This window comes from Zalophus californianus, chromosome 8 (assembly GCF_009762305.2).
Source record: "Zalophus californianus isolate mZalCal1 chromosome 8, mZalCal1.pri.v2, whole genome shotgun sequence".
Lineage (NCBI taxonomy): Eukaryota > Metazoa > Chordata > Mammalia > Carnivora > Otariidae > Zalophus > Zalophus californianus.
The window spans coordinates 115,194,881-115,266,969 of record NC_045602.1 but is presented as its reverse complement, the minus strand read 5'-3'; the positions used below and the strand labels follow the sequence as shown (position 1 = coordinate 115,266,969).

The window sequence follows — 72,089 nt, the reverse complement described above, 5'->3', positions numbered from 1 at the left end:
TAAATAACATGGAACTAAAATCCTAAACAACAATAACAAAAGAGTTGGCAAAAGGGCATTCAGAAGGAAGGCAATGCATTTTGAGATTTTCTTTTTAACAACTTTAAATTTTGTTAGCATCCATGTAGTTAAATACAAGTAGGAAATTCAAGTGTAGCTTCTATGATGTTTAGATGGATCAGAATTAAAGATGGCCACAAATCCTTTATCACGCATCCCATCATACCCCTTGGATCTGTTTTGTCCTTATGATTTGTTTTATCTTAAAGAATGAAATGATGCTGTGTAATATTGAAGGCTGGGTATTAAGATACCTACAGCTTATGACTCCAGCTATTGGAACGCTCCTTCTTGAAATCCAGCCGCCACACTATGTGGAGGTTCAAGCAGCCATGTGGAAAGGCTGAAGAGGAGAACCAAGGTCCCCAACCAACAGCCCCAACTAAGCTCCCAGCTAGTGGCCAGCACGAATTGCCAGTCGTGTTAGGGAGGCTTTTTTAAGACCCTTTTGCTCTCTCAATGCCCCAGTCACATGAAGCAGAATTGATAAAAACATTTTTTGTTTTAAGCCATTCAGGTGGGATGGTTTGTCATGTTGCAAAAAATACCTGAAACAAAATAAAAATAATATTTATACCTTCCAAACAAATAGATGAAATTAGCTAAAGAAATCCTGATCAGTCCAATAGCACCTGGCTGGCTCAGGAAGCTAGCTGTTGGAAGAACGTGCTACTCTTGATCTCAGGGTGATAAGTTCAAGCCCCACTTTGGGTGTAGAGATTACTAAAAAAAAAAAAAAAAGAAAGAAAAGAAAACTTGATCAATCCAAAAGGAAGCTCTAAAGAAGAAAAATTAATAAGCAAAGAAGAGAAGCTTCTCACAGCCCCATGTTGCCTCTCACAGATGGCCTTTCTGGAAAAGCAATGAAGCTTTGGGTTTTACTCTGATTCGAGCAGGACCTTGAGCCTCCTGGTCTTCAGAGAGGTAAGGCCTGGCCATGCAGATGGGATGTGAGGAGTGACAATGTTTGTGTCCTTTCTTTGCTACTTTCTGGGCTCCCAGCTGCTGGCCATAGCTCTGACTGAGCCACCAAAACCCTTCGGTCTAATTAAAAAATAAAATCAAAGAAAGAAAGGAAACTTTTTATTACACTTTTCTAATGGTGGAAAATAGTTTCAGGCAGAAAAAAAAGCATTCAGCTGGCTACTTCCCAGGCGTCAAAAATTAACAGCCACTACATTTTATTCTGAGGAATTAATGGAAAATTTTACATGGTGGCGTAAAATATAGGGGACAAGATGAAGGACACTATTCTTCATTGAAAGCTCACTCCCTCACTTGCAGCAAAGACACAGGTTTGGCTACCTGCTCTGAGCGGGAGCTGTAGGCTCACAGAAGACCAAGTGGGTTATGTGGGGCCTGAAGGGGCAGATGGGGGGAGTCAGGTACTTAGTAGCTTCATGGCCTTACCCAAGTGACCTCTCACATCCCTAGTCTCCACCTATGTAAAATGGCGCACCCCTCCCAACTTGTCCGATCTTCCCTGGCTCGAGGGGCCTCCCAGGTGCACTCCCAGTGACATGGGCCCAAGCTCTTCTTGTTTCCACAAGAGTTCATTCTAAAGCACAGCAGTGAGCTAACCCTCCCCAGAGGTGGGGAGGACCGGGTTTATATCACTCATTCTACAGCAAACTGAACATCCCCTTCAGAGCAAGCACCAGTCACTGTCTGGGGAGTGGGATGGAGGTGGCAGGGGGAGTACAGGGAGGTGGTTGGTTGTTGTTGTTGTTTTTAATGTAATTTAAGTATATTTAAATATATTTGGGAAAAAGAGCCCATAATTGACTGCTATATAATGTCCGCCCTTTTTTTTTTTAAGATTTTATTTATTTATTTGACAGAGAGAGAGACACAGCGAGAGAGGGAACACAAGCAGGGGGAGCGGGAGAGGGAGAAGCAGGCTTCCCGCGGAGCAGGGAGCCCGATGCGGGGCTCGATCCCAGGACCCTGGGGTCATGACCTGAGCCGAAGACAGACACTTAACGACTGAGCCACCCAGGTGCCTCCCGTCCTTGTTTTTTATTTGAAATGTTTCTGAATCCAAATTTGTGGCCTCCTGAATATCTCCTCTCACATCCCACCCCCCACTCAGGGAACTCAACATTGGCCACAGCTGCTCCCCACCCCTACCCCCAAACCCCAGTCCGGGTGCCATGCTGGCCTCTCCTCCGATTCCAACATTCTGATCCTACCTCTGGAACCTCCTTCAGGTCTGTCCCCTGTTCTCCACATCTGCTGCCCCCACCCCCGTAAAGGGCCCACCATCACTCACCTCCCCACTGGTCTTTGCACAACTGAAGTGAGCTTTTTAAACACAATGTGCAATCTGGTCCCTCCCACTGCTCCAAGCCTTCAGTGGCTCCAAGGGTTTCAGGACAACATCCACACTCCTCACCTGGCATCAACACCCTCCAGGACCTTTCCAATCTCATCACTCATCACGCCTACTTGGGAGCCTAGAGCTACACAAGAGCCCTACATCTCCCAGCTAGTTCCTGCCACCGTGCCTTTGCCCATGCTGTGCCCTCTCCTGGCATGCCCTTCCCTCTCTCCATTTCTCTACCTTGTGTCCGCATCCCCAACACCCACACCTACTACATCTCCAGATCCTTTGTATAGCACCTCTGTAACACCTTTGAGCCTGGTCCGACCAATCAGCAACTCTGTTCAAAAACATGTGTGCTGGGAACACGGCACTGAGTCAGACTGTGATCCTGCCCTCAAGCGCCTAATCTGGTGAAAAAGACACAGATACAGATGATTAAATCCTGTTTTGATGACACGGGGATGAAGGACACTTACCAGCTTGCGTCCCAGAAGAAACCCTACCATAGCCGGAGAGGCCGAGGAAGGCTTCCTGGGGAGACAGGCGTAGAAGGGGAGAAGGCACTCAGCAGCAGGGCAGGAAGAGTCAGCAGGACAGAGAGCACGGCATTCGTAAAGGCTGGGGGTGCCCCTTCCAACAGGGGCCCAGCCTAGCCTCAAGAAGTCTCCTCCCGGTGGCTCGTAGGCTGGGAGCATTTCCAGTTCTTAGAGCACTGCCCAGAGGAAATCTCTCCATGAGGACGAAGATTTACTTACTTGGTGGTAAAGTGAAAGCCCGGCTGGAGTTGGGCAGGGAAAGGACAGAAAAGATAATAAAGAGGCAGGGAGAGGACAGATCCCTCCATCCCCGGGGTCCCTGAGCCAGCGGCTGCCCTCAACTCAATGCTCCTCCAACAAAGGTGCCTCCCACAGGCACACAGTGAGCGCCTGCTGTTTCCCACTTTGTGCCGGATGCTGGGATCCCAAGGGAAAGATGACAAAAGGCTTGCTGGCAGCCAGAGACAGAAGTACCCTAGGCAGGGACAGGCCAGAGGGGCTGGTGCTGAGGTGGTAGGCACCCTGGGGTCCAGGAGAGCCCAGAAGAAGGCCCTGACCCAGCCTGGTTGGTGTGGGGGGCAGTGAAAGGGGGCAGGCAGAGACAGCTTCCAGGGGAAGTGGGCCAGGAAGAGGAAAGTGTGTAAAGATGCTCCCCAGCCATGCCTTGCACCCCTGGGTGGGTACAGGTCTGCAGTCCTCAGGGGCCCCATCATAGGACAACCTCTGTGGGGTTTAAAAAAGAAAAAGAATGTGGGGTACCTGATGCTTTTGCCTATAGCTTTGGCCTTGGTCATCGTTCCTGGGGCAACAGGAAACTGTTCCATGCGTCCTCTGGTATGTGTACAAAATGTATAAACTCCAGAAGAGCAGGGACACCATCTGCCTTATTCATTGTTATATCCTCAGTGACTCATGCAGTACCTGACATAGTAGGTGCTCAGGAAACATTCGTGGGGAAAAAAGAAAGGGAAAAAGGGAGGGAAGGAAGGAGAGAAAAGAAGAAAGAAGTAACTTCGAAAGAGTCTTCCAGAATCCCAGAAAGCAAACCCTCTCTCCTTCAGCCGGGTAGAGAAGATGCATTTTGAGGGGGCTGTTACTGTTCATTTTTAAAACTTCCATCAGGGCACCTGGGTGGCTCAGATGGTTAAGCGTCTGCTCTTCGGCTCAGGTCATGATCCCGGGGTCCTGGGATCGAGTCCCGCATCGGGCTCCCTGCTCCTTGGGAGCCTGCTTCTCCCTCTGCTTCTCTCTCTCTCTCTTTCCCTCTCTCTCTCCCTCTGTCTCTCATGAATAAATAAAAAAAATTTTACTCTAAGTAACTTTAAAACTTCCATCAAATGACTCCAAAATTCAATTCCCTCTTGAATGTTTTTCTTTTTTCATTTTCATCACCCCCCTCTTTTTAAAACTCACTGTTGAGTTTCCCGTTTGGAGCGGTTGATTGAATTGTGGCTCTGGGGACTTGGCAACAGTCATTTCAGACACAGAGTTCCAATCACACCGCCGCCACGCCAGCCCCACTTTAGTGCCGGAGAAACTGTCTCCTAGGAGAGCCGATTATATCTTTACAGCCCAGACCGCCACGCTCTAAAACATGGGCTGTAAAAATTCTCCATGACTAATGTACATCCAATGAAAATATAAAAATGCCTATTTAACGGGAGAAGGGCTGATTGGAAAGATCCACGTGTTGGTGAAGTTCCGTGGCTGACGTCACACGGGGCCCGGGCCTGGAAAAGGCTGGGAGCTCCGCTGCCCAAGAAGCCAGTCCCTCAGGGCTCACGGAGGCTCCGCGGTCCTCCTGCCGCAGGGAGTGGCAGCCTGGGGAGGCAGCCAGAGGGAGGCACGGCAAGAGAGCACCTCGTGTGTGCCAGGCACTGTGCGAGGCACAGTCCCATGGAATCCAGAGAACAACTTCATGAGGTGAGATTTATTTTCACCCTTTTTGCAGAAGGGGCTTCCCATGGGATCTCAAAGGATGAAGAGGAGTTAGCTGGGGGAGGAGGGCAGTCCTAGAAAGGAATTCCGTGAAGAGGGAACAGCATGTGCACAGGCAGGAGGCAATAAATAGAATAAAAGCAGTTTGGTATTGCTGAAGCAGGAAGAGAGGAAGGATGAGGCTGGAGGACTGAGCAGGAGCCAAGTCACACAGAGTTCAGTGGACTTTGCCGAGTGGGGAAGGGACTGGGAGGCGCTAGCGAGGAGATGAAGCCTGGAGGGATGTGTCATGGAGACAAAGTGAGCAGGAATGGGTGATTGATCGGATGCTCAGGGAGGCTGAGGGGAGGAGCGGACCCAAGGATGGCGCCCAGATTCCAGTCTCCAGGGCTGATGGTGGGGCTGCCTCTGACTCGGGGACGCACAGGAGGCACAGGTCAGCGGAAAGATGCTGCACTGTACTGTGGACGTCTGGGTTCATGGTGCTTACAAGGCGTGAGCCCAGGAGGAGAGGGTCTGCCTCAGAAGTGGCCTGGGCCCAACTTAGAGGTACAGCTGCCAGTTGTCAGTTTGGTCCTTAAAGCCACGGAGCACAGTGGCTCACCTAGGACAGTGTGGGTGGGAGGCTGCAAATGGGCAGCCACGGGCTTCATCTGCCCCGCACACAAGTTCAGTTTGGCCTGCATGGTATCTTAAAAAGCTTTGGAGCCAACGTTTAAAAATTATGCTCACTTAGGACGCCTGGGTGGCTCCGTCGGTTAAGCGTCTGCCTTCGGCTCAGGTCATGATCTCAGGGTCTTTGGATCTAGTCCCGCATCGGGCTCCCCGCTCGGTGGGAGGCCTAATCTACTGAGCCACCAGGCACCCCAGGGTTGCTGTTTATCAAGCAAAACAGGAAAGTATATATCTTTGTAGATGCCAAGACAATTTCTTTGCGTTTAATATGCAAAACAAGTCTGTGTCAAAAGCTTAGCCCAGGTCAGCCCTCTCCTCTCATTCACAAGACCCATTGGCAGTCCCTGATCTAGAGAGACATACCAGAGAAAAAGAGAGAGAGATCAGACATGGAAGGTGACACAGGATGTGCCAAGGGAGAAACTTTTAAGGAGAGAGTGATCGGCATCATTTAAGTTGGAGCTGAGTCAGCTAAGGCACGAAGCATCTGAGACATGCAGGTGCATACAAGGCCACACGTGCATCCACACACAAAGAACGCACATAGACACATGTGTGCGTACCCACGTGCAGGCACATGGACACATGCACTCAGGCACAAAGACGCGTGTGTCTGCACAAACAAAGGCATGAAGGCACCTGTGTGTTCACAGAGCCTCCTGATTCCGTGCACCCTCCCAGGGATCCGTGTTCACACCTAATGAAGCCCTACCAGTTCCAAACCAGCAACTCGTAACTAAATAAATATGATAAACACTTCCCCTCCAGATGGCTCTGCATGCACACCCACTCCTCCCGCTCAGAGGGATGGCACATTCTATGCCAATAAATCCTCCTGTTTGAAAACATTTGCCTTCTTAATTGGCCCATTTATGGGTAAAATATGTTTCTGGGTAGTGCTTTGCCAGAATGGGACGCTGAGATGCCCACTCGCCCTGGGCTCAGCCCAGAGTCAGGACTTAGGTCCCGCTTCACCCATCCACAGAGACAAGACCCAAAGAGGAAGGGTCTCAGGACTGCCAGGGAGGCTCCCTCAGTGGTTTTTTCCTCCCTGTGCCTCAGTTTTTTTTCTCTGGGTACACACTTCTTGAGCTTAGCACAAGCAGCGCTATCTAAGGTCCTTGGAGGAATCCTGCTTCAAGCTTCCCTTTCTTGGGCAGCAGAGGTGAGGTGTGATAACTATGCTAAACCCCCTAGTGGGTTGAATGGCAGCCCCTCAAAAGATCTGTCCACATCCAAATCCCTGGAACCTTTGAATGGGACCTTATTTCGAAAAAAAGATCTTTGCAGATGTAATTAAATTAATAATCTAACATGATATCATTCTGGATTACCCAGGTGGGCCCTAAATCCGATGACAAGTGCCCTTATTAGAAACAGAAGACACACACAGAGGAGAAGGTAATATGAAGGCAGAGCAGAAATTGGAGGCTACACACCACAGAATGCCAAGGCTTGCTGGCAAACTAGGCCAAGAAGCACTCTCCCCAAGAGGCCCTGCTGACATCTTGAGTTCAGACTTCTGGTCTGAACTGTGAAAAAAAAATTCTTATTGTCTGAAGTCACTCAATTCGTGGTGATTGCTGCAGCAGCCTCAGAAAATTAATATGCCCCCCTCTTTTATGTGGGGTATGACGACACAGAGCTGTGACTCAAATTTTCATTTGCTCTTTACTCTGACACTTCAGAGTTTCCAAAGGAGACTCACAGTAGAGATGGGGAAACTGAGGCCCAGAAAGGGACTGGGTGTCACGTGGCAGCAAAGCAAGGACCAGAACCCAGGACACTGCCCCCTCCTCGTGTTGCAGCCCCAGCCGTTTCGTCATCAGGAGCCGAGTGGGCAGATGCACAATGGAGGACAGCCCTGAGGTGAGGTTTACCCTCAGGACATCCCATCCTGGGACCCACTGAGGAAGGATAGGAAAGAGAGCCCCTGAAGGGTCCCGTTTTCCTCTGCTCTAAGATGAGCCCAGGATGAGTAAATCATGAACATCCCTCATAACCACCTTCCGCTGAGCACTCGAGATGTTCCAAGCGTCTTGGCCACCTCTCCTTCCACGTGCCCACTCCCACCTGGGGAGATGGGTGAGGACACCTGTTCCCCCCCTTGCTCAGGTGGGAGAGTGAGACCACACACCGGGCCACACGGCTGGTCACCAGTAGAGCTGGGATTTGAATTCAGGTCTGTCTGCTTCAAATGCCACTTGGCCATGTCACTTCACAGGTAAGAGAGCAAGGGTACCTTCCAGTGGCTGGGGAGCAGCCAGGCCACCAGAAGCAGAGGGAGGCCCTGAGTCCTCTTTCCTCTCTCACCCATAACAAGCTGGTGTATGGCTCAGTGGCCCCAATGTGTCCAGGTCACCCATTGTGTGACTGTGGCCAAGCCACTTCCCGCTCTGAGCCTCCCTTTCCTGTCTGTAAAATGGGGTGCATGATAACAGCTACTCCTAAGGGCTTTTGTGAGGACTGATGGAAAGAAAACCCAGAAAGCCCTTAGTAGCATGCTGAGTATCCAGTAACTGCTTAATAACTGCTGGCTGGCATTAAAGTCAGCTTAGAGGCCAGCGAGAGAGAATATATAGCCTCTGGCCACGGAAAGTCACTTGATGACCAAAGTGAGGCCAAGATGTCAGGCTATGGCCCTGCCTCTGTGCTCACCACTAGGGACACATAACCTCTCCTTGTGACTCAGCCCAACTGTCCTTCTGAGAGTTGAGAGGTGCCCGAGAGAAATGTGCACAGCCAGGGAAGGGGAGAAAGCAGAGAAGGGGATGCTGGTAGAGCAGGCTGCCCCAACCGACACCCAGCCCACCTTTCCTAGAGGTCTGCCGTAGGAGCTCAGAATAGGCAGCCGCAGTAACATCCTCTCCCCTCTTTACGGGAACAGCATCTGGATTTATAACCAGTGTGACAGCTGAGGGTTCAGTCTGGCCAATGGGAACAGAAACTAGATCATTAACATTAGCCAAGAGGGGCTGGCTAAAGTTCAATGCAGGAAGAAAAAAAGTGGCAATATTGTCACCAAACCAGGTCCATTGACGTCTCCCTGTTCTGCGGAGACAATCAATGATCATGTGGGGTTCCCATGCAGACCAAACATCTACTCTTTTTTTTTTTTTAAGTACTCTCTACACCCAGTGTGGGGCTTGAACTTACAACCCCAAGATCAAGAGTCAAGCACGGCACAGACTGAGCCAGCCAGGTGCCCCTAAACTTTTTTTTTTAAGATTTTATTTATTTATTTGAGAGAGACAGAACATGAATTGTGGGCAGAGGCAGAGGTAGAGGGAGAAGTGGACTCCCCACTGAGCAGGGAGTCCAATGCAGGGCTTGAACCCAGGACCCTGAGATCATGACCTGAGCCCAAGGCAGACGTTTAAAGAACTGAGCCACCCAGGCGCCCCCAAAACTATTTTTTTTTATCATGTAATGCGCTTCCCTATAAGATCTCATTTGACTAAATGTTTCTGTTACCCCAAAAAATTGAAAACTCCTATCTTGGTCCAACTATCCTTTTTATCAATTAATTTATTTATTCAACCACCAAGTACTGAGCCTACCACGTGCAGGCACACAGTGGGGTCCGAGCACAGGAATGCAACGGCTGTTGCCCTCCTGGAACTTACGGTATGGAGGGAGAGACGGACATTGTGCCAGTAAATGTAAAGTCTCTTCAGTGATCAGAGTGAGGCAGTGATCAGAGGGGAGCGATGAGGATATATAACTGAGGAGCCACGGGTTCGGGAAGCCAGCCAGGCAGAAGGGCTTTGTGCTTGCTCTTAAAGACAACGGGCAAGCAGTGGAGTGAGAATGTCTAGCCTAGATATTAAAAGGTCCCCCTGTCTGCTGAGTGGAGAATGGTTTGTAGGGAGTCAGGGAGACAGCAGGGAGGCCCATGAGGAGGTTGTGACAAGTGAGCATTGTTGATGGCCTGGATCAGCGATAGAGCAAGCTTCATGGGTGTGTGACCTGTGACTCAGAAGGGCCCCACTTGGTTTAATACCCTGTTGTCACTGTCTTGAAATTCTTAATAATTTTTTTAACAAGGGGTCCTGCATTTTCATTTTGCACTGGCCCCCACAAATGACATAGCAGGCCCTGACCAGAGCAGAGACATGATCTTCCTTAAACACGCCAAGTCATAAACAGATCTTTTCCCACTGGAGCCAGCTTGTACCAGTTCCCAAGAGCCAATTGTTCAATTTTGAGGAATTATGTTGTCCTGTTGGTATCTGAAATGGGCCATGCTGTGAGTATTTACACCATGGAAATCAGCAAATGTCAGGGTCTTTTTTTTTCTAAAGACGGTTCTTTGTCTGTCTTTCCCAGAGTGGGTCCACTGCCCGCTTTGGCAGTTAAAAATAGAGTTTCTAGGCACCCCTCCCCAGACTTGCTGGGTCACCTGCTGGCTGATTCTGGGAGCCCCTTGAGCCCGGAAGGGCCAGGGCAGGAAGGCCCTACACAGTGGGCCCACAAGCTTCACAAAAGGAAAAACCGGTTTGGGAGGATTAGAAGAGGAAACTGGCAGAGGTGTGGGGGTGGCAGGTCGTGAAGAGAGCAGAAGGACAGACTTTGGGGGTCTGTTCCCTTGGGGGCCCAGCTCCAGGTCAACAACTGAAGTCCCCAGACTGGGACCCACCCTCACCTTTCCATGTGGGACGCAAACCCAAGGGGGAGATATCACCCACAGTGCTGCCCTCCTTTGTCAGAGTTTGGGGGAAGAGACCTCCCCACAGGATGAGGGAGGAGGGCACACCCCCCAGCACCTCTCCCTTCCGCGGCCCCAAGCAAATAAGGCGCTCAGGAAATAAGGACATTATTACCATTGTTGTCCTAATGGCCGCATCTCAAAGCTGGCTTCTCCCTTTCTCCTGCACCTCTCCTCTCACCCCCCAGGCCCCGGAAGGAGCTGGGACACACCACCCATCCCTCTCCCATCTAGTCAGATGGCCTCCTGCAGCCTCTCATGGAAGGACCCCCTCAAGGCAGGGGGGGCGGATACAAAGCACACACATCCCGCGTCCCCGCCCGGGCTCCCGTTTCCTTTCACCTCTCGCTCCAGGGGTGCAGACCACCCGGGAAGAGCCTATCCTCCCAGGGCGGTTCCAGAGGAGCGCGGGGTCTCACTCCCTGGGAGATGGCGCCACCTACAGGCTCCCGGGAGCGTTGCGGCGTCCGCCCCTCAAATCCGGGAGGAGCGGGCAGAGAGGGTCCCATACTCTTTAGGGGCCTGGGGTGCGCTCCATCACTGGACCACAGCATCACATTGCCTCCCATTGTCCCCGCACCTGGAAGGAGCCCTGGCAGCGTTCCCCAGAATGTTCTGCAGAACCCACACCCTGGTCAAGGGGTTTGGAAAATGTCCCTTGGAGATTCCGCAAGCACATTTGCCCCTGATGTCTGACTTTTTTTTTTTTTTTTTAAAGATTGTATTTATTTATTTGACAGAGAGACACAGGGAGAGAGGAGGGAACACAAGTCGGGGAGAGGGAGAAACAGGCTTCCCGCGGAGCAGGGAGCCCGATGCGGGGCTCGATCCCAGGATCCTGGGATCATGACCTGAGCCGAAGGCAGACGCTTAACCATCTGAGCCACCCAGGCGCCCCGCCCCTGATGTCTGACTTACTCTTCAGTTCCCTCAGTGAACATTGAGGCCGTGGGAAAGTTATTCTTTCTAGGCCTCGGTTTCCTCATCTGCAGAATGGGGATGAGGGTGTTGCACTAGAAGAGATTATCTCAAAGGCAAGTGGGATTCACAGACTTTAATGAGAAAGAGAATCCCGTGGAAGCATGTTTAAAATGCAAGTTCCAGGGCCCCATTTCCCAAGCAATTCTGATCGATGCAGGAATCTGCAGGTTGAATCAGTCCCCAGGAAATTCTGATGCAGATGTTCTGCCAACCGCAGAATGAGAACAGGCCTTCAAAGGAGGCTGGAAAAGCAGGCAGGGGCCTGCCAGATCCTGCTGGGAGGGTGGAAGCTGTGATTCTGTTTAGAGGGCAGTAGAAGCCACTGAGCTTTTATTTTTTATTTTATCTTTTTTTTTTTTTTAAGATTTTTTATTTGGGGCGCCTGGATGGCTCAGTGGGTTAAGCAACTGCCTTTGGTCCAGGTCATGATCCCAGGGTCCTGGGATCGAGCCCCACATCGGGGTCCCTGCTCAATGAGGAGCCTTTTTCTCCCTCTCCTGCTGCTGCTCCCCCTGCTTGTGCTCTCTTAGTCTGGGTCTCTCACAGATAGATAAATCAATCAATCAATCAATCAATCAATCAAATCTCATTTATTTATTTTGAGAGTGCGAGAGAGTACAAGCGGGGCAGGGGGGCAGCAAAAGGAGAGGGAGAAGAAGACCCTCTGCTGAGCAGGGAGCCTGATGTGGGGCTCAATCCCAGGACTCTGGGATCATGGCCTGAGCCACCCAGGTGCCCCAAAGCCACTGAGCTTTTAAACGAGATTGACAGCTCTTTAGAAAGATTACTCTAGCTCTGGCTATTATGAAGGATTGGGGCCCTGGGGAGGCAAGGTGGGTGGCAGAGAGACCATGGAAGTTACTGCTGAAGTTGCTCGGTTGAGATTTAATGGTGTCCTGGACCAGGTGGTGGCAATGGATGGGAAGGAGAGGGGGCAGATTTCAAAGGTAAATCCTTTAACTCCTTTGAAATACAGGAAGACAACATTGAAATTTCTGATTACCTTTATTTCTCATCCTAGCCTTTTAAAACCTCAAGGGGTTGTATATGGATTATGTATACAATATATTAGTACAGTGGTACATATATATAATTTATTTATGTATATATTTGTATTATATATACTATATAGAGAAAAGGAAAGATAGACAGACAGAGATAGATATAACACATACTCAAAAGAATTCTCTGGATGGGGTGAGGTTGGAGACAAGATGAGTGAATTCAATTCCTGGCACATAGTAAACACTCTGTTAGCTATCATGGCAGATTGTATCTTCCAGGGGTAGGCCCACGCCCCGTGATACCTTCTGTCCTCCATGGTCTTTTAGAACTAGCCATGCCCTCATCAAGAAGTGGAATGTAGGAGCGCCCGGCTAGCTCAGTTGGAAGAGCCTGTGACTCTTGATACCCAGGTTGTGCCTTTGAGCCTCATGTGGGATGTAGAGATTACTTAAATAAATGAAACTTTAAAAAAAGAGAGAGAGAGAGATGGAGTCTGATTCCCCTCCCCTTGAACCTGGGTAGGTCTATAACTCACTCACAACCAGTCAAATGCATTGAAGTGGCTCTGTATGACTTCTAAAGCAAGGTCATAAAAGTAATGCACCTTCCTCACCCTGCCTGGGGCAATCTCTTTTAGAGCCCTACGCTTGGGCTACATTGAGGCTCCCGTGCTGTGAGGAAGCCCAAGCCACATGGAGAGGGCACACGCTCCTGCTGACAGTCCCAGTGGAGGCCCCAGCCAATAACTAGCAGCAACTACCACAAATACCGAAGTACTGAAGAGGCCCCTGGATGATTCCAGCCATTGAAGTAATCACCAGCCTTCAGGTCTTTGCAGGTGAGGCCCCAGTTATCGGGGAACAGAGACAAGTGGTTCCCACTGGGCGCTTTCCAAATTTCTGACCACAGAATCTGTGAGCATAATGAAATAGTTGCTTTTCACAACTAAGTTTCAGGGTGGTTTATTGTGTAACAATAGATAAGCAGAACTGCCATCGTTACGTACCGTGGTATCTTTGTCCACACTTTTCTGTGAGGGAACCGCTTGTCCCCCACATAGCCGCCCAAGCTGAGGAGGGAGAGAAGGAAACAGAGGTAGTATCAGTGAGATGGTCGGGGGGTGGGGGTGGGGAATAGGTAGGGCCTCAGGGTGGGGAGGGCAAACCAGGCCCAGAGGGATCCCACCTTCCAAAGCCCCTTGCGGGAAGGAGCCTGACTCCGCTGCATGGTTCTGACACCACTGCTCCAGTCCAGGTCACATTGGATGATTCTAGATCCTGCTGCCTGTGGTCTTTTCGCTCTCAGCAGGAAGATTCCTAAGAGAGTGGCCTCCTCTTTGGACCCGAGCATTTGGTCACATTCAGAGTTGGTACCTTCTGAGGGAGACAGGGAAGAGACTCTGTGAGCCTGCTCCTCCCCCGGCGCTGTGGCAAAGAAGAGGGGAAGGGGCGAAGGTGGGGGTTGGATTCTTTTGGCTTTACTGCTCCCCAGTTCTGTGACCTTGAGCAAGTCACTTTATCCCCCTGAGCCTGGGTTTTCTTATCTGTAAAATAGGGCAATGTGTGGTCCTACCCTGAAATAGTTCTTGGGTGGATAAAGTAAGATGAAGGAGATTAAGTGCTTGTTAGTAAATACCTCCTTAATACTTGCCATTCTTTTAGGCTGTTGTTCTTATTGAAAACCAACAAGTCCAGGCAAGTAACATTAGTGGGCAAGAGAACATATTTCTGTTCTAAACAGGGGGACCTTTCCCCTCCGCTTCAGCCCAGGAGTTGCCCTGTGGGAATTTGGGCCCAGTTTAGCCAGAGCCTCATGGAAGTCCAGCTCGCAATCGGTGCGGTCCTGGCTGTGGAACCCAAAGATCTATGCTTCTATCCCAGCTCCACCTGACTCCTCTGTTGTCTGACCAAGGCCAGGATGCAGCTTAGCAGGGAGGAAGGAAGTTGTTTCTGCAGCACCCGGTACCCCGGGCAGATAGGAAGAGACCTGGATAGGGAGACAGGGGAGTTGAGTTCATGTCTTAGCTCCGCCAGTATTTGCTATGGGACTTGAAGTACCTTGGTGCCTTTGTTTCCCCATCTGTAATTCATTTCATAAATACTTTTTAAAAAGATTTTATTGGGGCACCTGGGTGGCTCAGTCTTTGAGCGTCTGCCTTCCGCTTAGGTCACGATCCCAGCGTCCTGGGATGGAGCCCCACATCGGGCTCCCTGCTCTGCAGGAGGCCTGCTTCTCCCTCTCCCACTCCCCCTGCTTGTGTTCCTGCTCTCCCTCTCTCTCTCTGTCAAATTAATAAATAAAATCTTTAAATATTTATTTATTTGAGAGAGAGTGAGCAACTGTGAGCACGGGAAGGGACAGAGGGAGAGGGAGATAATCTCAAGCAGACTCTGCTTTAAGTGCGGAGCCCCACATGGGGCTCCATCCCACAACCCTGAGATCATGACCTGAGCTAAAATCAAGAGTCGGATGCTTAACTGACTGAGCCACCCAGGCGCCTCTCACTTCATAAATACATAGCTGAAGGTCTACTGACTCTGTGTCGTTGACCAGCCCAGGCCCACACAGAAGCCCAGGGTGGCCTCCAGGCCTTTGCACCTGCCACTGAAAACTATCCTAACTTCTGTCTTTCACACTGTTTCCCTTGCTGATTCCTCAGTACCCCGCAATCTTGGCTAAGATGGTACTTCCTCTCAGAAGCCCTCCTGGGGCAGGTACCCTCCCTCTTCTCAAAGGGTTTCACTACATTGACTACCCAGCCTGTCATGGCAATGATGATGAACTAATTTTTCCACCAAACCATGAGCTGGCATAAAGACGCCCAAAATACAGATGTTGAATGGCCTTCATAGAATAAGCAACTCATCTGCTTCTTCTGTCACTTACTAGCAAGTGGGACCCAGAGTTTCCCTAAAGCCTCAGTTTTCACATCTAGCAAGTGGGGCTCATAATAGCTGGACTTCCCACCTCTACCTCACAGAGCTCTCTAAACCTTGCTGTGTGCTTTACAGGCTGTGACCTCACAGCTCTACGAGGCAGCACACTGGGTTGAATAGTGTCCCCCCAAATTCATGTCCACCTGGAACCTCACGATGTGACCTTATTTGGAAATAGGGTCTATGCAGATATAATTAAAGTAAGGATCAAGATGAGATCATATTGAATTAGGGTGGGCCCTAACAATGACAAGTGTCCTTATAAGAGACAGGAAAGGACACACAGACACATAGGAAAGCCCTAAGAAGACCAGGCACAGACTGGAGTGAGAGAGCTACAAGCCAAAGAATGCTAGGAGCTACCTGAAACTAGAAAAGGTGAGGAAAGACCCTCCCTAGGGCCTCTGAGGGCAGTGTGGCCCTGCTGATTTTGGACTTCAGACCTCTTAAGCTGTGAGAGAAGATTTCTACTGTGTTAAGGCCCCTGGTTTGTGGTCATTTGTAATAGAGGCACTAGAAAACAAAACAGGTGTTTAGTGCCTGCACATTATAGATGAGAAACCGGGCTTAGGCAATGAAGTCACCTCCCGGGGCTCACACGGTCCCTGCACTACAGAGGCAGGATCTGAACCTTATATGCCAGGCTCCCATCTACATCCTGGCCTGCTGTTGCCCACACACCAGCCCACTGTCCAGCCTCCACTTGGAAGATGCAGGAATTTACCCCATGGTACGGCTGCTTCTGAAATTGCCACCCCTCACTTCACTGAGGGAAATGGGAGGCAGCCTAAAAAGCTTCATCTCTACCCCTGCTCTGGCCCCCAAACTATTGCCTGAGCAACTGATTTTTCCTTCTTTCCCCTACCGTCCCTGTCTCCCTTCCTTCCCTGCTTGATTCTTGACTATGTAGACCCCTCAGTCTCATGCCCGAGATCCCAGTCTAGCCCCAACCTACCTTTCCAGTTCTACCTCAATCTCTTCGCAAGCAAGCCCGTCCCCCAGTCAAATCCTCCTGAGGCAGCCCTCGCCTCCCTGCCTTCTTGTCTCCTCTCCCAAGCTTCCCTTGGTCTAGAATCTCCCACTCATCGCAGGCACACATCAAAAATCCACTCCTTCAAGCCCAGGCTCAAATTCCACCTCCGCCTGGCACACCGAATCAATAGCACGCTCCCCTCTGACCGTATACATGCTTTCACACAAACATCGCTGAGTACCTGATCTGTGCCGGGCAGATCTAGGGGGTGAGGAAATGCAGTGATCTCACTGTCTGGGAAGAAGGTAAGGAATCCTAACAAGAGTGTGGGAAATGGGAAGTAGAGAAGGAAGCAGCAAATCCCTGCAGGAATGAGGCGGGTTGTGCTCAGGAGAGGAAGGCTAGGGAACTGGAGCCCACATAACGGCTGGGAGGCAGAGAACACATGTTCTCTGGAGACAGGAGATTCTGCACAACAGTATGGGGGAGACGTGGGGAGAGGTTCCAGCTTATGGAGGATTCATGTAAACATTCTGAGGTCTTGATCCTGTCCACCTTAGTGTTCCAAAGTGTAGCCCCAGTACCACTACATCAGAATCATCCAAGGAGTTTGTTAAAATGCAAATTCTTGGATCCCCACCCAGCTCAGGGGATGGGGCCCAGGACACCGAACTTTTAACAAGCTCCCTGGGTAAGTCCAACGCACCTTAGTTTTCCAACCACAGAAGGGGAGAGGGTGGAGGCACATTGAAGGATTTGAGAGGAATACATCATGGGTTGATCCGCTTTTTGGAATAAACGGATAGAGCTGATCTCGTATCTGTCTGTTTCAGTGTCTGCCTCTGTGGTAGACACTTGGTGCCACCTAACTCGGCAACCATCCCCTCTTCTTCCTTCTTAAAAATAGTAATGGGCTCAGAGAAGGGAGGTCCATCCCAGCCCAAGGGGAGAATCCTGATTGGACCCTTTTGTACAGTCCCCACTTTCCCAGACTCCTTCACAGCAAGAAATGACCATGCAACAGTTGTCCACGAGATATAGGGATAGTTTGTGTGGAGCCTCCTGGGAAAGGTTTGCCTCCTGTTAACATGGGCAGAGGTGAAAGAAACTCTGGCTATGCTGCTCCTTCTGCTTCTAGATCCTGGGTGTGTGATGAAAGGCAATCTAATGACCAAGAGGGACCAAGCCCAATAAGGAAAAGCTAATGTACGGAGAGTGGCAGAGCAGAAGGATGCAAAGATCCTAGTTCTTGAGGACGTGGTTGAGCCACTGCCTCAAACCCAGACTCCCCCCATGCCCTCACCATTCCCATTCAACCCTCTACCAAACCAAGATTTCTACTCCTGAGACTTATTAGAATGTAAACACCTCGAGGGCAGGGACTTTGTTGCATGCACTCACAGTGCCTTGAACAATGCCTGGCACACAGTAGGTGCTCAGTAAATGTTTGTTGAGTAAGCTTTGAATGGATAAGTAGATGACTTTACTGTTTATACTAGTCAACTGAGTCATCTGTAGCTTGTAGCCAAGGAATCCTAACATAGTAACTTTTCTCTCCAGCCTGAGAACCTCCTAAGAGCAGGAAAGAGACTGAGCATTATTGAACACGGCAACCCACAGCCTGGCACAGGGCCCACATTTAAGAGGAATAAGCAGCTATTTCTCAGAGGAGCCCCAGACACTGCCCTGAACCTGGTTTCAGGCCTGGCAGAGAGCTGGATGGTTGGACCTGTGAGTTACCCTCATTCAGACATTGGGTGAGAAGCCCCTGAGGCAACTGATGAGAAGAGCTTAGGAATGTTCACTCTGGATCCCCCACACCAAATTGATGCCCAGGGGCTACACAAACTGCTCCAAGAGGGTGGGAAGCTGGCAGCAAGTGTTGCCACTAGATTCTTCTTGAGGTGGAAAGAAAAGAACTTCTGAGAATAGCCAGACCCAACCTCCACACAAGTCATGAATTTCCAAGCCATGTGGTCAAGTCTAATCCTAAGTGTGGCAGCCAGGGAAGATGAGAAACGAGGAGTGAGGCGCAGGGCATCAGCAACTTCACAGACAGGACCTCCGATGATCTGGTCCCACCCCCTTATTTCACAGATGGGAAAATGAGATCGGGGAAAGTGGGCAACTAGCCCCACGGTACCCAGTGAGCGATGGCAGTGTTTTAATTGTGAACTCAGGGTCACTGTAATCTTTTTTTGGGGGGGGGCAAAGGGAGAAGGAGAGAGAGAATCCCAAGCAGGCTCCACACCCAGTGCGGAGCTGGACATGGGGCTCAATCTCACAACCCTGAGATCATGACCAGAGCCAAAATCCAGAGTCAGAAGCTTAATTGACAGAGCCACCCAGGAGCCCCAAGGTGATTTTCATCTTAAGAGGTTTAGGGATAGGCATTAGAGAAGGGATCCTCTCAAATTCTCCCAATTGGCATGCAGAATTAAGAATACATGTTCATAGATCCACTTTTCTAAAGAAGGTCCATAGTGGTCATCAGATTCTCCAGGGGGGATAGGACTAAAGAGAAGTAGAGGGAGTGGAAGAGGCTGGGCCAAGGTCACGTGGTGAGTCACAGCAGACCTGAGACTACCACGTGTGTCCTAGATTCTTAGTCACTGCCCTACACTTTCTCTCCACGGGAAAGGCCATTTTCTTCAGTGCACCAATGTACCAGATTGGTTCACTAAACCAATGCACCAGATGGGCCTAGTCAGTAGGAATACCATGGTTTCCAACAGGGGGAGGCTCTGCCATCCCGTGGGCACTGCCCATGGACACTGACAGAGAAAAACAAGGGAAGACCACGGAACTGCACAAGAACCCCTCACTCCTGAACTGTACCCAAGGGTCCCCAGGTAAGATGAAGGCCACAGATCCACGATCTCCAGAACTTAGAAACATTTCTAGTAAGATGCACTCTGTTCCTTGGTACAGATTGTTGATGCAGGTCATGCTCAAGTCTTGTGTAGGTTTCCACAGACTCCACTGGACACCACGCTAGCCTCAGAAGAGTCAGCTCCCGAAGCAAATGACAGATTGAACACAACAGCAAAGTATGAAAATTAATTGAGATATTTAATAGACAGTGCAAACCATAATTTCATCTGAATATAAATGTATGCACATGTTTCCAATGAGTTATCTATCGGTTATCACAAACAGCAACAAGGACCTTAGAGCTATGTTAGAAAAATGTATAGCTGGGGTTTAACTCTACAGTCTCACTTGCTCTCAAGAGAACACCATCCATTTCAAATCAGTGTCACAAACTCCAAAAGACCAGGGGAATAGGAGTGAGGGGTAGGCAGATTGGTAAACACAGGGGCCAGTACACAGGAAATGGACAGAAATACAGTTCTCAAGGAAACCAAAGTCAGATGCATTATTACAGCTAAGGACAAGGAAAAGCCTATGGCTTTTAAAAAACTTTTCTGCCAGTACCATACAAGTCTTACAAAGAAATGTGCGACAAGTCAACTGACTTAAAAGGACAGAGGCTACATTTTCAGATCATTTCAACTGCAAACGGTCGACCCTTTCCACTGAGCTTCAGCAGTGGAGTTAGCATAGTCCAGAAGCTCAATGTTGGATTTGCAAATACAGTTTATTTTACAGAAATTCAACATTATAAACAGCAGGCACCTCCCACCCCACCCGCCCGCCCCCCTCCCCCCGCCCTGTCCCGCTGGGTGCAGACCATGCTGTGCAGAGAGTGAGCAGTGATGCGGCCCCAAGGCTTTGGAGGGAGACTCAGGAGCAATGGAACCTGCCTGCACCATGTCCTGCCTGCCCCGCACGCGCACACGCCTGCCCGCTGCACGGGTCACCAGAGTCTGTCTGGGCCCAGCTGCACTGGACCAGTTACATGGATCCAGCCCAGTTCTCCAATTCCTTCATGTCATCCTCTTCCTCTTCCTTCTTCTTGGCTGTGTGAAGGGAGAAAAGGCTACTTAGGAGGGCTGTGACCACACTGTAACCACGATGCTCTCACACATTCTGGCTGGGCGCAGGGGCAGGGCTGATTTAGAGACATGATGTAGCACAACCCTGGCACCCAGCCTCATTCCAGGCTATCAGCAGACTGTTTTTCTGCGCCTGGAAGCTGCAACACAGAACTCCAGATAACAGGCACACGTTCCCGGCACCACCCCCTCCACCAGCATCGGGGCCGGGCAAAACAAGGATTCCACACTGACAGTCCGTAGGAACTCGTCCCAGAGCATTCAAGGATGGGGAAATCAGGAAGAACCCCAGAGGAGATCTAATCCTTGCCAGCAATCCCCCTCCACCTCAAGTGGCTTGAACCACCTCTCCACACCCACAGGTGCCCCTTAAACAGTGTTTGGACCCCCTTTGCCTGAACCCACCACCATGCTGCCGACTCAACTTGAGGGGCCATTTCTTCTGGATAAATGGGAGGGTAAGGGGACTATAGCCTCGTTACACTGCCCCCCAGGCTCTCTCTCCATGCCAAGTCAAACTTCTGTGCCTTTCCTAGAAGTTTGATGTGGAATACTTCTACCCACCTAAGGTGAAATAACAGAAGAGGGAGGGGGAAGAAGGAGCAGGGAGAAAGAAATGAAAGTTTTATAGAACCATGTCTCTAGAAGAGCCAAAGATATTTCCTTCCCACAGTGGCTGCCTCTGAGGCCCCAAGTTTTTGCAGATGTGCACAGCAGAGGATATTAGACAGGAACCAACAGCTGTCCTGGAATTAAACTCTCACCCCTTCTCCCAGTGCCTAGAACTTTCTTTTGTTTAGTGACATAGGAAAAATCATTCTGGAAGAGTGGTTCTCAACTGGGGGTGATCCCCCCACACCCTGCAGGGGACATCTGCCAGTATCTGGACAGAGCCCACGGGTGCTGTGTAAACATCTGTAATACATGAAACAACCCCCCTCCCCCAACCCAAAGAATTACCTGGCTGTGTCAACAGTGCCGAGGTTAAGAAACCCTGTTCTACAGAGAAACTAGGAAAAGACAGGTGATGGTGTCTCCGTGGCCATCACAACAGATCTTCTGTGATTCTCAATCCCAGGCAAACTCAGGACCCAAACTGAGGCCAACCAACCTCAAGATTACCCACTACAGGGCATTAGGGGTATGTCATGACTGGGTAAGAAGTACTCACTGGGTTTTGATGGTAAGGTTATAGAGGGAACATTTGGTAGAGGGACTGTTTCGGGTCCACTGATTTCCAGCAAATTCTTGTCTAGTTCCTCCTGTTCTAGTTCTTCTAATTCTGCCATGAGCTCATCCTGGTAAAGGAAACAGAAGAGTGAGAGACATGTTCCTGGGAATCCTACCCCCTGCAACAGTCCCTCTTTCCTGATGACCCAGAGGACACACACCCCTTCTAGGAAGGTCAGAAGGGAGATGATCTCCAGGTCCATACTCTTACTCAAACCTTAAACATGGTTCTACTGGTGAACCTAATACCCTATCAGGCAGTTACAAAGTCTATATCCAGTGTCCTGCACTAGCTGTCAGCATTTTGAGAGAAGGGATTGCATCTTTTCATTCCTCTTTCTTTATCTCAGAACTGGGTACACTCAGTGAATGTTCAGGAATATTTGCTGAATTGAAATTAACTTGACTAGTCCATCAAATTTCAGTCTGAAAACATGAAGACCCTGGTGCTGGGAGCCAAGTCTAAGAGCCACAAGCTGTTTTTTCCAGCTACAGTGGGAATCAGCACAAAGAATTAGGTTCAGGGCAGAGGACCTGGCCTTCAGCAGACGCAGATCTAACATAGAATGAAATCTCTTCAATAGGGCCTGGTGTATTTTAAAATCCTAAGAGACTCAAGATCCCAATTGCTACAGCAGAAACTGGTAGGTGGCCGAGCTCCAGATGGATCCCTCAGGGGTCAGATATAAATGCTCTTTCCTTGGCTTCACCTTTACCTCAAATCGGAGTTGCCCAAGGGAAAATCCTGTAACCTTCTACAAGGAACGGTCACCTCAGCTGCCCCAGCTCTGAGCCCAGGGTCCCCCATGAAATGTGCAAGGTAATTACTGAAACCAGTTTTTGACCTGAAGCCTGCTGAGGGGTCCCTATGAAGGTCCCTTTACTCAACCTAAACTTCTATTCCAAAGAGTGAATGAAAGCCATTTCCCAAAATCCAGAATTAAGGAGAGTTAATACCATGATCTATTTATGTCCAAGACTCTGGAGGAATGAGAAGTGGTGATTTCCAAACCACATACACCATGCCAGAGAGACTTCAACAGCACATCAAAGGGCAGCCCGGGTGACATTTGTGAAGCTTATGCGAACTGCATGAAACCACTCACCTCATCAAACTCTTCTCCAAATCCTACAGGTTTTGAAATAGCTGTTGAAATCTCCTCTGCAAGTTCTTGCTGGTCAGCAATGTCCTGCATTAATTCATCAACTTTATCGATGTCCCTTTAAATGAAATGGACAGATGTCATATGGGACAATCAGTCTTTGTGAAGAGGGTCCATGAAGGCAGGAACAGAAACCCCACCGCACACAATCCGCTTCCCACCCTATCCCCTGTAATGACCCCCTCTGAGGAATTACTCGTCTGTCTTTATATTATCTTTCTCCCCCTTTTAACATGCAGGTGTTCTTAGACACCATCTAGCCTGACACCCTCAGGAAATAAGGCTTAGCAAAGTTGGGTGCCACGTTCATGACCTCTCACGTGAGCTAATAATAAACGTGTCAAATGAGACTACAGGACTTTAACTCCTGGGCCAATAGCTCTTCTTCAAGCTCAAGGGCAACTCTGTAACTCTGTACAGGGAGAGATAAAATCGCAGATCACAGAACATAGCTGTGCCAGTTGATAGGTCCTTCCCTTCTACTCACATGCACTTACAGCTCCTCCAGTAGGGCCCAAAAGAAAGGCAAACATGCAGAATTACTTTCTGTGCACTGTCAATCTTACAAACATACAACTAATCAGTATAATACATACACATGTATTTCAAAGCCTGCACAGCGGTTTACTGAGATGTGCCCTTCGCTAGGCATCTTGGAGAACATAGAAATGGAGCAGACGTGGACCTATCTTAGGAAGCTCAGCCCAATGAACATCTACCCTCAGGTAATACCTCACTTATTTAAAGGATATTTTCCTGCAACCCCACATTTCCAGAGCAGAGATCAGTGAACTTTTCCTGTAAAGGACCAAATAGGAAATATCCTAGAATTTGTGGGCCAAACTGTCATGAACACTTCACCCTGCTATGTAGCACAAAAGCAGCCATTGTAGGAAATATCCTAGAATTTGTGGGCCAAACTGTCATGAACACTTCACCCTGCTATGTAGCACAAAAGCAGCCATTGATAATATGTAAATTAATAGGCACGACTGTGTATCCATAAAACTTTATTTACTAAATAGGTGGTAGGCCCACAGGCAACATTCTGCCAATCCCTGACATGGCTGAGTACCCCCAAGGAAGTAAAAAAGGACTTTAAACACTCCCCAAATATATGCTGCCAAGTCCAAGCACTACAACAAATGCACAATTTGTTCATGGGAGAGGCCGTCATTTGGAACTTAGTGTTACCCTAGCCTGTAATTACAACCGTAACAAGTTTGGTTATCTAGTTTCTTAGGCCACTGTACATGAGAAGTAGCCACATAAGGGAAGGCTCGCTGAGGTCAGAAACACTGTTTTGAAAGTTTTGTTTTTTTTTTTTTTTGAAGTAATCTCTACACCCAACTTAGGGCTCAAACTCACAACCCTGAGATCAAGAGTCACATGCTCTACTGACTGAGCCAGCCAGGCACCCCAAGAACATTGTTAATATGACAGCCAAAGACTGAGAGAGCCAGAAAATTCCATCAAAAGCAGATATAAGAACAGAGAGATCCAAAGCCCTTTCAGGATCCTGACAGCATCAGGAAAAAGACATGAACACTGATTCTAATCCCAGTTCTATCCAAGCTCATCCATAACTCACGGCAAGGCACCTCCCCTCTTTGGGACACAGCTTCCCCACCTTGATAATCAGGGGCCTGGGTGAAAGGACTTTCTAAGGATCTTTCTAGCTAGAAACTCTGCTCATCACAATAACCTTGAATTACTCAGAAATACTGTTTCATTCCATGAAATCTTCTTCTTTTTTTTAAGTGATCTGAGATCAAGACCGGAGGTGAGATCAAGAGTTGGCCTTTTAACCAACTGAGCCACCCAGGCACCCTGAGATCTGTGTCTTTAGGCAATAGGGTACAAAATCCATTCTAAAAGGAGTTCCCAGAGGCGTCTGGGTGACTCAGTTGTTGGGTGTCTGCCTTTGGCTCAGGTCACGATCCCAGGGTCCTGGGATTGAGCCCCCGCATCGGGCTCCCTGCTCTGCGGGAAGCCTGCTTCTCCCTCTCCCACTCCCCCTGCTTGTGTTCCCTCTCTTGCTGTGTCTCTCTCTGTCAAATAAATAAAATCTTTAAAAAAAAATAAAATAAATAAAAATAAATAAATGGAGTTCCAAAAAAGAATGCAAATTAAAACAAACTCAGGTTTTGAGTGGATAAATCAAAGGGTCGCCCAAGGCCATGTCCTGGGACTGAGGCCCTGCCACACAGGTGCCCCCCCCCCACCAGTGGGTATCCACATACATGTTGTCGTGGGCAGCCTTCATGGCCTTAGCAGCATAGCCCATGTTCTTGAGCACCTCAGTGTTGGTATTGGCGTTCTCCAGGGCCTCCCGCTGAAACTCGATGGTTGACAGTGTGCCATCGATCTGCGCTAGCTGTTTCTCATACCTCTTCTTGCGCTTCAGGGCCTGGAGGGCCGCTGCATGGGGGAGAAAACAGTTTCAGAGAGCCTGACACCAGAATATCCTAGAGTTCACTTGAGTCTTCGCCCTAATTGTAATAAATGCACCTCAGTTGTTGCTTCCATTGTAACACAAGGTTAATAATGTCTTCTACACAAAGAACATATTCAATTTTCTAAGAAAACTATACAAAATTCACATACTTCCAAGTGCAGCAAAGCACACAAGCTGAAGTTCATACTGTGTAACCACACCCCCACAAATCAAAGCATGGAAAGGCACCGAGACAGAGAATGTGTTTTGAGGCCATGCTGCTTTAGGTTCAAATCCCAGCTCACAGATTTAGGTGAGCTATTTAGCTTCCCCGATAGGTTCATTGTGAGAAGTGAGAGAATATAAACACCTAGCACAACTTAAACATAGTGGACACCAAAAAACAACACCTCTAATTATTATAAAGCAGCTTTAAAGTATCATTTTATGCCAGCTAAATTATAAAAACAATAAATAATAATGATACTAAATACTGGATAAGTTAGGGCTAAAATGCTCTCTCACACATAGCTGACAACTGTAAGTTGATATACTGATTCTGAAAAGCAACATGGCCACACACAGCAACAGGTATAATGACGTTCCTGCCCTATGACCCAGCAGTTTCCTTCTGGAAACTATTCAACAAAAGCAAAAATCCTCATGCCTAAAGATGGTTATTGTAGCATTCTCTATCATAGAGAACACAACACAACTAAAATAAAGACAGAATTCCCTGCCAGGGGCGAATCTAGAGTGCGACCATTTGGTCAAGTCAATGTCATCATCCATCTGTGCTTCCCGGCATGTTAAGGCTGTAGAGATCATCTTGTTCTTAGATCCAGTCCGGACAAGCAATTTGACTGAGGTGAATCTGTGGCACAGCAGGAGCCAAAAGCACATCTCCCTACTCACAACCCAAGGTGCCTCCCCCTTATCATCTCAACTCCCCTCTTTGCACCTAAAGATATCTTTAGTACACATCTCAGATGGGCATCAAGGCCAGAACGAATGGGCCCCTACCTTGGCCTGGACAGCCAAGTCTTAAGACTTACTAGTCTTAAGACATATATATGAACACACATATGTACCCACACACACACATGCTCCACCATGTCCCTGGGCTCCAAACCACAGCCATCTCCAGCAGGCTCTCAGGGACATGCAATCATCTTCCTTACAGGGCTGTGGTTTCTCCATATATCACATGAACAGGTCCCATGCTCCTTCTACTCATGCTTCCTATTAGCCTAGGAAAATTCTTCCAGCCAAAGGATAAAGCAGGCTAATGAGAAATTGCAAAAAATCTGAAGAACAATGAAATGTGCCTCCTTAAAAGTTGACAAGACATTCAACCTATCTCCCTTGATTCCTGTGTGAATGACCTATAACCTCGAGAAATCTAACCTGCAGTCATACCCAAGGTCCCCAAGACTCTAAACACCTTCACCTGCTAATACTAAGTCATACATGCTATGTAAGTACCTCACAAAACAGAAACTCTTTAAGGTAGAAATGACCACCCTTTTTAGCAGATGAGGAAACAGGTTCAGAGAGGTTACGTAATTCAGGTCATCAGGTGGTGCCATCAGATGGCAGAAGGGATTAAGCCAAGGGTGGAACCCCAGAGCATGGACTCTGCCATTATAAATGTTATGTCTTCCACTTAATAAAAAAGGCAGGATCCTGCCCTGGAGGGGCCATCCAGTCCAGTGAGGAGTGTCAAGGAGACTGTGGGAACACAGAAGATGGAGTGCAAATCCATGTCATTCCTTTGCTTAAAAACCCTCAACAGCTCCCTATACCCACACGACAAAGCCTCCATGGGGTTTGATATGGCCTGTAAGATCCTGCAAGGGACTGGGGTTGTCACCACAGGCTGGGTTCTGGGATACCTTTGCCACTGACTATCATGGCAGAGGGAAGATACCCTGGTATATAAGTGCTCAGGGCCTGGGGTTGCTTCCTTGTACCTTCCTTGGTGCTGTGTTGCCTTTCCACAGAAACGAACTCAGATTTTTTTTTTTTAAAGATTTTATTTATTTGACACAGAGAGAGAGAGAGCACAAGCAGGCACAGCAGCAGGCAGAGGGAGAAGCAGGTTCCCCGCTGAGCAGGGAGCCCAATGCAGGGCTCGATCCCAGGACCCCGGGATCACGACCTGAGCCGAATGCAGATGCTTAACAACTGAGCCACTCAGGCACCCCAAACTCAGACATATCCTAATCAACAAATGAGTCTCAAGTTTTCTCAGGCCAATGTCCCACAGATGCCTCTTTCCCAGGTCCACCTCAGCCATCCCCACCACCCATGGCATAGCCCAGCTCATAAAAACTTGTCTGCCATGTTCCTGAGTAAAGTGAACAAGGTGTCTGGCTGCCTACTGTGTGGTAAGCAAGCTGTGGCAGTCCCATCCACCTTCTCATTTAATCTTCCTTACCCAGTCACGGGGCAGAGATCCCAGATCTATTACTAACAAAGAGACTGGGGATCGGAAAGGTGAAGTGGCCCATCCAAGTCATACTGCTGTTATGTGGAGAGAGGAGGGCTCAAGCACTGGTCAGTTTAAACCCTCAGGTCTCTGCTCTTCCCACACAGGCTCAGAATGATGGAAGTGACACTGGAACAGTTCTCAAGAATGAACAAGGAGATGACACACCAGCCCTGCTTTTCAGTGTCCTGAGTGTAGCAGGAGCCTTGATTTTACATAGTCAGCTACATTCTGATTTTTGTCTTTTTCTTCAAATTTTGTTCTTGGTTTGTTTGTTTGTTTTTTCCCCCAAACCCTTGCGTAGAGGGCTGACTTTCAATAAATCACAGAGAGGGAGCTGCTCTGCTTTGTATGAAACCCCAACCCAGAAGCAGGGTGTTCATGAATGGTTTAGCACCAGTTTCCCCATATATTCTGATTTTTTTTTAAGAGGTTATTTATTTATTTGACAGAGACACAACCAGAGAGGGAACACAAGCCAGGGGGGAGTGGGAGAGGGAGAAGCAGGCTCCCTGCTCCGCAGGGAGCCTGATGCGGGGCTCGATCCCAGGACCCTGAGATCATGACCCGAACCGAAGGCAGACGCTTAACGACTGAGCCACCCAGGCGCCCCTACATTCTGATTTTTAAAACCAAATTTATTCTTTCCCTATTAACATATTAGATTTAGAACTGCTTTAATTTTTTTCTCTAATACATTTTTTTTAAGGAATCATATCCTTTTTTTTTTTTAAGATTTATTTTTGAGAGAGAGCATGTGCATGTGCGCAAGCACACAAGTGGGGGGGAGGGGCAGAGGGAGAAGCAGAGTCCCCACTGAGCAGGGGCTCGACCCAGGTGCCCTCCCTACATTTTCAACTGACAGTGACTCCTTGTATGCCAATCTTACATTTCTCTGACCTCCACATTACTTCTAAAATTCTCCAAGCAGGGGCGCCTGGGTGGCTCAGTCGTTAAGCATCTGCCTTCGGCTCAGGTCATGATCCCAGGGTCCTGGGATCATGCCCGCATCCAGCCCCCTGCTCGGCGGGAAGCCTGCTTCTCCCTCTCCCACTCCCCCTGCTTGTGTTCCTGCTCATGCTCGCTCTCTCTGTGTCAAATAAATAAATAAAATCTTTTAAAAAAATAAATAAAAATAAAATTCCCCAAGCAATAAATGATCTGGAAGCAAATACCCAAACATATTAGAAGGAAGCAAGTCCCCCCATGAATGAAATGTTTATATTATTCACGTTTACAAGACCAATATCCAGCACAATGGCTGGTACACAATAAGTACTTCATATATATTAAACTGAATCTCTAATTTCATCTGTATTTTAAGTTTTTCATGTATTTTATGCAGGGTTCCTCATGTGTGGTACACCCATATTTTATCTCCTGTGTCCCTCTGACTCAAAGGAGAAATGATAATGTCTCACTGAAACACTAGCTAAAACAATCATTTGATAGGATTCTTTCCCTGCATCCCTCCTGGCCCATAAAACAGCAACTTTTGTAAGCACTTGCCCTTCCCTCCATCCTCATTGTAAGGTGTGCTCTTGGAGAGGAAGAAAATGGCCTGAGCAAAGAGCCTGGCCCTCTAGGACTTCCCCTCCTGCCTGCAGGGTTCACACAGTCTTCCTCTCCATGTAGTGAACTCTCCAGGATGGTACCTGGCAGGGACAGCTGATTTATTTACCCCAATCTAACTCCTGTGTGTATTTCTCAACTAGTTAAGAACTCCAAAGAGAAAGTGTACACTATTCATTTTCTCCCTTCATATGTGGTTCATGAGTGATCTTTTTTTTTCCAAAAAAGATTTATTTATTTATTTTAGCGGGGGAGGGGCAAAGGGCAAGGGAGAGAAAGTCTCAAGCAGACTCCTCAATGGAGCGTGGGGTCCAAAGCAGGGCTTGATCTCATGACCCCGAGATCAGGATCTGAGCTGAAACCAAGAGTCGGCACTTAACTGACTGTGCCATCCAGGCGCCCCTAATGTAATATTGAAATTAGGGGGCGCCTGGGTGGCTCAGTGGTTAAGCATTTGACTCTTGGTTTTGGCTCAGGTCGTGATCTCAGGGTTGTGGGATTGAGTCCTGTGTCAGGCTCTGCGCTGAGTGTGGAGCCTGCTTGGGATTCTCTCTCTCCCTCTGCCTCTGCCCCTCCTCCTGCTTGTGCGATCTCTCTCTTGAAATAAATAAAATCTTAAAAAAAAAAAAAAAGAAATTAGACATGAGATCACCATCTGGGCTATAAGAGTATGTGTAAACTTAAATATTCATAGTACCTGAACCACTCTATACTTTAGAAACATGTGGCAGAGTGGTAAAGTATAACTTAGGGCAAACTAAAGGAGTAAAATGCCTCTCTTCCTGCATACTGTTACACTTAAAGTAAAATATCCATCCCAACCCTATTTCTGACCACAGGAATCTACTTCTTTTTTTTTTAAAGATTTTATTTATTTATTTATTTGACAGAGAGAGGCAGTGAGAGCAGGAACACAAGCAGGGGGAGTGGGAGAGAGAGAAGCAGGCTTCCCGCTGAGCAGGGAGCCCAATGTGGGACTCGATCCCAGGACCCTGGGATCATGACCTGAGCCGAAAGCAGACGCTTAACAACTGAGCCACCCAGGCGCCCAGGAATCTACTTCTATATGTAGCCAAAGTTTAAAGGGCTGAGCCCAATGTTTTCCATAAACATATGCTGGCTCTTAGTGTCTTGCCTTATACATCTCCAAATTCCAGATGGTTGCGTTTAAAAAAACAAGTACTGGGTTCTTATTATAAGAAAAAAAGTGTAACTGTGTGAGGTGATAGATGTTAACTAAACTTATCATGGTAATCATTTCACAATACATACATACATCAAATCATTACACTGTATAGTAAAACTAATACAATGTTATGTCAATTATATCTCAATAAAACTGGGGGGAAATGAAAAAAATAAAAACAAGTACTGGGTTACAAGGAGTTCATCTAAACCAAATATTCAAAGAGGTATCCAAAGAAATCCCTTTCCTGTCAAAGAACATCAGTGTCATTCATAAACACAGTGGCTTTAACAGTTGAAATCTAACTCAGGCCAACAGAAGTTAGAGAGTTTGCTTTTAGATGGAAAAAAATAGTCCTTGGAATCTCCATATTTAATTATGCCTCTGCCGGTTCCAAGAGAGTAATTACAGCAGCAATTACAGAATCTAATAACCAGCTTTATTGGCTCTGAAAGCTGATGCAAAAACAACTCCAACCATGTTGAAATAAACATTGGTCTCCAGACAGTTGCTTCATTAGACACTCTAAATAGCTATTTGGAGGAAAAATACAAAAGAGATAACCTATGAAACAGAGACACCAGTTGAAAAGACATTCACCCAAGACTAGAAACTCCTTCTGCAAGGAACCCGTTAGTGACTATACAGAAACCATTTTCAGAGAACACATCAGTTCAATACAACTAGATAGGATGCTCCTTTCTCTCAGGCAAAGGCACACTTGACTTCTCTTTGAAGAGCTGCTGAGGGGCAAGTCTGCCTGCCCTGGTCTGGGGGCATTCAGTATAGGAGCCACGAACCCAGGGCATCTCAACAGATGCTAAAAAGTCGTAACTGTACACTCATGACTAGTACAGAGAGATTTCGGCACTGGTGGGAAGGAGCGCCCAGTAACATCCTCTCACTGAATGAATGAATGATGGTGTCCTTTCAAAGACCCAAGATTCTACATCTGAGTTCATCTAGCAGAAGATACAAGGACGAGGAGGGAAGGAGGAGAGTGCCGTTCCTTTTCCAATCTCAGCACACAGCAAACACAAACACAATCCAGAGGACACTTACACACAAATGCAGCACTAAGTGGGAATTCTGAAGAACCAGCAGGCTGGTCATGGCGGAGACTACTGGCAGGCATGCAGCCGAGTGAAGCTGAGGGAGCCCTGCTTTGCCTGCATCTAGCAATCATTCAGGCGTTCCTGCTCATCACGCCCATGAGTAATTAGATGTTCAGGGTACCCTCACAGCCAGGAGAACCACATCTGGCCTTCAAGCCACTAGTCACTGTGCTGGGGTCACCTGTCATCTGTCCCATGAATGTGGGCAAGAAAAGACCCCAAATCAAAACAACCAAGTTAATCACCAATGTCAAAGAAAGCCATTGTCCTACAGGGACGGTTATTAGTAAGCATCCCTGCGTGACATGGCATCAAATGTCCTGCCAGACCCTAACTAAATGAGTTACAATTTTGGCATCAAAGGGGGAGGGGTGCACACTTGAAGTGTTCTCAGAGAACCTGAAGTCCGACCTGTCTCATTAGGTGACTGAGGAAAAATGATGCCCAGAAAGGTGACACATCACATAGGGAGTTAGAGAAAGAATCAGTACTAGAACCCAGGTCTACAGCCAGGGCTCCTTCCACCACCTCAACTCTCTTATCTCCAAATTAAGTTGCTACAAATAAATCAGCAGTTCCCCCACCATAAGGAAAATAGTCTCTTAATGCTCTTTCATTCAATTTCCAAACTCTGCCCTTTGCAAAACCCATTTAAAAGCTCATGCTGACACATGAAAGAACCAGAAAGCTACCAATATTCTCTCCGAAGTCCCCAGTTAGAAGAAAAAGAAAAAAGAATGGAAAAAAGGTCCAACATCTGCCTGGTTCCAGAATACTTTCCCTAAATGGGTACTGTTGATCCTGTCCACAGTTTCAGAAGATGGGGTCGGGGCTGGGCTCTCATTTCTCTACCCTGTAGAGAAGTGGCACGGGGCGCCTGGGTGGTTCAGTTAGCTAAGCGTCCGACTCTTGGTTTCAGCTCAGGTCCTGATCTCAGGGTGGTGGGATTGAGTCCTTAGTCAGGCTCTGTACTCAGTGTGGAGTCTGCCTGAGATTCTCTCTCCTCCTCTGTTCCTCACGCTCATGCTCTCTCTCTCTCTCTAAAATAGATAAATAAACCTTAAAAAAAAAAAGTGGCAGGAATAGCATGGGATCTACAGGAGCTACAGAAAGGTCTCAGAAACCCAAATATGCCTTTAAGCCCAGACAGAGGCTGTTTTGTGTCCATCCTCACTCTGTATCCTGAGGCTCACCTGCAGAAAAGAGGGCCTCATCCTGCAAAAGCCCCGGAACGCTGTATTTATGCCCACGCAGCTGAAGAGTGCAGGCGAGAGGTGCAGACGGCATTTTTCAGAGCAGCCTCCTTCTCTGTGATGTATCTCCCTGTTCCCCTAATTTGCTCTCCGTGGCCTGGAGCTAATGTGCTCCATTTAGAGATGGCAAAATAAGTACTTGTGTATGACCAGGCAAGTAGAGTCTGAAACCCTGCTGACTTCATCAGCAAACACACAGGGAGTACAGTACTCACTGCAAGGAAAAATTCTAGAGAGAAAGAAAGAAGCCCTTTATCTGTTTAATGGGGACAAATATGAAAGAAATAAGCCTCCCAATTAACAATCTAACATTATATATCATTTATTTATTTTTTTAAAGATTTTATTTATTTATTTGAGAGAGAGAGAGAATGAGGGCGAGAACACGAGAGGGGGGAGGGTCAGAGGGAGAAGCAGACTCCCCGCTGAGCAGGGAGCCCGATGTGGGGCTCGATCCTGGGACTCCAGGATCATGACCTGAGCCGAAGGCAGTCGCTTAACCAACTGAGCCACCCAGGCACCCCTAACATTATATATCATTTAAACAACATTTAAATGTCCCAATCATTTAAACAACACATAGAAAGTACGTTCTGCAGAGGTCAGATAAAGTCATGATAAGACACCTTCGAACAACCTTAGGAAATGCTGGGTCATGCCAAGTTAACACGGTCATTTAGGGAGTCCAGCTGTTCAGCTGTGAGTTTCAGTTCCACTATCAAGTAAACCCTGAGAAATTACTGAACCTCACTAATTCTCAGATACTAATACTCATCTCATAGAGTTATTGTGAGGATTAAAATGACATACGTATGTGAAGCACCTGGCACAGGGCCAGAAAGGTCAAGTGCTCAGTAAATATTGGTCACTGGTCTTATTATTAACTACAGGGCTTCTCAGAGCCTGTTTTAATAGAAAGAGAACCACTACCATTACCACCACCATGCCCTCCTCCCCAAAAAGACAGCTTGGGAAAAAAGCAATTTAAAACCACCTTGATTACTCAGCCAACATAAGCTTCATCATCCTTTGTCTCGGCTGATGCATACCAGCACTGGAGCAGAGAGAAAAGAACATGGAGCTTGGTGTCAGAATCCTGGCTCTGCCACTAGCCTGGGGTAAGTTATTTCACCTCTTCATCAAATGGGAACATGGGAGTGATAGTGCTACCCCAAAGATGAATGAGAAGGATAATCTCTCTGAAAATACTCAATAAATGTGAGCTTTCTCTCCATCTTGCCCACTTCTTTAACCTGCCTCTCTCTCCTTGCCTGTGTCTGATATTCTCCCTGGGGATCTCTGTATCTTCTTTTCCCTGTGCTGTTCCTCCCCCTAGCCCCCAGCCCCCTAGCCCTCTAGCCCCCTAGCCCAATGTGTCTCTCCCAGAAATAGTATACAGCTGTGGCACAGTGGAGAAAAATATAATATAGAACAGCAGCTAACATAAGGAGTTTCTTGGGTAGCAGGCACCACGACTGGTGCTTTACATGTTCATTGGATCCTCCCAATAGCCCTATAAAGTAAGTACTGTTATTGCCCCCATTAATAGATATAAAAATAGAGGCTCAAAGAGTTTATCACTTGCCCAAGTCATATGGTTAGACAGTAGGAGGCCTGGGATCAGTGCCAAGCTGCCTATCTGCAAAGGGCGTATTCTTACTCCATGGAGGAACATCTACCCTGTACTGAGCAGGCAGCTGGCCCACTTTTGCCTGAGCCTGGGGATCTGAGAGCCTCCTGTGCCTTCCCCACCCTCCACAAGCTAGCTAGCAGTCTGGCACCAAGGGCATCCATAGGCAGCTCAGTCTGCCCAGAAACACCTGACTAACTGGTAATCTATGAGGGTAGGCAGTAAAAGCCTTTGGCTGAAAACAAATTTTTTTTCCAGTGGATTTTAAATTGGTTAAAAGTATATGTGATAAAATCCAACCATTTTATTAGCTCCTCTAATGGGGCTCGATCCCATCACCCTGGGATCATGACCTGAGCCAAAGGCAGACGCTCAATGACTGAGCCACCCAGGTGCCCCTCTTTCCACTACTCTTGGGGAGACTTGTGTCTAGACAGAAACTGAAACATGGGTCCTGTGATCCTCGATCTAGCTTCTTGATCTAAATCTGTCATGATCAAATTATGTCCTCTATTACTTACATGTAATGTAGGTTGACAATTCTACATAGTTGGGGAGACTATAATGAGTTGTTTTCTGTTTTAAAGGATATCTTCTTCCCTCATGCCTGCCCTGTATCTTCCCTAGGTCTTGAGCTCCTCAAGAGTGGAATCTACATCTCTGTGCCCCTAATACTAGCACTGACACAAGGAAAAGAGATGGGGGTACTCCATAATGCCCAACTTTGCCCTATCATTTCTTCTGTGAGGCCAGTGGGCTCTGCCCTCTGTCCTCTCACCCCATAATGTCCTCTAGATCTTTTCCCAAGACCTAAATAACCTTCCCTCTATATTATAGAACTATTATAGGGACTACAGCTACAAGAACTTGGTAAAGGTTCTCAAATTTCTGTCACTTGCCTACCTTTTTTTTTTCCTGTATTAACTCCTGTCGGGATGCCTAGAACTCTATTTTTTATTTTTTTAAGTAATCTCTACACCCAACATGGGGCTCACAACCCAAGATCAAGAGTCACATGCTTTACTGACTGAGCTAGCCAGACATCCCACGATGCCTAGAGCTTTAAAACCAGAGTCCAGGGGCTTGTTTAAGTGACAGTGAGCCCAGGGCCTTCCCTTGTGACTACATCTGAGAGAAAGTAGCACAGACCCAGAGTAAGCAGCAAATTGTTCCATCCAGACTGGGCCAGTGGGAGTGGCCCAGGCCATAAGGAAGAGAAAATGGCCAAGCGAAGTCAGGCCCACCCAGGGGAACAGTGCAAAGCCTGTGTGGCTGCTTCCTCTTGTTCCTAAAAGGGCAGCTGATGGCTTTCCAGGGCTCCGCTGCAGCTGGGTTCAATTTGGGCAGGATGAAGAGGTGTTTCACTTCCCAGATACAGCAGGCAGCCAGGGAGTAGCTCTTGTGACAAGGGTAACTCAGGGCCAGATGGGGGAACTAGGATCCCAGGAAGGAAGGTCATCTGCCTTTAGTTATTGAGGGCCACAGTCAGACAGCCTGTGCTTTGGGCCAAGGTTCAGAAGAATCTCATTTAAATAGCTATCAGAAACTAAAACTGAGCACCCATGCAACCCAAAGATATGTCTTAGTTGTTCCATGTCTTAATACATAAATTTGAATGTTACATATTTCACACAAAAAAATCCAGATTTTTGGCTTCCTTTTGATAATGCAAATTTTCTGGCAATAATCCAATGGAACTAAGTAGCAGCCATCCTTTTAGAAGGAGCACATAGTCTCTAGTTCACCTCAGTGCCCACCACTGCCCACTCTTATAAACATGGCCATGTTACTCATTTACATGTCCTGACCACTCTGTAACACTAGACATTAATCTTAGATCTGGAGGAAACTGTTACGAATTATCTGGGACAACCCCTTGCCTTCAGGCAATTAAGGTTATTCCCAATTTAAAGACAAGTAACCAAAGGTTCAACAACTCTTGCTCAAGGTTACAAAGTTAGAGGTAATGGCCAAGGAGGAACCCAAGCCAGGTGCCCTGTGTCCTGGGACAGTGCTCGTTCCACTACTTTTTTTCTTTTAAGATTTTATTTATTTATTTGACAGAGAGAGAAACAGCGAGAGAGGGAACAGAAGCAGGGGGAGTGGGAGAGGGAGAAGCAGGCCCCCCGCGGAGCAGGGAGCCCGATGTGGGACTCGATCCCATCACCCTGGGATCATGACCTGAGCCAAAGGCAGACACTCAATGACTGAGCCACCCAGGTGCCCCTCTTTCCACTACTCTTGGGGAGACTTGTGTCTAGAGAGAAACTGAAACATGGGTCCTGTGATCCTCGATCTAGCTTCTTGATCTAAATCTGTCATGATCAAATTATGTCACTGAGTAAGTCCCTCTTAGGGCTCAGACTCCTCATCAAGGGCACAGGAAGGGTGGATTAGATGCTCCCTCTAAGGTGTTCCTCCAGGTCTAATAATATATGAACCTGTATAGTTCTGAAATTTCCAGTAACTGATTAAAACACAAAAGGCTTTTTCTGACTGACCCTGTGTGATCTTGAAAATGTAATTAACAGCAATACACTCCATTTCCTGAGTATTTCACATAATCAAGTTTTTCCTGTCCAATAAAATTAGCAGTATCTCTTTTAACTGGTTTCACAAATTGTGTTAGAAAAATCATAGACTACTTCTAGCCTCTGCACTCAGCTGCTCCAGCTGGGTGGAGGAAGTCAGCACTCATGCTCAGCACTAGCCACAGATGTCACTCATATATGTCATTCAGGGAGAAGAGCTAATTACAGTTAGAATGTAAAGCTAGATGCCCTCACTCTCCATTTCCCTGTAAGTTCTGGCACCGGTGACCTCCTCTCTCTGAAATGCCTCTCTCCTGTTAGTTTTAGAAGATACCCTAGAATCTGGCTCCCTGGCTCCCACAATCATTTCTTCTTGGGTTTTTCTAGATCCTTTCTCTCTTCTTCTCAATTCCAAGTGGTTGGATGGAGCTCAGCCTTGATCCTGTGTTCTTTTCACACATACCAACCTGAGTTAACACACCTGTTTAGAGTCTTGTATTTTATTCCTTCATTTAATCCTTACAATAAGGAATTAGTCTTATTAGTCCATTTATAGATGAGGAGATTTGAGGCTGGAGAGATTATGTAACTTACTAACCTCTCAAAGCTTGTGAATAACTGGCAGAGTCAGGATCCAAATCCACATTCCTCCTGCTTCTAGCCAAGATAAAATGGTAGGGACTGAACTTACCCTCCTACCTAAGAAAAATGAAACAATGATTTGCAAGACACTAGACATCAGGTACAAAAAGGTCAGTGATCCCTGAGAAATGGGAAATAAACTAGGTGACAACTGCCCTAGTTTATTGCTTTGAGAGTTTCCTAGGCCTCAGTGCAGGGAGAGAAAACCCAGGCAGAGCCTGGCGGGCTTCCCTAGTTGACAAGATACAGCTGAGAGTCTAGAGAGACCAAAGAGGCTAGAGTCCACAGGAGAAAGAGTACCAGAAAGGACAAAGCTGGAGGAGGTGACGGGGAGGGAGAGAGAAAGAGAACACACAACACAAACTCCTGGAGATCTGCAGTCCCCTCGAGTATCCAGCAAAATACTCATCAGTACAAGTGTGAAGAAGCTATCCGAGGCCAAGGAAAGAACCTCTCAAAAGGATTAGAGAGAACAGTACCAGGCGCTCACATGGGGCTGGTTATAGTACCTGCTCCTCAGCCATACTGAAAAACCTCATAATTCATGGGGCTTTAGGTGGAGTATTCAGAAGGGTCTTGTCTCGATGGTAGGGAATAAATAGCCCTGCTTTGGGCCCACCTAACAAATTTTAAAAGCAGGACCCAAAAACACAAATTGTTACCAACAAAATTAACTAATGCCAAACAAAGCTTAAGAATATAGGAATACAGGGGCACCTGGGTGGCTTAGTCGGTTGGGCATCTGCCTTTCGCTCGGGTCATGATCCCAGGGTCCTGGGATTGAGCCCCGCATGGGGCTCCCTGCTTGGGGGGAGCCTGCTTCTCCCTCTCCTCCCTGCTTGTACTCTCTCTTGCTATCTCTGTCACTATCTGTCTCTCTCTCTCAAATAAATAAATCTTTAAAAAAAAAAACCAGTCGTTAAAAAAAAAGAATATAGGAATATAAAAATATCTAATACCCAATAAGGTAAAATTTGTATATGACATCCAATCAATCAGGCAGAAGGAAAATGATACCAGATGAAAATACAGCTCTACACAGAGGTATGAGGAGCACCAGAAAGGATAAATACATGGATAAACATGTAAGGCTTTTTAATTATTTAAATCTCTTTAAACAACAACAACAAAAAATAGTGTAGTTTATTTTATTAGTTATGTTTATAACATATGCAAAAGTAAAACATGACAACAACAGCACATGAGCCATGGGAGAAGTGAGAGTGTACTACTGTAAGGTTCAGATACTATATGTGAGGTGACAATATCACTTGAAAGTAGAATACATTAAGCTAAAGATGTATATTATAAGCTCTACAGTATTAAAAATAACAAAGAATTATAGCTAATAAGCCAACAAAAAAGATAAACGGAATCATAAAAACACTTAATCCAAAATAAGGCAGAAAAAAAGAAAAAAATGGGAGCAAAGAACAGATGAGACAAATTAAAAAAGAGCAAGATGACAGATTTATATTTAGCCATATCAATAATCACATAAAATCTAACTTTCTAAATGCCTCAATTAAAAGGCAGAAGGGGACACCTGGGTGGCTCAGTTGGTTAAGCATCTGCCTCCGGCTCAGGTCATGATCCCAGAGTCCTGGGACTGAGTCCTGCACTGGGCTCCTTGCTCAGCGGGGAGCCTGCTTCTCCCTCTGCCTGCCGCTCCCCCTGCTTGTGCTCTCTCTGACAAATAATAAAATCTTTGGGGGAAAAAAAAAAGGCAGAAGTTATTGGGGCACCTGCGTGGCTCAGTTGGTTGTGTCCGACTCCTGATTTTGGCTCAGGTCATGATCTCAGGGTCCTGGGTTCGAGACCCACAAAGGGCTCCATGCTCAGCGGGGAGTCTGCTTGAGGATTCTCTCTCTCCCTCGCCCTCGGCCCCTCCCCCTGCTCATGTTCTCTCCCTCCTTCTCTCTCTCTCTCAAATAAATAAATCCTCTAATAAACTAAAAATAATAAAAGGCAGATGTTAATTGATTGGATTAAAAATCCAACTAGATGCTGTCCACAAAAAACGCACTTCAAACATAAAGACAAGTTAAAAGTAAAAGGATGGAAAAAAGATATACCAAGGTTACACTACTCAAAAGAAAGCTGGAATGGCTATATTAATTAATAAACCAAAATAGATTTCAGAGCAAAGAATTACCAGAGACAAAGATCATCTCATAATCATACAGAGTTCTGTATATCAGGATATAACAATCAGAAACATGTACAAACCTAATAATAGAATTTTAAAATATACAAAGCAAAAATGGATAGAACTGCAAGGAGAAACAGGTAAATCCACAATTACAGTCAGATTTCAATACCCTTCTTTGACAACTGATAGAGCAGACAGAAAATCAATAAGGATATAGAAGTCTCGTGCATTGACTGATGAATGGATAAAGAAGATGTGGTGTATATATACACAATGGAATATTACTCAGCCATCAAAAAGAATGAAATCTTGCCATTTGCAACAACATGGATGGAATTAGAGTGTATTATGCTAAGCGAAGTCAGTCAGTCAGAGAAAGACAAGTATCATATGATTTCACGCATATGTGGAATTTAAGAAACAAAACAGATGAACATAGGGGAAGGGAAGGAAAAACAAAATAAGATAAAAACAGAAAGGCAGACAAACCACAACAGACTCTTAACTATAGAGAACAAACTGAGGGTTGCTGGAGGTGGGGGAGAGTAGGGGGATGAGCTAAATGGGATGGGCATTAAGGAGGGCACTTGTTGGGGATGAGCACTGGGTGTTATATGTAAGTGATGAATCACTAAATTCTACTCCTGAAACCAATACTACATTATATGTTAACCAACTTGAATTTAAATAAAAAAGATAATAATAAAATAAAAATTAAAAAAAAAAGGATACAGAAGTCCTGAATAGCTCAAAATCAATAAACTTGAGGGCGCCTGGGTGGCTCAGTTGGTTAAGCGACTGCCTTTGGCTCAGGTCATGATCCTGGAGTCCCGGGATCGAGTCCCGCATCGGGCTCCCTGCTCAGCAGGGAGTCTGCTTCTCCCTCTGACCCTCCCCCCTCTCATGTGCTCTCTCTCTCATTCTCGCTCTCTCAAATAAATAAATAAAATCTTTAAAAAAAAAAAATCAATAAACTTGACCCAACTGACATCTGTAGAAGACTTCACCACCACCAGCAGAATACTCCTTCTGTTCATGTGTACATAGAACAGTTACCAATACAGACCACATTCTAGGCCATAATACAAATCTCAATAAATTTAAAAGGACTCAAGTCATACAAAGTATGCTCTCTAACCACAATAAAACTAAATTAGAAATCATAAACAGAAGATCTCTGGAAAACTCCCCAAATATTTGGAAACTAACATACTGCTAAATAACCCATAGGTCAAAAAGAAATAAAATGAGAAATTAGAAGTTTTGTTTTTTAGAGAGAGTTGAGCCGGAGGAGGGCAGAGGGAGAGAGAGAGAATCTTAAGCAGGCTCCACACTCAGCGCAGAGTCTGCCCTGGGGCTGGATCTCACAACCCTGAGATCATGATCTGAGTTGAAACCAAGAGTCAGATGCTTAACCAACTGAGCCATCCAGGCGCCCCAATTAGAAAGTATTTTGAACTGAATGAAAATGAAAAATAACATATCAAGATTTGTGGGACACCACTAAAGCAGTACTTAGGGGAAATTTTACAGCACTAAATGTTTATATTAGAAAAGAAGAAAGACCTCAAATCAGTGACCTCAACTTCTACCTTAAGAAACCAGAAAAAGAGGGGTGCCTGGGTGACTAGTCAGTTAAGCCGCTGACTTTTTTTTTAAGATTTTATTTTTATTTATTTGAGAGAGAGAGACAGCGCACGCAAGCGAGCATGAGAGGGGTTGGGGGGAGGGAGAGGGAGAAGCAGGCTCCCCGCCGAGCAGGGAGCCCGATTTGGGGCTTGATTCCAGGACCCCAGGATCATGACCTGAGCCAAAGGCAGACGCTTAACCGAGTGAGCCACCCAGGTGCTCCTAGGCATCTGATTCTTGATTTCAGCTCAGGTCATGATCAGGGTCATGAGATCGAGCCCCACATACAGCTCCACACTGAGCATGGACCCTGCTTAGGATTGTCTCTCCCTTCTCCCTCTGTCCCCTCTCCCCTGAACACACGTGCTCTCTCCCCCCCAAAAAAGTAAAGAAACTAGAAAAAGAATAAAACCCAAAGTAAGCAGAAGAAAGGAAATGAGAATCAAAGTGAAAATCAATAAAACAGAATATAGATGGATGTTAACTAGACTTACTGTGGTGATCCTTTTACAGTATATATATTATCAAATCAATATGTCATATACTTGAAACTAATATATGTCAGTTATATCTCAATAAAAAAGAAAACAGAAAACAGAAATAACAGAAATCAGTGAAATAAAAATCTGGCTCTTTGATCAATAAAATAGAACTTCTAGGGGCGCCTGGGTGGCTGTCGTTAAGCATCTGCCTTCGGGCTCAGGTCATGATCCCAGGGTCCTGGGATCGAGCCCCACATCCGGCTCCCTGCTCATCTCCCTCTCCCTCTGCCTGCCACTCTGCCTACTTGTGCTCTCTCTCTATTTCTCTGTCAAATAAATAAAATCTTTTTAAAAAATAAATAAATAAAATATAACTTCTAGCCAGAATGATCAGGGAAAAAAAATTACCATTTACCAAGGCTAAAGGAGTTCACAAACCAGCAAAGAGATGGGCAATGTGATATAATGACAGAGGTAGGCACAGGGGGCTAGGGGAGCCCACAGGTGGGGACCTAACCTTTGCAGTTATCACACACTTTAAAGGATGATAAGAGACAGGCAAGAGAGACGCATCCCAGACAGGAGGAACAGAAAGTCACGAGAGAATGGGGGAGGGAGCAAGGAAAGATAAAAGCCCAAGAGAGAAACTTAAGAACAAGCTTGTAGGTCCTATGAAGGAGCGGCTAGACTTTATCCCAGGGTTAGAGGAAAGCCATTGAAGGATTCTAAGCCGGGCAGGCATGTGATCAGATTTGCATTTCAGAAAGATCCCTCTGGCTGCTGTGAGGAGAAAGGACTGGTGACTACAGCAATAACCCAGAGTTTGGATTTCAAGGGCCTGAACTAAGGCCACAGCAGAGGGATGAGGATGAACTTAAGAGATATCACGAAGGGAGACTCCGTGGGCCTGTTTATCACCTGTTTCAATGTGTAGGGGAAGGAAATGCAGGGTCAGGAACAACCCCCAAGTTCTGGTTGGGGCAACCAGGTGGTTGAGATGCCATTTCTCAGAGACTAGTGACTCAGGGGAGAGAAGATGGGACAGGAAGGGAGAAACTATTCTCTCAAGGTCTTTCTGTGGGGCTGTGTACTTCAAGACTCAAATTTAAATGAACATTCCCTAAATCCATATAATGAAGACGAAGTTCAGGGACTTCTCACTGGGTCCAATCTAAATAATTTCTTACATGCTCTTGTAAAGAGTAAAGGATTCAAAGGTAACTTAATTGCAATATTTTATGCATGTGTGTGTCAGAAGGATATACAGGTATATGCTTGTAATTTGCAGAGACTATCTGTGGGCCTTGTAATTGGTTGCCTCTGGGAGGGGTAAAGAGTGGCTAGGGCAGAGAAAGCACCTTTTTTTTTTTTAAGATTTTATTTATTTGATAGAGAGAGAGAGATAGCTAGAGAGGGAACACAAGCAGGGGGAGTGAGAGAGGGAGAAGCAGGCTCCCTGATAAGCAGGGAGCCCAACTCGGGGCTCGATCCCAGGGACCTGGGATCACAACCTGAGCTGAAGGCAGCCACTCAACGACTGAGCCACCCAGGTGCCCCCAGAGAAAGCACTTTTAAAATTATGTACCATTTACATGTCGATCTAATCAAAACAAACAAAAAAGTAACTTAAATAAAACAGCCAATTTCTGCTCCATCCCCAGACATGAAAAGGCAATTATACTTAAAAGAGCAAACATTTGGGGCACTTGGGTGGCTCAGTTGGTTAAGGGTCTGCTTTCAGCTCAGGTCATGATCCCAGGGTCCTGGGACTGAGCCCTGCTTTAGGCTTCCATGCTCAGCAGGGAGTCTTGCTTCTCCCTCTCCCTCTGCCCCACCCCTAACACACACACACACTCTCTCAAATAAATAAATAAAATCTTAAAAAAAAAGGAAAAAGAGCAAACATTTATTAAGAACAACTTAACTATGCCTGGCACTGGAACTGTGGTCTGGTCCCACCAGTGGAGTAAAGGCACGGGGTGCACTCCTTCCCCCACCCACCAGATCCCAGGCTATATGCTCTTATCCCGGCTCACTTGGGGTGACCAGGTTCTTGGCTAGGGCAGAGAAAAAGCAGAGCCTGCCCTTGGTTTCCGTTCCCAGGCTAGAATGAAATGTTTCTTTTCCAGTTGGCTTTTCTTCCCCTGCTTCCAGCTGAATTCATGCCAACAAAAGCCCCCTCTGCCTGAACAAGCACGAAAGCACCCTGGCAACTGAGATGACAACAGAGGTCTGGGGCTGAAGTCGTTTGTGGGGAAGTGGGGAGAGGGGAATGCCAGCAGAATAACACCAGGAAATGTTTTTCCAAAGCAGGAGGGAAAACCGAACCAGCATTTTCTCTTTTTAGAATCAGACATGATGAGGTGGGTAGAGACAAATCACCCTCCCTGACTGAATGGCGGCTTCCAAGGAATGGAGAGCAAGAGGAGCCACAGTTAGCTGGTGCCTTTCTGGGAAAGAACAGTCTTCCCTGGTCCACAAAAAAATGGAGGCACAGAACCTCAGCATCCTGGAACCCTAATGCATCTCTCTAATTTTACACTGTAAGAATGTGAACTCTGGGAGGAAGGGACTTGTCTTTCCATCTCAGTGTTCTCGGTACATAGTACCGAGGTGTTTGGTGAGGGATGGCTGGCTGGACAACACACTTCTGGAGAGTAAATCCAACCCTGTTTGTACAGGGGAGGAAACTAAGACCCAGGGAGGCACAAGCAGGGTGTATGTTCAGTAGACCCCTGGTAGAGGGTGGTCGTCCAAGGACCAGAACCCAGGTCTTTAGTTTTTCCCCACAAGCCCTGCTAGAGCTGGGAAAGAACGGATGAACAGGAGCAGAGAGCTCTACCAGGAAGGAGGAGAAAAGTGCAGGGGCAACTGCTTCCTGAGGATCAACCTCCTCAAACCCCAAGCCTCTACAAACAAACCCTGCCTCCCTGGCCTTAGGGTGGAGTAGGCCTGTGATCCAAGATGGGCCAGAGAACAGCTGCCGCCCCCCATTGCTGTGGTCGGTCTAGTCACGAGAACAAGACCCAAGGAGCCAATCAGATTCCTACTCTGGAATTTGCTAGGAGATTCCAGAGTAGAGTGGAGGGAGGTAGTGATACTTTCCCTGCCAGGGTCCAAAGCTGTAAACACAGCAGCCTGCAGCCCTAGCCCAGACTCATGAGGAAGTAAGAATGAGTCAACATGCCGAAAGAGAGACCAGCTCCACCCTGCCCTTTCCCAGTCATATGTCAGTAAGTCCTCCCTCCGCAGAGTAAGTGGCTTACCAGGATGAGTTGGCATTTTGTCACCTGCAACTAAAACCAAACTGGCCAATCCAAGAATTGAAGCAGTAGAGAAAAACAGCAGAGAAGCTGCAACAGGATTCTTAACTTGGGGTCCAGGATCCCTACCACAACCTGCAAAATTTCACAAACATTGTACATGTAGTTTTGGGAGAAAACTGTACTTACTAGATTTTGAAAAGGGTCTGTGATTCCCCAAATAATTAAAAATGAGGGAGCTTGAGAAAAAGGAGATAGACATTCCCAAAGCCAGGGTCTCCTGATGAGGATCTATCAGGAGTTCTTGATTGGTCCACCAAATTTGGAAGTCTACTTCCTTACTATTCCCATGTCCTAGCTCTACGGCCCCCAACTTCCTTCATGCCTGCCTTTACTGGTGCAACAACCGATATTCTTGCCTCCAGGAAAATAACAGAACTAAAATTTCTTTTTGCTACTCTCGACCCTCTGCAACTTTTGTGCTGGGCTGTTTACCTCAAGTTCTCAATAGGATGAGCATACATCCTGGTTTTCCTGAGATAGTCCCAGTTGATACCTGACCAGAGAAGTTATTAATGACATCTCCTTTCACTCTCATAAGTGTCCTGGTTTGGATGATCTATATACGGTCACCCTACCCCCCAGGAATTAGATAAGAACTTCCCTCTTCCTTTTTCTTCCCAGTCACAGATCCTGTCCCATGGTGGACAGATACACATAGCAAAGGTTCTAAGGATCTCAGGGCAAAAAAAGAGGAGCACAAGGGTATCTCACAAGGACAGGGCCATTTCTTCCTCTACATGCACCTTGCCAGTCCACCTGGGTCAGGGGCATCGGGTGGCAGTTTGGCTAAAGTCCTGTTTACAAACATACATGCACTTCCTCACCTCTGGGGGAACATACCTCTTATGTCTACACTCACCCTCCCTGACTGAGGAGCTGGGTAGTTAACAATTCAACCTTACCCCCCACAGCATTTACCACCCCTCCCAATTCTGGTGGACCTGGATCAAGGCTGAAATATGGAAAGCAATTTCAGCCTCTTCTTCCTTAGAGGCTCAAAAAGCCTCTCTGCCCACAAATCTTCAGCCTAAGCCCTAACCCTTAAGCACATCAGGGGAAGGGCCCTCCCTACAACGGGAGCAATCAGGACCCAAGAGCAAGTGGACTATGTCCAGGGTAGAGCCCTATGTTGAGCGTGTTTCTTTGGGGCAAAAGGATTTTGTTGCATACTTGCTCACAAGGTTATGGTTGAGCTCTATGAGCTGGGGAAGGCAGTGGGAAGAGTGTGTGTGTGGATGGGGGTTGGAGTTACCCCCACTCTACTTGTCACCAGTGGCCTTTCTAAACACAGACTTTAACATTCTACTCCCTGGCCTAGAAAACCCTGTACTGGCTTTCATTCTCTGCAGCCTCCTCAGCCTTCCAGTTCTCCTCAAATGCTCTTCTCACCCTTCTGGCTAGCTCCCACTGGTCGTGCAGGCCTATCCAGACAGCAGCTTCTCAATCACGCCACTCTCCCCAGGCCAGGCGAGGACACGTCTGCATGCTCCTGTACCTCTCCTTGCTGAAGGCTGCCTCAAAGCACTAACACTATACTGTAACTGGCATACCCTTAGAGAGTGCAATGAACCTTCTGGGGACAGCGTCTGCCATAGATGAGGTGTTCAAGCCCATGTGTCACTTGAATGAAAGAGGAAAAAGCAATGTCTATGGTCTAGTCATCCACTTAAAAACTGCCCAAGGACCTGCCATCATTGCTTCTCCACATAAGAGTTTATTTGAACCAAGTCTGACTACTAAAAAAGTTCTTAAACTATCTCAGTGGAATAGAAACCCCAACAACAGCCTGAGATCCTCATAACTTTGGGAGAGCTCTAATGAGACTTTTATCCTTGCCAGTCCTCACTGTTTATGAAATCACAAGACACCCACTGGTCTACCTCCCAGGGTCAATGAGAGAACAAATAATGAATCTGTTACTGGGAATATAACAGTGATGGCAGTTCTCTGTTTCTGTTCTCTGCAAAACTTTTGAGCAGACAAGCTAATAATGGCTGGGAAAACCCCTTCCTTATCACCCTCCCTTAACATCTTATTATTTTGTGATTCAGGTCAAATCTCACTGTAATTAATTTCCTGGGGCTAACCAAATTCTAATGCTGGAATGAAATTCATTTTTATCAACAACTGCCAAAAACAACTGGGCCACAGTCAGGTCATCAATCCTGAGGTACCGTGAGGTAGGAGTCAAGCAGACCTGGGTCCATATCCTCTCTCTACCATCTACAATCTGGGCTATCTTGGGTGAGCCTTGAGCTTTCATTTCCTCATTTATAAAATGGTGGTAAGACAATAAAATAATCCTGGTATGAACTATAATGCCTATCACCCAAAAAATGTTCAGCAAACATTAACTGAATCAGAATCCATATGAAAAAAAAATCCCATTTCAGAAAGTACAATAGTCATTCCCAAAAGGCTCTTCCCTAGATTTATTAATTGGGTGATCATGGGCAAGTCACTTAATCATTCTGAGACTCCGTGTCCAAATATATAAAATAAAGATAATAACATCTGTATCTCACTGGACCACTGTGAGGAAACAAGGCAGCACATGCAAGGCAACTTGTATAGTATAACACCTGATCATAGATGCTCAATAAATCTTCATTCCCTTCTCCTTCAATAGCAAAAGAATGTAAATGGAAACTTAGAAAGCTAAGTAATTCCCCAAAATTGTAGTCAGTGATACAGCCTGAATGCAAATCCAGTTTGTCTGACTCCAGGTCTTATTATGATTATTACTCCTGTTTTACAGATGAGACCAAATAGTTAATCTTGACGGCAGGCATCAAATTTAAGTACCCTTCTGCTCATGATTAATCTTGGCCAGCGGGTCCCTGGGTGGCTCAAGTCATGACCCTAGGGTCCTGGGACTGAGCCCCACATCAGGCTCCCTGCTCAATGGGGAGCCTGCTTCTCCCTCTCCCGCACCTCCTGCTTGTGCTCAACCTCTCTGTCAAATAAATAATACCTTCAAAACAAACAAACAAACAAACAAAAAAGACAAAACTGTACACTTAAAAGTGGTTAAAATACGGGTGCCTGGGTGGCTCAGTTGGTTAAGTAATCTGACTCTTGATTTCAGCTCAGGTCTCGACCTCAGGGTTGTGAGTTCAAGCCCTGCGTTGGGCTCCACACTGTGCGTGGAGCCTACATTTAAAAAAGAAAGGTTAGGGGCGGCTGGGTGGCTCAGTCGTTAGGCATCTGCCTTCAGCGCAGGTCATGATCCCAGGGTCCTGGGATCGAGCCCCGCATCGGGCTCCCTGCTCGGCGGGAAGCCTGCTTCTCCCTCTCCCACTCCCCCTGCTTGTGTTCCCTCTCTCCCTATCTCTCTCTCTGTCAAATGGATAAATAAAATCTTTTTATTTTATTTTATTTTATTTTATTTAATTAATTTATTTATTTGAGAGAGAGAATGAGATAGAGAGAGTACATGACAGGGGGGAGGGTCAGAGGGAGCAGACTCCCTGCTCAGCAGGAAGCCCGATGCGGGACTCGATCCTGGGACTTCAGGATCATGACCTGAGCCGAAGGCAGTCGCTTAACCAACTGAGCCACCCAGGCATCCTGGATAAATAAAATCTTAAAAAAATTTTTTTTTAAATTTTTTAAAGGTTAAAAGGGTAAATTTTATATTATATATGTATATATAATATATATGTATATACCATGTATCCATAATCTATATGTAAATATGTGTATTATGTATACATATAATTATATAAATACGTGTGTGTGTGTGTGTGTGTGTGTGTGTGTGTGTATCCCAACAGTGACAGATTATAATCTGATTGTTTAGAAAAGAATGTAAAGAAAGGAATATCAGAAAGCAGGCTTCCTGGGGCGCCCGGGTGGCTCAGTTGGCTAAATGACTGGCTCTAGATTTAGGCTCAGGTCGCTCCAGATCGGGTCCTGGCATTAAGCCCTGCATCCAGCCCCGCACTGGCTCCATGCTCAGCAGGGAGGCAGCTTAAGGATTCTTTCTTTCTCTTCTCCCTCTGCCTGCCCCTGCTTGCTCACATTCTCTCTCAAATAAATAAATCTTTAAAAAAAAAAAAAAAAAAAGGAAGAAGGTAGGCTTCCTACCGAGGAAAGCAACACCTCCAGGGTCCCCAAGTAGTCAAATAGAAAACAAAAAGATAAGGAGGCTAAGTGCCAAAGATTCTCTAGCCAATTAAAGACCTTAATCCTGGCCACGGTAGCCTCCATATCCCCTTGCTACGGGGGTCCCAGGGCACCCCCGTCAGATGACTGACAGCCTCAGAGTCTTCCCTGCCTCCACACTCATACCTCTCCCACCTCCAGCATTTTGGTTTTCCTGGTTCCACTGCTGGGGGGAACCATCCAGTGCTCCTGTCACTCTGTTCACCCTCCACATCTAAAACCACCCTCTCCCAGCCATGCTTCCTTCGAAATCCTGCTAAGCACTCTAACAGAACATCTTTGTACTCCACTAGACATGGACCTGGTTCTGGTTCCAGCCCTTATCAAATCAAAGTCTTGTGGTATGGACCCAAATGATCTAAAGTCTCTTATGATTCCAAGACATAGTAGTTCATCAGAACCTGAACAAAGTGCAGCCTAGCTAAGCCATTTGCCCTTCTTTCTTTCCTATTTACACATGTACCAAAGGTAAAGCTCTGCAATGTTTAGATGTCCCAGACTAGTATCTCCTCATGCTAACCCTGTCTTGGGCACTGGTCTTCACTACCTTGGGAGAATCTTTCTTTAAAGAAAGGGATCACCTTGCATTTACTTAGACATGGCCTTCTTCCCTCCTACCAACCACAGAGCCATATGCCTTTATTAGCAATTAAAACAAAAAAAAACCTTGTTTTTCACACATGAAAATAGATCAGAAAAGTCATTCTTGAGTCTGTTTTCACATAAGACACAGAAAATTCTATGTTTTAAACTATTTGACCAAAGGGGGGCAGAGAAATTCAGGCCAAAATTAACTCAAAAAGATTTGTGGTCTTTTAAGTCTTAAGACCCAAGAGAGAAGGGAAGTCAGCTCCTTAGAGCCTGGTAGCCACAGTGGAGGAGAAGAGCCTTGTTTTTGCTCTCTTCCATATTGTCTAAGTTCTCTCCAGCAGAAAAAGCAAGATGGAGCAAACACCAGAGATGCAGATTTTCAGCTGGGCCTGCACCTCTCCAAAGGACCCAACAACGGTCTAAAAATGCAAAGAACTGGCTGAGAAGGGACTAAAAGTCCATAACCTGGCTCCTTTCCTGTATTCATGAATAGTGAGAGGAGTGGGGAAAATTCTGTGGCTGCAAATACACATACTTGCCTCTCCCAGCCAGAAGCTGCCTCCTTCCTCCAAGCTGCTTCTTAGAGACCTTCTCACTTTCTCCCTGGGGTCCTAGTCGTAATCTCTTACGGGTTGTGAGCCCAAGACAGAGGTCAACAATTACTCATTTCTGAACTCCCTAGCACAGCGCCCTATACTACTAGGTATTTGGGAAACATATGTTCAGTGAGTAACAGAAGGATAATATAATACCTCTGAGATTCTTAAGGGGGCCAGAGTAAACAAATACTGTTTTCTTCTCAAGTCCTTAGCTGCTAAAAAAACACAAGACTGCTAAAATGCTAGAAATGTTCTATGTCTTGATCAGAGTGGTGATTACATGGGTATATACATTTGTAAAAGAAACACTGAGCTGTACACTTACGACTTACCAGCTTTACTATAAATAAAATACACCTCAATAAAAAAGAAAAAAAATTAAGAAGCACCAAAATTGCCATTTACATACCAACTTTTCCTTAGGTCTCTTTATAGACTTCCTAATCCTCCCCAGAGTCCTATACAAGGGGTTAAAAGTAGGAATTATTCTGATCCCTTGCATAGGAGGGATTCCCCCCTAGAAGGCAGGGAAAGACAGCCTGGTTACACAAAGAGTCAGGAAGGTAGCAACAACAGGACCCCAAGGTTTATGATCCTCCACTCAGGCTGTGCCATCCTGACAAACCACCAACAGCCAGTTATTACTCAAAAGAAAACAACCCCCTAAAATAGCAACTGTTTGCTCCATCTCTGCATCAGCCTGCTTTCTGCATGGCAACTTTATTTCCTGCATGGCGACTAATTTTATTTTCAAAACCATTCTGGGAACATACCACCCCAGAGTCTGTTGAGAAGCAGTGAAGCAGCAGAACTCAATGGAATGAGGAGGTTAAGAGCCATGCGTTCTAGTCCCAGATTTGTCTTCATGAGCTGTGTCACTCTTAATAGGGTCACTTAACCTTTCTGGGCCTGGGATTTCCCTCTGTATGGGCAAGAAGAACTCCAAAGTTGTGTGATTTTTCCAGAGCTGCTTAGGAGACAGGAAGGTACCATGAAAATTAATAAAAAGGAGAGAATGGTTTTTAATGGGCACTAGCAGGGGCTTGAGGTTTTAAAGGTCTTAATTTAGAACCAGATGGGTAAACGTCTTCCATATTTCTTTTTTTTTTACGTCTTCCATATTTCTAAGAGGTTTAGCTGCTGCTCATGGTGGTGCCAGGATTTACACCAAGCACACAAGGTCTTTGTAGAGAAGACCACTGCTCTCCCCAAGACATCAGTATCATCTTCAGTCGCCATCCTAAAAAGATTTTTTTTAAAGATTTTATTTATTTATTTGAGAGAGAGAGAATGAGAGCCAGAGAGCACGAGAGGGAAGAGGGTCAGAGGGAGAAGCAGACTCCCGGCTGAGCAGGGAGCCTGATGTGGGACTCGATCCCGGGACTCCAGGATCATGACCTGAGCCGAAGGCAGTTGCTTAACCAACTGAGCCACCCAGGCACCCTAAAAAGCAGATTTAGATAAGATGACTCAAGTCAGGCCAGCCCTGACCACCTGGTTCCTTTCTCCACTCCCCTCACAAAGGAGACAAACTCTTTGTATCCTGTGGCCCTGAAAATGGGTTGGTAAGGAGGTCGAGAACTACTACGAGGAAGCACCCCTAGTATGCTTAACTGGTCACTGCTGGGTTTTCTGTCCAGCAGGGCTTAAGCCTGCTCAGCCCCAGAAGAAATGTGTGCCTCTGATTTGCCAAAAGGCTGGCAGTCAAGTCCAGAGGCAGACTATTGATCCAAAAGAGGCTCAGACACCAGGAGAGATGCCCTCTGGCATCTGTGCTACTCACCTGGATGCAGGCTCACAGGAGCAGCTAAAATGCTCTGGCCTCTGAACCAGGGAATCACAATTAGTATTCTTTTTTTTTTTTTTTTTTTTTTTTTTAAGATTTTAGTTATCTATTCATGAGAGACAGAGGAGCAGAGAGAGAGAGAAGCAGAGGGAGAAGCAGGCTCCCAAGGAGCAGGGAGCCCGATGCGGGACTCGATCCCAGGACCCCGGGATCATGACCTGAGCCAAAGGCAGACGCTTAACCATCTGAGCCACCCAGGCGCCCAGGGAATCACAATTAAAAGACATCCATCACATTCTACATTCTGTGGCTGCCCTCAGCTTTTACAATGAGCAGGGCTGTACCCAAGCTGCTAACAGACAAAAAGGAACACTAAGCTGCTCCATCTTTTTATGCAGCAAAACTGCTTAGAGCAACACCTGGTCCTCTGGAGAGTTACTGTAATATGGTACTTCTTGACCCAGACAATGCTAGAACAGGAAGAATCTCAGCATTCACTTAATCCATCCTTCTCATTTTATTGTTGAAAAAACAAAGGGAGGGCACTTGCCCAAAGAGGCTAGTTGACAGAATCAGAACTAGAACTTGGAGGAGGGTGGGGAATGTCATCCTAGGGCTCTGCTTGGCCATCCTGGGTGATGGAGGGAGCACCTAGGAAACAGGAAAGCAAACAGGAGGCTGAAAGCTCAGGAAAGAGTGGGTAATAAAAGAGTGAGCTCTCAGATTTTGTGAGGATAGCAGACAGAGACCAGGCTGAACTTGAAATGTATAGCCTCAGAAACAAAGGTCGCTGTCATCAGCCAAGGGAAGTAACTCTCCCCATCTCCCTCTCTCTTGGATCAAAGATAAACATGAAGGGAAGATTAAATAATCTCAAAGATCACAACTAATTAAGTGAGCCAGCCAGGAGTTGGGAGTGAAATGCACAACATGAAGCAGTCAAGGACCTGATTAATAAATGAGGCTCGGCCAAGCTGGTTTAAGTAAGGAAGATCTGCCTGCCTACCTTGAGCATATAACTGAGATACTCTCAAGCAGAAAAAGGTTACTGTTCTGTTTCTACCCAGTTGCCCAGGATGCTCCAGGTTTCAGATAAAGCAGAAGGGGAACCAGGAAGAAGTAATGAGAGAAAGGGTAGTGACCCATGAGTCCTCCCTTATAAGGGAACAACCCCTCTACCCACTTCATTCTCTCAAGTAATAATGGGTAGAAAGCCTACCAATGGGTAACTTCACCAGGATGCTGCAGGAAGATGGCTGCTGGTCCCCACAAACTGCTTGAGAGACAGTGTTCATTCAGTATGTGCCTCACTAAATTCAATTTAACACAGAGATTCCTCAGCTTAGGGTCCAGGGCTTCCTCAGGGAGGCTGCAGGCTATCTTTCCAACTGTCACTCTGCCTGAGCCACCCCTACCCCTCAGCCCCCCCCATTCCCCCCTCCCCTCTCACATACATACACAGTACCTCGGCTCCCACAAGTCCCTCAGCCTCAAATCCTATCCATCTGTGTCCTACGCTGTCCCTTCACATGGAGTCTTTCACGGTGGGCACTCAAAATGTTGGCCAAATTGGGTAGAACTTAATCTAACAACTTTTTTCTTTTTCCCCACCATCATCTGACAGAAACAAACAGCCCCATCCTGGATGCCAACCAGAGTTCCAGTCCTAAACCTGAAGTAGCTGGTTCTTTCAGGGACCATTTGTGCAGCCTTGCCTCTCTGCCTCTTACCTCTGAAACAAGAGCAATATTTCTTGTCAGAGAAGCTGAGTGCTTCAAGATGAGAGGCTGTGGAAACACATATTCTTAAGTTCAAGGCCATTATTTTAAACTCCCTTTAGACCCATGCACCATTTACCAACTAATACTAAGAACTTAAAGCTTGTTTCCAGCCAAATGCCTCTTCTTTTATCACAAATGCCCTGTTGAGAGAGCCGCACTGAGGACTCTGGGTAGCCTACTGGCTTTTTATTTCCACAGACTGTGGAGTTTTCTATCTTGAGTGTAAAGAGAGTTCATGGTTTCAAGAAAAGCCCTGAGTTTCAGGCCTACCGTTCTCCCAAATCTCATGGTATAATGCATCAACTGGTTTCCAACCTACGGGTTGTGAGCTCATAGGGTTCATGGTTACCACTACAGTGCTCTGTGAAATATGCCCACCCAGCACTGCCTGTGCACTAAGTGGTGAATATATCACACAACCACAAAAGCAACTGCCACTTGACCACCTACTACCGTTCATGTGAAACAGTCCTAGGATGGAGACACAGACAGTGGGTATTCAGTAAATACTGATTGAAGATAATTATAGATCTTCCCAATTAATGGGTACTAAAGTACAACTATGCATTATCACATGACCATTCCTGATTTTTTTCTGGAATTAGAAAAGCATCCTCCTGCCTGAAGACTGAAAACCTCCGGGTTGGTGAATGAATCCAGAAAAGCATCCTCCAACCTGAAGACTGAAAAACTCTGTGTTGGTCAAAGAGTCCTGAGTAGGAGGGATTCAGATCTAGGTCCCAGTCCAACCCAGGCTCCCAGAAAGCAGAGCTGGAAGGCCCTGAGCTATCTCTAGACCTTGGTGTCCTCAGCAGAACAACACAAGGGTAGGATTAAAAGTACTCTAATGGATCCTCTCAGCTCTACTCTTTTTAAAAACAACTGACCCTTAGGCCAGTCTCTGGAGCTCTAGAGCTGTACCCGTGCAGCTTGACCAGCCCTAGAGCAGTGGTTCTCAACCCTAGGAGCTTCTGTCCCCCAGAGGACAGTTAGCAGTGTTTGGAGACATTTTTGCGTGTCATAACTGGAGAGGGAATTCTATGGACTTCTAACAAGTAGAAGTCAAAGATGCTACTAAACATCCTGCAATGCAGAGGACAGCCCCCCCAAACAAAGAATTCTGTGGTCCAAAATGTCAACAGTCCCAAGGTTGAGAAACACTGCTTTAAAGATCACTGGGAAACTAAGTTTATTATAGCAAAAGAAATGGAAACCAGACTGGGAAATGCACAATGCTAATGCTGTAGCAGACTGTGAATGAATGAATGTAGTGAACAAAGGCTCTCAAACCATTCCAGACACACATCAACAGTCTCCCCTTAGCTTTCTCTCTGGCACTAGACCCACTGTGGATAACATAATCCAGTCACTCTGAGGACCCCCAACCCTGTCCTCCTCAACCTGACCTACACCCATTATTGACACATTGCCTTGCTAAAGCTGGCAAGGGAATCTGAAACTGAGCATTAGATAACAGGGAGCCAGAACAGTGCATGGTGTAGTAGGAAAGCACTAGATTTGGGTTCTATAGCCTTGACTCAGTCCCTAGGGAAACCACTCAATTGCTTTGAGCCCTAGTTTTCTCCTCTGCAAAATGGGGTTAAAATCACAACCTGCCCTACCTATCTTATAAGGTTTCTCTAACTTTCAAAACAAGATCGTGTATGTGAAAGTGTTTTGGAAGCCATAAAATCCTATACAAATGTGAAATATTTCCCTGCAGAATAACTTGCACTGTACTTACACAGTGTAAAGAACAGTAAAAAAAAAAAAAAAATTTTTTTTTATTTCCAATGACAGGATTTTTTCCATTGATAAGTTATGAGCACTGAAGGCTATGGAGTCCTGGCCCTATGGGACACCAGAAATACCCAAACCCACTGTGATGCAGTCCACCTTGGGATCCCCCAAGGCTTCTGTATTGGACCAGTGACTCATGTAATCTGAATGTCAGCTTTCTCATCTCTAATGGGGGTGTGGGGTATAATACCACTTAATGCATGGGCTGTTGGAAAAAAAAAAGAACATGATCAAATTTATAAAGTGTATGGTATTTCCCAAACATAGGGGGGAATGTTTTCATTTTCTGAAGATTTTTCTCCTGAAAATAATTTTTACTTTGAAATACAATTTGATGAATGATGAAAATAACCTCAGAAAAGGTGTTTCTATACTGCTCTGCCCTTTACACCTCCAAAATTACCTCTAAAATCTAAACATGAGAAGGGCTGTCTGCAGCCACCAGTCCTACTGCTGTCTGCTAAAAGCAACATGCTGGATGCCAGGCTGATACTGGCTCCCTCCTTGGACATGGCCACAGAAGGCTATCAGAGCTCATTACAACTCAACACCCACATCTTCTAACTCCAGACTTGCTAAGCAATCTGCAACCATTCACTGACCTTGCGTAAGATTCTAAAGGGAAAAATGCTCTGGAGAGGTGAAAGCAACTGATCCACTTGATGGAGAATTAAGAAACCAGCAATTATTTTAGTTTTAAATGTCACCCTTGTCAGTCAACATTTCAAAGTCTAATGAACTCTGGGGACACAGAGCTGATCAAACACCTCAGCCCAATGGGGAGTTTTTCAGATGGCCTTGTTGAGTACCAGCTCCTCTTCAACCTCTGCAGAGAACAGCAGCCAGGCTACACACATGTACAAGTATAATTTTTGCTTTCACAACTATCAGGTCTTTTAAAGATTACAAACAAGAAACTTACAGTTCCTGATTATGCAAACAGTAAATCATTCCTCAAGTTTATTCCTACTTCCTTTTGTAGGAAGTAAGACAACTGTAAAGCAAATTTGTAATAATTATCAGAATAAGCTGTACTTTAGGGCGCCTGGGTGGCTCAGCTGGTTAAGTGACTGCCTTCGGCTCAGGTCACGATCCTGGAGTCCCGGGATCGAGTCCCGCATCGGGCTCCCTGCTCAGCAGGGAGTCTGCTTCTCCCTCTGACCCTCTTCCCTCTTGTGCTATCTATCTCTCATTCTCTCTCTCTCAAATAAATAAATAAAATCTTTAAAAAAAAAAAGAATAAGCTGTACTTTAGTATTCTAAAACTAATTCTTGTATGACTAAACTAAGTTAAACATGTATCCATTCTTATGTCCCCACAAGGAATCCTGATCCAAAGTGCTTTTTAAAAGCATTGTATGTATTTCCATGTTCCTGGGTTTTCTTTCTCAAAAAGTTTTTCTATTAATTTAAAGTTTCAAGCATTTATACATTTTGAGTTCCTTCCTCTCTAACAATCTATTACTCTCCAAAATAACTATTTAATAAAATATAGACTCAATCAACACACACACACACACACACACACACACACACACACACACACACACACACACACACACACAGAGCCTGTTTCAGTTCCTTCTATTGCATATCCTGTATTCTGAATATGGTTCTAGAACAGATCACACGGTACCCTGATTATATCTGATTACTTGTTTGTCACTCTAGCTAGATTGTAAGCATTCAGAGGCAATGACCTGTCCTCATCTGCATTTACCCAATAAACTGGGACAGTATCTGGCACACAGTTCAAATTACTATATATTTATCAAATGTGTTTGTGAATGAAGCAAAAATTTCTAGCTAACTTTCATCTTTTAAATTAAAGTATAACCAAACAATATTAATTTCATGTGTACAACATAGTGATTTAACATTTGATACATTGTGACGTTTACATACATTGCAAACTGATGACCATATAAGTCTAGTGTCCATCTGTCCTAAGTTAATACAATATTATGACTGTATTCCCTATGCTGTACATTATATCCCCATGACTTATTTTATAACTAAAAGTTTGTACCTCTTGATCCCCTAACCCATTTCACTGCTACCCCAACCCCCTTCCCTCTGGCAACCACCATTCTGTTCTCTGTATTTATGAGTCTGGGGTTTTTATTTTGTTTTTTTGTATTCCACTTACAAGTAAAATCATGAAATATGTCTTTCTCTGTTTGACTTATTTCACTTCGCATAATACCCTCAATGTTCACCCATGTTGTTATGAATGGTAAGATTTCATTCTTTTTTATGAAATACACACACACGCACATACACACAAATACATACCCCACATCTTCTTTAATTCATTCATCTATTGATGGATACTTAGGCTGTTTCCACATCTTGGTTATTATAAATAATGCTGCATTAACATGGGGGTGCATATATCTTTTCAAATTAATGTTTCTGTTTTTATCAGATAGATACTCAGAACTGGAACTGCTGGATGTGGCAGTTCTATATTTAATTTTTTAAAAGATTTATTTATTTACTTGACAGAGAGAGAGAACAAGCAGGGGGATTGGCAGGCAGAGGGAGAGGGAGAAGCAGGCTCCCCACAGAGCAGGGAGCCCAATGCGGGGCTTGATCCCAGGACCCAGGATCATGACCTGAGCTGAAGCCAGATGCTTAACCGCCTAAGCCACCCAGGCGCCCCCTCTATATTTAATTTTATGAGGAATTTCCACACTGTTTTCCAAAAGTGTTTTTACCAATTTACATTCCCACCAATAGTGCACAAGGGCTCCCTTTGCTTCACATCCTTACCAACAACTGTTATTTCTTGTCTTTTTGATAACAGCCATTATGACAGGTGTGAGGTGATATCTCACTGTGGTTTTGCTTTGCATTTCACTGATGATCAGTGATGTTGAGCATCTTTTCATGTACCTATTGCTACCTAAATATCTTCTTTGGAAAAATGTCTATTCAGGTCCTTTGCCCATCTTTTAATCAGATAGGTTTTTTGTTGTTGTTGTTAAGAGTTGTAGGAGTTCTTTAAATATTTTGAATATTAATCCCTTAACAGATAACATGATTTGCAAATATCTTCTCCCATTCAGTAGGTTGCCTTTTCGTTTTGTTGATGGCTTCCTTCAGTGTGAAGAGGTGTTTTAGTTTGATGCAGTCTCATTTGTTTATTTTTGCTTTTGTTGTCCTTGCCTTTGGAGTCTGATCCAAAAGAACATCACTAACACCAATCTCAAGGAGATTACCACCTATGTGCTCTTCCAGGAGTTTTATGGATTCAAATCTCACATTCAAGTCTTTAACCCCTTGAGTTAATTTTTGTATATGGTGTAAATAGTGGTGCAATTTCATTCTTTTGCACATAGCTGTCCAGTTTTCCCAATAGTCCTTTCTCCATTATATACTCTTGCCTCTTTTGTCATAAATTAATTGACCACAGGGGCGCCTGGGTGGCTCAGTCGTTAAGCATCTGCCTTCGGCTCAGGTCATGATCCCAGGATCCTGGGATTGAGCCCCACATTGGCTTCCCTGCTTGGCGGGAAGCCTGCTTCTCCCTCTCCCACTCCCTCTGCTTGTATTCCCTCTCTCTCTCTCTCTCTCTGTCAAATAAATAAAATAAAATCTTAAAAAAATTAGTTGACCATAAATGGCCAAATTGTGGGTTTATTTCTGGGCTCTCTATTCTAGTCCATTGATCTATGTGTCTGTTTTTATGCCAATACCACACTGTTTTCATCACTACAGCTTTGTAATATAGTTTGAAATCAGGAAGTGTGATGCCTCTGGCTTTGTTCTTTCTCAAGATTGCTCTGGTTATTCAAGTCTTTTGTGGTTCCAAATAATTCTATATTTGTTCTAGTTCTGTGAAAAAAAAAAAGAAAAGAAAGAAAGAAAAATGCCATTGCATTGAATCTGTAGATTGTTTGGGGTAATATGGACATTTACACAATATTAATTCTTCCAATCCATAAGCAGAAATATTTTCCTATTTATTTGTATCTTCATCAATGTCTTACAGTTTTCAGTGTACAGTTCTTTCACCTTCTTAGCTAAATTTTTTCCTAGGTATTTTATTTATTTATTTTTTTGGCCCTTCTCAGCTTTTTGGGTTTTTTTTTTTAAAGATTTATTTATTTATTTTAGGGGCACCTGGGTGGCTCAGTAGTTAGGCGTCTGCCTTTGGCTCAGGTCATGATCCCAGGGTCCTGGGATCAAGCCCTGCATCAGGCTCCCTGCTCCGCGGGAAGCCTGCTTCTCCCTCTCCCACTCCCCCTTCTTGTGTTCCCTCTCTCGCTGTGTCTCTCTCTGTCAAATAAATAAATAAAATCTTTAAAAAACAAAAGATTTATTTATTTATTTTAAAGGGAGGGGGAGCAGGAGAAGGCAGAGGGAGAGGAGAGATTCTCAAGCAGACTCCTCACTGAGCACTGAGTGCAGAGCCCATTGTGGGGCTTGATCTCAGGACCCCAAGATCATGACCTGAGCCAAAACCAAGAGTCAGACACTCAACTGAGCCACCCAGGTGCCCCTGGCTCTTTTCAGTTTATTGCACAAAGGAGTTACACTAGTCCAAGTTAAAAGCAGACTCCAAATAGTTACCTTATACAAGCTATGAGGTTTTTAAACTTGTGGTAAGGGACAGAAGGGAAATTCTACTCATTGCATGGAAATCCTCACTTAAGCTTCAGTGAACCAAAAGCACTTAAAACTCATGAACCTTCAGCTGGTCATGTTTAGCCAGTCCAATTTCTACAAAGAAGGAACTGTATATATTTTTACACTGATCACCCTGTAGGTGAATTACTTCTCCATATTCTGGATGCTCAATTACAGTACCACTGCAGGCAAATTTCTTCTTAAACACCTTCACTAGTTTTTATTGTAATCATCAGCAAACCCTTGGACAAGAGTAAGGGTCTTCCTGCCATTTCTCTGAATTCTTTTTTTTTTTAAAGATTTATTTATTTGACTGAGAGAGAGAAAGTGTGAGAGAGTGCGCACAGGAGCAGGGGGGAGGGGCAGAGAGAGAGGGAAAAGGAGACTCCCCGCTGAGCAGGAAGCCCAGATGCAGGGCTAAATCCCAGGACCTGAGATCATGACCTGAGCTGAAGGCAGATGCTTAACCGACTGAGCCACCAAGGCGCCCCTCTCTGTTGAATTCTTATATATATAATCCTCAGTGTCAGCAGGAAACAGAACATCACCCTTACTTGCATCAGCAAAGGAGTCACAAGAGTGGAGGTTCTGGAGAGCGGAAATTCGATATGATTCCTTTCTTTGGTGGAAAAGTCCTGCAGGAGGAGGGGTGGGGAAAAGCTGGGGGGACGGGTACTGGGACGGAGAACTGGGAAACAGGAGGGCTCAAGGGGGATGCTGCTGAGTCCTCAGTGGTGGCTCAATGACTGGAGCTATTTTATTCTTTTTGTTACAATTGTTAAGTGGGACTGCTTTCTTGTTTTCCCTTTCTGATAGTTCCTTATTAGTGAATAGAAATGCAACAGATTTTTGTATGCTAATTTTGTATCCCACAACTTTACTAAATTCATTTATTAGCTCTGAGAGTTTTTTGGTGGAGTCTTTAATGTTTTCAATGTATAGTATCATGTCATCTGCAAATAGTGATGGTTTTACTCCTTCCTTTCCAATTTGGATAACTTCTAGCTACCTTCTTTTAAAATGGACCATCTGAGCATGGAGCCCGCTTGGGATTCTCTCTCTCCTTTCCTTCTGCCCCTACTCTACCCCCCCCCCCCACACACACACTCCTCTCTCTCTAAAAAAAATAATAATAAAGGGCGCCTGGGTGGCTCAGTTGGCTAAGTGACTGCCTTCGGCTCAGGTCATGATCCTGGAGTCCCGGGATCGAGTCCCACATGCGGCTCCACGCTCAGCAGGGAGTCTGCTTCTCCCTCTGACCCTCCCCCCCTCATGCTCTCTCTATCTCATTCTCTCTCTCAAATAAATAAATAAAATCTTTAAATAATAATAATAATAAATTAAATAAGAAAAAATGGACCATCTGAAGTGAAATGCCAATGTCTACCTATGCAGCACTATGACAAAAAAGATTTGGGATTTCAACATCAAGATCCCTAAACAGTACAAAATATCCAAATCCATTTCAAAAGTCTTAGTTTCCTTTTCTCAAATATACTACTCTATACTCAACAGAGCTAGATGAAACAGAGGTTCTTCTGCATCTTCCAGTTGTAACTCTAGATCTGAGGTGGTGTCATATACCAAACATGAGTATCTACGTTCAACCCCCACCCCACTCTAACCCACCCCACTCCACCCTATAGCTGCCTACTCCTTTAAGGACTAACACAAAAGATCACATCGTCATCTCTCTGTTGAGAATCCTAAACTGGAGAACTGCTCCCTTCTTCAAATCTCCACTACACTTCATTTAGGGTGCTCCTGTGGGTGGCACTTACAGCCAATTTTGCACTGTAATTATCCCTGTCCTAAGTTTACTGCCCCCCACCCCGACCAAGAATATGGGCCTTCTGAGAGCAGGATCATTTGACAAGCCCCACACTCGGGCAGGCAACACTAGATGAATGTCTCAGCTTTTACTTTGGGACTTGTAGTCTCCAGCTCTGAGCAAACTCAACTACCCTGATTGTTCAATGGGAGGAAACTTTCCTCAGCAGGTTGTGTCAAGTCCCAGGCCTACCACCCCGAGAAGCATAGTGCTTGATTCACTATCACCCCAAATCCAGAAAAATGTCATTTTATGGAATCAAACAGGGCAAGTTGATGATGGAATTCCCTGCACTGATCCTCTGCCATCATCTATACTTCATCATCCCATATAACTCCCTTTCTCCTGGCTGAGAAGCTCCTTGAACTTTCTACTTTATCCATAAGTTTTACTTTATCCATAAGTTCCTGAAAGGAACACTTAGGATGGTAGTAAGACTCCAATGAAAAAAAAATGTATGGGCTATGTAGCTGTGATAACTTTTCCTCTGAAAGAGCCTCAGATCTGTTTAACTGTAGGATCCACTGGGCCAGGCTGTGTCTTTTTCACTGCCTGGAAATCCACATGGCATCTCAGATTGCTCCTAACACAGAACAAGCTCTCAGAGAACATCTGTCCCTCCTGATGCAGAAAACTGGTGGATTAGAACACTACCAATGCCATATAAACAGAACAGGAAACAGCCACAAAGCCACTGAACCAAGAATCAGAACTCACTGAAAAATCATTTAGGGTAAAAAAAAAAGTAAGACTTCAAAAAATTCATTTCCTAGCCACCCCCTAGCCCCCAGGTGGAGTTAATCCCTCTTTGGGGTTCTTATGGCACTCTATACAAGCCTAACTGGGTAGAAATGCTTTCTTTACCAACTGGTCCCCCAACTAGGCAGTAGTGCTTACTAAGGATGGGAACCGCCCCTAACTTATCAGCAGGGTTGCCGGTGGGGTCCTTGTGACCAGACAGCTTGACTGAATACATGTCAATTACCCAGATGACTGACTTCTTTCATGGAGAAGGCCATTACCCCATCAGCAGAACAAGTGCTTCAAGTTTTTCAAAGGGAGGGGAGGCAGATTCTACTGAACCATCACACTCTGTGACCTCACTGGGTTTGGAGGTAGCTGAAGGTATTTGAAAATAGATTGAGCTGGATAAGAGTTCAATCTCTGAGCAGCCAAAGAAGTGAGCAAACTGATCAAGGAGACAGCATCCCTGAGTGTCTCCTTGTGAGGAATGAATATTGACTGGCATGGGCATATGGAAATGCCCACTATTCTCATTTAATCTCCACAATAAGTACAGAGAGATGTCTCTCGAACTTTAATGTGCATACAAACTACTTAAGGATCTCATAAATATGGAGGTTCTGCTCTGTAGGGCTGGTAGGGCCTGATAATCTGTATTTCTAACACTTTCCCAAATGTTTCCATAGACTGCACTCTGAGTAGCAAAGTTATAACGTAAATACTATGTACTGTTTTTGCAGCTGAAGAAGCTGATGTTCAGAGATATAAGGAGATTTGCTGCAGATCACAAAGCTAGCAAGTAGCAGAGGTGGAATATGAGTGCAGGTCTTCTGATCCTAAGCCTATCACCTTTTCCAATATACCATATAATTAACCTCTTGAGCCATGACCACAAAGATGTATAGTTTTCCTGTATTCCTCAAATAACCCTCCAGCCAGCTTTGGCCTGTATGGAAGAGGGAGGAGGTAGAACTAGAAATATCAGCTATGGGAGAATCAAACCAGCCAGATGCTTTTATTAAGAACTTCAATCATTCAATCCTTCAGCTAAGGCTCCTTAAAGGCCAAACTTTTACTAGTTACTAGATGCTCATTCCTTTATTAATGAAAGGCCACTGGAAAGCAAAATCTGCTTAAAAAACAAAACAAAACAAAACACCAAGTCTCAGTGATACGGGAATTATCAGGGCCATTCAGTACATAGAACCAAATTAATTCCTAGACAAATGGCTAGCCCTGCATATTCTGGGCTATGTTGCTCAGACCTTGGCTGGAATATTCAGAGATTCAGCTTTGCCCACTCCACAACTTAAAGGCAACACTGATAAAAAGGAGAACATTCAGAGGAGGGTAACAAGAAAAGAGAAATGCCTGGCAACAGACAGTCAATGGAACAGAGATCTGTCCCAGAGAAGTGCAGGCTTGAAACATTACGCACCATCTTCCCCGGTATGTCCTGTTCTCTTTGGCCCCCAGAAGAGTATTAGCAGTTAGCTTTCCTGATGCAAGAAACACTGTTCACAACCCTCTACTGTTGGAGCGAGGATCTGCCCCAAGCCTTCTAACTCCAGATCCCACATTCTTTCCACTAGCCCAAACTGTTTCCCTACAGAGCTACCGCCTCAACCTGTGAGAAGTAGGCACTAAAGGAAGAAAGATCATTCCAAAGAAAAAAGGTGGTTTTATAGTCAGGGCGATCCAAAGACAGACGATGCTGTGGTATGGGAGGATAGACCAGCTAATACAAATCCTGTCAGCAAAGAGGTTCAATCAAAGGTTAATCGCTTGGCAGGAACACTGCAAAGGGAATTTGGGCATTGGATGGGTGGCTGGGTGAAAATGAACCTGCCAACCCTCAGAGATGAATTAATCTATTCCAGCGGTATTTTCCTCTAATACTTCATTTGTACATTTACCATGGTTTGCCTTTTATCAGTTACTTGTAACTGTATGAGTCTTCTTCACTGAATTGTGAGCCCTTGTAGGAAGAAAGTAATGTCTCATCCATCTTTATATCCCTTATTGTGCCTAAAACTACACCTGGGAAACCAAGGGCACATTTACATCTCTTCTATGTTCCAGGCACTCTGCTAGGCACTTTACATATATCATATTCCACATCCTCCCAAGAACCCTAAGAAGTATTATTTTTCCCTTTTTATAGATGGGGACGTTGAGACTCAGAGAGGATAAGGAACTGCCAAGGTACTGCTGGTGAGTGGTGAAGTCAGCATTCAAACAGAAATCTTTTGCCTAAACCATCACGCTGCTTTCCTCCTAGAATGAACTCAAAAAACATCTGCTGGTTTGAGCCAAACACCTTAAAAACAGGCTAGTATTATATCCAACTAGGTCTGTTCTTATTTCCTGTTGCTAAGTTCAAATTTTCCTTCTAAATATACCCTCTATCCTCAAAATGACCAATCTAAAGTTGTTTTTGAATATCCTCTCTCTCACTCTTTTAAAGACAACAGCACAGCACAAAACAATTCTTGGCAAGAGAACCAAGTTTTCATAAACCTTTCCTATCCAAAGGAATTCCGCAAGACCCCAAGAGCTTCCCTTCTCCCAGCAGGCCCTGGCTCCACCTCAGGGCTCTGGACCACTGAAAACAAACCAGGTCCTGGCTTTCTGCCTCAGGGATGTAGGGCTCGCACACATCTTCACAGGCTGTTTTCCAAGACCTTGCTCTTTGCACACAAACCCAACCAGGGACACTAAATTTCCCTGAGCAAAATAGTCCAGGCTCAAAGGTCCTCACATTTAGCTCGACTTCCAAACAAAATCTATCTTGAATTTCAAACCACATTATAAACCTACTGGCAGACACTTAAAAATATTTAATCTCCCTGCCAAATGGGGCAAAAAAGATTTTGTCGTTTGAATCAAAGGCACCAGCATGTTTGGAGAGCCAACACATGAGGCCTCTCTGACACTCCATCTGTCTTAAAAAGTAAACCAAACCCAATCTGGCCAAGCGTTTCTTCAAACAAGAAGCTTAAGCATCACCAAGGGAAATTCCCACTGCTCAGTTCCCTGGGTGGGTTTTGGGTTTTCCATCCCAGGGCCTCTGGAAGAGGAGATCCTGCTGACACATGCACCATTACGATACTGTACTTTTCTTTTAAGATTTTATTTATTTATTTGGGAGAGAGAGAGAGCAGGGGGAGGGGCAGACTCCCTGCTGAGCAGGGTTTGCAGGATCATGACCTGAGCCCAAGGCAAATGCTTAACCAACTGAGCCACCCAGGTGCCCCAAGATGCTGTACTTTTCAACCTGATACCTTGAGTCTAGAGAACCAGAAGGCCACACTCATTATAAATGTAACTTATTAAGATGTCTTCCCACATGCTAACATTTCAAAGCAATTTTATTAAACATGAGAGAGTCACCCTGGCTCCAGCAATTAACAGGACTTAACGAAGATGTATTTCCTGTGAGTGCATAGCCTCTCTGCATCCGTCAGACATTTTCCACTGAACCTAAATTAAACTGTAAATGAACTGATTTGCGTCCATAAATCCAATAGAAATGTATCGGTATAGGGTGTTTGAGATACCAGTCTCATACCCATTTCCCAACCTCATACAGTTCTCTTGTTAAACTAAAATATGACCCTTTCTACAAACTGTTTTCAATTTTATTAAACAGGGGAAAAAGGAAATCTGAATCACTTAGGTAGATATTTCATAACTCATTACAACACCTTAGGAAGAAAAAAATCTTTGATATTTGACCATCTGTTTTAGAGAAAACTAACAGGGCACTGTTAGAAAAGTACCAAAAAAGACCTAAGTTTGAGTGATTTTTGTCAATTCACCTACACTGGTTTCCATCCAGTTCTCAGTGAAAGAACTTTTCCATTTTGACAATCAAACCAAAGAAATTTGAGCAGCAATAACTTTATCAGAAAAGGAAAGAAAAGTATACTTTCATATCCACAATGTGTCACACTTTCATATATTCTCTTAGCTAATCCTCACCATAGTAATGTGAGATAAATATTATTTCTACTTTATAGAAAAGGAAAGTGATGATATTTAAGTCCCTTGAATGGCAGGGACCATGTTTGTTTTCTCTATATTTCCAGCACTGAGCTTGGGGCCTGGGACACAGTTCAAGAGCATGCTATATGCTTAAGAATGAATACATGACTAAAGAAAAGGAAAAGGAATTTGGAAAAAATACACAATCCAAATTTTGCTCCAGGACCCTAACTAAAATCACTTCCTGGAACGCACTTGCACACTGCAATAATCTACCTGAGCTTCAGAGATTTGTTTTAAAGGACAGTTTATCATCTTTCCAATGTATACACCACAAGGGCATGGCATGGTCCTATCTCACTTCTTTCCTCCCAACTCAGCACCACACCTTGCACAAGTGAGTGTTTAATGAGATAGGTGATGACAAAGGTAATGATGATGCCTTCAGCCATCACGGGAGTACACAGAACACAAGATACCCATAGCCACCAGAAGAACTGGTCCCTGAGTCAAGTTACATCCTCTCTTGAGCCTCATTTTTTTCTCTGTACAATGGGAGTAACAAAATATACTCAAAAGATGGTTTCCATTCATTTAATAAATATTTACTGAACCATAACCATATGTCAGGCACTATGCTAGGGGACACAGTGATGAACATAACCATCACATCCTGCCTGGAGGAGCTCAGTTTCCGTGGATGCTCTGAGACTCAGGAAAAAAGTTTTACAAACCTCAAAGGACAACACAGTTATGAGGTACTGCTCCTCCTCTGGGTTTCTTAACTTGGTTAATGACATCACCATCCACCCAACTGTCCAACTTGGGAATTGTCCTCAACTCCTCCCTCCTTCATCCTACCCACAATTCCCATAAATCACCAAGATTCTTTTGATTCTCCTTCAGAAAAGTCTGACATGTATTACTTCTCATCTAGTTTTCCATGCTTCTATTCTAAGCCCTTTGTTTCCACCTGAAAATTACGAGTCTCCTTATAATAATGATAATGGCAAGCATTTATTGATCGCTTACCATACGGCAGGCACTGTGCTAAGAGCTCTGCATACATAACACAATTTAACCCAATAAGAGAGATACTAGTACCCCTATTCTTGGAGGAGGAATATGAGGTGCAGTAACCAGCCCCAAGGCACCAGCTAGTAAGTGATAAATCTATGGCTCAAATCATGTCTATGAGAGTCTATCCTTACGTTTTAATGGATTCCTGCCTCCAGCCCCTTCCTGATTGGTCTATACTCCTTACTTTTATTCTGTTGCTGGTGTGCTCTTTGGAAACCCAAGCTGATCTGTTTCTTCTGCTTTAAGACAGCCAGTGGCTCCTCAGCATCTCCAGGTTGAGGCCTGAGGCTACAGGACACTCTGCAATATTTTTTCTCTGCTGTCTCACCCCACGAACACCCTCACTGCTCCCCAAACTCTTTGCTGACCCTCCCTGCTCTGTAAAGCATCCCTTGCCCTTTCCCTTCCAGACAGGAACCTCCTCCTATGCAGCCGCAGACCCATGTACATACATTTCAGCACTGACTGGTATGTTCCCCTCCCCCCTTCCTCCTCCTCCTCCTTTTCCTCCCTCTCTCTCTCACTCTCTCTCACACACATACACACAAAAACTACAACAAAAACACACCCACTACCAATCCTGAGTTCCTGGAAGGCAGGCACAGTGTATTTTCATCTGATTCTCCAGTTCCTGCCTCAGTAGCGAGTTAGTAAGTGACTAAATGAATGGCATGTGGTGGTGTCAATACCTCACAGCTCTACCCCAATAAGCAGATAAGACCTTTCCCCCAAAACACGCTAAAGAGTAGGGCAAGCTTATAGTAGCTCCTGTCCTCTCAGGCAAACTCAAGAAGATGGGATGCTTCCAGCAAAATTATTACAACTAAGATAGGTCCTCCACTGTCTGCTGGTACCCTCTCTTGAAAGCAAATCCAATCACCTCTGAAACTGCAAAAACTAAACCAGCTCCAGACCAAAAGACCTCAGAAGAACTGCCCTCTCAGATGAGAGATGAGGTAAAGTGATACCTTCCTCCCCACCACCCTGCAATGGGCAAAGCATTCCAAAATGCAGACTGGTAAAAACAATGACTCTAATGAACAATAGAGGATCCTGACAGAGGGAGAGTCATCAAAGAAAAAAAGCTAGAGGCAGCAAAATCTAACCCTACTCTCTGCCTCCAGGGCTATCTATAACTGGAGTCCAGGCCACAAATGGATGACAGCAACTACCTCAGGTCTCCTTGCTCCCACTCTCATCACACCTGTCTACTTTCCAAAGAGCAGCCAGATGGTGTTTTTAAACTCTATCAATGATAAGGACACACTCCTGGATAACACCCTCCAACATCTTTCTACTCACTTGAAATAAAATCCAAACTCTACCAGGAAGTCCAAGGTCCACTCCTCACCCATTTTCCCCTTCGACTGCTACATTCCTGATACAGAGGTCTTCTGTTTCTTAAAACAGGCCAACCTCCGGGCCTTTTCCTATGCTGTTTTCCCTGCGTGGAAGGCTCCTCCTCTAGCTTTTTACAGAGCTCGTTCCTTCTCAAGGCTCAGTTCAAACTTGACTTTTTAAAAGAGGCCTTTCCCGACCACTCTATCTAAAGCGTCACCCCTTTACCCACTCCATCATTCCCCATCAGGTCATCTTCTTTTTTTAAGCACCCACCACCACTAGACAATATTTTCTTCATTTATTTTCCTGTTTCTATCTTCTCTTGCATAGAGTAGAAACTCTGCTTTGTTCACCCTGTCAATATGCAGCCAGCACTCAAAAAAAACTTCCGGACTATTTGTTGACTATCAGCAAAGGAGCATCCTCGCGATGGACTATTTTGTTCTTCTGTTAGAATGAAAAAAACATCTACTTAGCCTCTACTAGGTGCTGGGCACTGTAAATGCATGATCTTCCTTTTAAAGGGGTAAAATAACCAGCTCAAGGTCACGTGGCTAATGACTAGCCGACTTCTAAATTAAATACTTGTTTGTGCAGCTCCTCAACTCCTCTCACCTTTGCCGCCCTCTCTGGGGGGAGGCACTGTCACTCTGTGGTTCACTCTCATATTGCCATAACACCAAAAGGATCAAATACTTCTAAACTGCTTTACAGTTATTAAAGCATTGTCACATTCACCCTAAGAATACAAAGCACTTGCCCAGAAAGCCATACAGCGCCAGGAAGTATATTAAGCACGCCTCAAGGTTCACTATCCCCACCCTGACCCCCAGGAGTGGGGACTGGGAAGGAGTCACTGCCAATGGAGGAATGGCGTCCCTATTTCTGGTTCAGAGGGATGGGGAAGCCGTGAGTCACCCGTGAAGGCTTATGCTACCAGAAACTCTGATAAGACCTGGCTATGAGGCAACAAGCAGTGAATCACGAATCTGGAAGGCACTCGCTGATGGACGTGGAAAAGGAGGCCTCAAAGGGAAAGCAACTTGTTAAGTTCGCTCAGCAAGTAAACAGAGACGGAACCAGGGGTCTCCTCTCCCCCAGGCCCCTTTCCTCTCCACCAAAAAGGCTTCTCAAGGAGAATTCTGAGTCAGGGGGATGAGGGGAGGGCAGGGGCAGCTCATGGACTCCACAGAGGGGTCAGGAGAAGGCAGGGGTAGGACAAGGAAGGACACAAGAGTTAGAATGGGGGGGTGGGGAGCAGAAATGAGCCAATAAGAAAAAGACGGCAGTTTCTCGAAGGTGGGTGAGGGCAGGCCTGAGAGAGGAGAAGGCGGAAGAGAACGGACTCCAGGGAGGGCCGACGGCAGTGCAGTGAAACCAGGGTCTGAAAGGGCCTGGCAGAGAGGGGAGAGCCTGAGGGGGAAAGGCAGGAATGCGAGTCTGATGGTGGAGGAGTCCAAGGCCCCAAGAGACACTCAAGGGAGCCAGACGGGGAGCTGTCCGGAACGGCCTAGAGGGGAGTGTGACCGGGGAGAGTTCTAGGGTCGGGGCAGACCCTGGGGCGTGTCTGATGAAGGAGGAGTCCGGGCCCGGGGAGCCTAAGGAGAGTCTGAGGGGACCGGGCCGACTCACCGCGCTTGTTTTTGGTGCCGTGCTTCTTGGCGGCGGTCAGCTCCTGCTCGATCTTAGTCTCCAGGAATTCCTGCTTCTTACTTAGCATCTCCTCCGTGTCCCGCAGCCGCTGGATGGCATCCTGAGGGGTCGGGCCGCCCTTGCCGGCCTTGCCCCCTCCTGCCCCGAACAGTTTCCCGAACACCGACATGGTGGCTGCTCGCCGCGCCGGCCTGCGCCGCCCACTCCGGCTCGGCTCGGCTCGGCTCCAGCGCCCGCTCCCGGCCCCGCTGCTCCCTGCCGCCACAGGCCTCTCCGCCGCCGCCGCCACAGGCCTCTCCGCCGCCTCCGCCCCGCAGCCGGGCCCCGCCGCGCCACCTCCCACAGGCCCCCACGCCCGGCCCGGCCGGCGTCAGAGCAATACGTCGCTGACTACAACTCCCGGTGAGCAACGCGCCGGCCGTGCCTCAAATCTAATGGAAGGGGGCGCAGTGCACGCCGGGAGACTATAGTCTTCCGGCTTGAGGCTCTCGTCGGCGCGTCTTTTTGGTCTAGCTAGAGTCAAAGGGCGAGGTGGCATGCTGGGAAATGTAGTCTCCTTGGAACCCGTTCTGTAGTGGTAGAAGGACAAGCAGAGAAACAACAGTATTTTTTTAAAACATTAATTAGCGCTATGCACATTCTATGATCCAGGTATTGTACAAAGTGCTTTACACGCATTATCCCATTTAATTCTCACAAAACTATGAACCTATAAACCTATAATACTGTTCCTATTTTGTAGGTGAGTAACCAAGACTCAGAGAAACTGAGTGACTGACTAGCTTGACTAGCCCTGTCTTTACATATTTTGTACCCTCTACCTAGAATGCCTTTCTATTCGCCTAACAGGTTCTTCGAAACCTAGTAGAAGCTAACAGCCTTGGCACTGGAGTGCGTGGGCTCAAAACGCATCTTTATGACTTACTTGGCCAAGTTACTTCCCCTACTCTGTGTGCCTCCCTGGAGATGATAATAACAAGACCACCTCCAAGCTTATGTGAGACAGGTAATGTAAAATGCTTACTGAGCATGGCCTAGCACTGCAGGTCCTCAAAAATTTATTCCTTATCTTGGTCATCGTTATACACAATAATAATTAAACTAGGAGGAGACCCAAAACTTCCAAAGTAGTAGAAGCATTGAAGAGTTTTTTGCTCC

General features: G+C 45.9%; 1 protein-coding gene and 1 pseudogene across 1 annotated transcript; both read right to left on the bottom strand.

The window, feature by feature from the left end:
• Positions 1–19,189: 19,189 nt before the first annotated feature.
• On the bottom strand, positions 19,190–71,212 carry CHMP4B (charged multivesicular body protein 4B). Its single transcript, XM_027623484.2, has 5 exons — positions 70,911–71,212; positions 24,734–24,911; positions 22,434–22,548; positions 21,269–21,395; positions 19,190–20,061 (listed from the first exon to the last, which is right to left on the bottom strand). The coding sequence occupies exons 1-5, from the start codon at positions 71,098–71,100 to the stop codon at positions 19,997–19,999; spliced, it is 675 nt and encodes a 224-aa protein (XP_027479285.1). The 5' UTR covers positions 71,101–71,212; the 3' UTR covers positions 19,190–19,996.
• On the bottom strand, positions 60,264–67,309 carry LOC113937441 (annotated as a pseudogene).
• Positions 71,213–72,089: the final 877 nt, after the last annotated feature.

Excerpts from the sequence above, each read along its gene's own strand:
- CHMP4B (XM_027623484.2), bottom strand. The coding sequence starts at position 71,100 with ATGTCGGTGTTCGGGAAACTGTTCGGGGCAGGAGGGGGCAAGGCCGGC. Across the intron at positions 24,912-70,910 it reads CGGCACCAAAAACAAGCGCG|CGGCCCTCCAGGCCCTGAAG; the intron begins GTGAGTCGGCCC and ends TCCCCCATGCAG. Across the intron at positions 22,549-24,733 it reads AAGGCTGCCCACGACAACAT|GGACATCGATAAAGTTGATG; the intron begins GTATGTGGATAC and ends TTTCATTTAAAG.